The 60,948-nt window shown below is 37.9% G+C and overlaps 1 protein-coding gene across 5 annotated transcripts; it reads left to right on the forward strand.

Moving 5' to 3' along the window:
* Positions 1–4,308: 4,308 nt before the first annotated feature.
* Positions 4,309–60,719, forward strand: DIDO1 (death inducer-obliterator 1). 5 transcript variants are annotated; one of them, XM_041122714.1, is made up of 18 exons: positions 4,309–4,448; positions 17,200–17,387; positions 19,043–19,241; positions 21,465–21,575; positions 21,891–22,812; positions 23,128–23,446; positions 26,438–26,650; positions 27,450–27,675; positions 41,570–42,035; positions 42,991–43,150; positions 43,857–43,973; positions 44,203–44,310; positions 44,658–44,793; positions 44,920–45,466; positions 46,335–46,488; positions 47,208–47,297; positions 47,983–48,178; positions 55,558–60,719. In XM_041122714.1, the coding sequence occupies exons 2-18, from the start codon at positions 17,223–17,225 to the stop codon at positions 58,950–58,952; spliced, it is 7,524 nt and encodes a 2,507-aa protein (XP_040978648.1). In that variant the 5' UTR covers positions 4,309–4,448; positions 17,200–17,222; the 3' UTR covers positions 58,953–60,719. The 5 variants fall into 5 exon arrangements, 3 of the variants coding, with proteins under 3 accessions (XP_040978648.1, XP_029865722.1, XP_040978649.1); XM_030009862.2 differs by lacking the exon at positions 17,200–17,387; XM_041122715.1 differs by lacking the exons at positions 4,309–4,448; positions 17,200–17,387 and adding an exon at positions 5,035–5,242.
* The last annotated feature ends 229 nt before the right edge of the window (positions 60,720–60,948 follow it).

Consider the following 60,948-nt stretch of genomic DNA (forward strand, 5'->3'; position numbering starts at 1 on the left):
ACTGAGATTTCATTTGAGAGAAGAGGTGCTATAACCACTTTATGCAACAAACACACTTTGAATGTTACTATTGAAGCTTTTTCTCACTGAGTCTGAAAACAAAGTGACTTTCTAATGCATGAATTGTTTTTATTTGGTTAAATAATACTAAATAGTACTACTTGTAGTGACACCTTTTTTGATGGCAGCATTAGCCCAATGTGATAAAATCCTAAGTATATAAAAAAAACTTATAAAGCTATTAAAAAACTTATAAAACTATTATTCCTTTATCTTGATACAGGCCTCTTTTTTGCTACTGATGTTCTGGGTGCAATGAAAACTCTGCATGTTTGGGGGGATTGAGCAGTATCTTGAGTAATAAATAACACATATTTTATACTAACTCTTTCCTGATAGAAAGCTGCCTAGTGACCTTCTGTATTCCCCTCTTTTTAACTTGTATCTCACTGAATGCATGTTTAATCATCCCGTGTATAATACCTGCGGCTGTCTTTAGCGAAGAGGAACACTTACGTTCCCTGCGCTCCATAGCTTAGAATACCCAGGGATTTGGAAATACCAAACTTGCATGGTTTTTCTCTGTTAAACCTCACAAAATTAAGAAGGGAGTAGGAAGATACAAAGCTGTGCAGCAATTCAGGGCAAAAGATTCCTACATCATTCCCTCTTTTCCTAGCACTAAAGCCTAACTTCTGTTAAAAACCCTCACATTCTCCTCAAAGTTGGAACCAAACCTGTCTTTTATTATTAAGGGAAAACCTTGCAGGATACTTCTGTGAGTCCAAAGTTCAATTAAAATGCATGGAAACAAACTACTTTGCTCTCAGGAAACTATCCCATGGCTTCAATGTCCCACAGTCCTACAAGAATCTTACAGTAATGAGGGCAGTAATAACACGGAAAGTTGGATTTTTGGGTGAGACTACAAAATTGAGATGAAAAGAAACATAATAACTGTAATTCAGTGCAGTTTATAGAAATTTTTACATGAATTAGGATTTGATAAATCCTAATCTCAAAGAGGTATTTTGATGACTGATATTTGGAGTTGGGTGGAGTGAATCCCAAACCAAAATCACTAATTCCTGGAGAAGTCACAAAAATCCCTGCAAAAAAGGCATATTGGGGTGGGGGCCAGAGTTTACCTAGACTTGGAGGGGGGAAAAAAAAAAAAATCTGCAAGTTTCTGTCAGCTGGTAGGGAAAGGGATTGCATTATTTATGTGAGTATGATTAACCCTCAGTAAAGTATTTCTCTGTGTTCATCTAGTCTTTATGAAAAATGAAGTATCAGGAGCCTTGGAGAATCAAGGACTCACAAGACACACTACCTTGACACCTGATGTATCTGTTTTGAGTGATGTGCTGAACTCCTAGGACAGAGGGTTTTTTCCACAAAAAAAGGTAAAGCTGGAGCACAGCCAACAGAAATCAGTCTGTTCTGACTTGAAATGATTCATTATCTGTTAAAAAAACCCAAACACAAATGCCAGAGATGGAGGAGGGAAGAGAACTTGCTCATTTGCTTTCATCCCTACTCTTTTCATGGGCTAACTCTGTCTCTAGTTTTTACCTGGCTGCTGAAATTGGCTCACCAGAACATTCAGTGAGGAAGAACTGAGAGAAGGCGTGAACATAAAGTAAGTATTATATTTAAGGGCTTCGCGTCTTCAAACACTGGAAAGGGTTGCTATCTTGGTGAAGGGAAAGGTGGGTGAGAGAGCAGAAGTGACATCCCAGATCTGCGACGACCATCTCTGTGCAGCACGAAGACGATGCCTTAGTGCCTATCACTAAAGGCCCTTATGTAAGACACTGCAAATATAAGAAAGGCCAGTTTGTAGACACCCAAAGTTTAAGAAAGACTGATTAGGGAAACCCAAGGGATAAACAAATAAAGATGTGTCAGCTGCAGAGGAAAGTCTCAGTGTACTGACCACCTAATAGTGGAAGAGGTTTTGGAAAGCAGTGGAAAAAAGTTTTAAGGAGAGTTAGTGATGAGGGATTTGTAGATATCTCAGCATAAGCTTCTCTGGTGTTTAAGAAGGAGAGATAGATAAGGTGCTTATTAGACTGTTTTAGAAGCTGATTGATGGTCATTAATCTCTGCTAGGATTTCCCAGCAGTGTTTTCAGTTCAAACCCGTTAGAAACTATCATCATGTTATATGAGAGGAGGCCTAAACTGAAACAAAACTCACGTTATATAGATCACCAAAAAAGCTCCTTCTGTGTGCTGCCAGGACAATGCAGATTCAGACCAGTAACACAGGACTAAATTTCCCAAATTAAGGGAAATTAGGCTCTAACAGGAAAAGAATTAGTAAGGGAAGGGAATGAGACGGGGAAGGACCTGAGGTGCTGATGGTACTATTTAAGTGAAGGTGACACAGGTGTTTAGTCAGCAAAGGTAGATACTCCGACTTGGGCTTTAACACAAAGATGTAGGGGGTTTTGTGGGTTGAAAGTGTAATGTGCTTTAGATGGTATTCACTGGGTGTGCAAAGTGAGTTGGTATTACGTTAAGATGGTGTAAGCCTCTTACCAAATGCATGTAAGAGGTATTTAATACCTGTTTCACTGCTGGATCCCCTATTGCAGGCATCCCCTGTTCACTGTTGGTGTGCAATTCCTGGTTTTGCATGCTCCCTTTCCCTTGGTGTGTAATTCCTGGGTTTGAGCACTCCCTAGATGCTAAATTTGTCCATTAACAACATGTTATTAGCTTTTCTCAGGGTGTAAATCACAGTGCAGCTTGATCTACTAAATCATAAGGTATTTCCCTTCCATGTGCTTTTCATTTATTGTAGCTCTGTAGCTGCAGAACAAAAATTAAACTTCTGCTTGCCTTTAATCATGGTGTCTTGTACTTTTGCACAGGAATCTGTTGGGTTTTTTTTTACCCCTTGGTGTTCCTGTGTGAAGTAAGTATTAATACTGCCTGGTTTTACAGGTGGAGAAAGAGGCTGACTATATGCTACCAGGCAAAAAGCTAATAGTAGCTTTTCCAACATTATCCTGAGTTTTTACCACCAGAAGTCTCATATATAGAATGTAGACTTGTAAAAGATGTAATCAAATTGCTCTGTAGAAACCTGTAATTCTATAGAATTAATGCTAAGTATGTTTTTATGTTTTCATTCCTTAATCCATCTTAGTAAACACTGCACCTGTCTGGAATCCAACTGAAATCAATGTTATCAACCCATGAGGAAAAAACGTGCAGGATCAGGGTCAATCAAAGAGCCAAACCTCACACCTCCGACTGCCTAAAAGGCTCTTCTGATGTCCAGGTCAGGAGTGTTTGCATGGCCTCACGGGTCCTCCTGTCAACCTTGGGACCGGACCCCTCAGTGACTGTGAGATGGAGGTGTTTCTGGTTGCTGGTGTTACAAATGCTGACAGTAGGAGGAAAAGGTGTAAATGGGAGTTAACTCTCTGTAACTGTTTATAGTGGCTTGGATCCTGGAGAGTTTTTTGAGTAGCCTAACCATTTTTAAAGGCTGTTTACTGGGAAGCCTCCATGCGGTGGATAAGCTGATCCAGTGAACACTTCCTTTCCACGGCACTCCGTAACCTGGACCCAGAAGAAAGCATTACTGCAGCAATTGCTATTTGATTTTCTAAAACAGGTGGAGTAGAATAGGAAAAACAGAATGAAACCCCAATGGAATAAGCACAGGTGGGGAGTGTAGCTGATGTGAGCGGTTCGGTCTGCAAGCAGCAGACGAGCTCCTCTGCCATGTTAATCCTGTGACAAAGCCGTACTTGTCCTGTGAGAGAAGTCACTGTAAGCAAAACAGTATTTTGCACTGCTGCTGTGCAGTTTTCCCTCGGCGCTTGCAACCTCACGAATAATGAATGAAACTGCAGTTCCTGTGAGGTAAGATCACGCCGTATTTTTGGTAAGAAAACCGGGAACAGGCGTTGTTGATCCCACACAACTCGTCTGCAGAGGAAGCCCTGAGGTTGACCGGGGCGGCCCACCTCCCGTTTTCCTCAGCGGCCGCAGGACGGCAGCGTACGGCGGCCTAAAGCCCAAGGGACGGGGACTCGGCGGACAGCCGCGCCCCTACGGCTGTGTGGGGAACGGCTCAGCCTCCCCTCGAACTGGAGGGAGACGGGGAAGAGCTGCCCCGGCTGCGGGCAGGGCTGACGAGCCGCCGCCGTTTTCCCGCCCAGCGCCCTGCCGTGAGGGAGCGCGCGCACGGCGCCGGCGCCCGGCCGGGAGGCGGAGCCAACGCCAACCGAAGTCCTCCGGGAGCCGTGCGCAAAGCGAAGCGCTCTAGGACTGCCGTTGGCCGCCATGTCGGTCTCTATGGTAGCGGGGGAGGAGCGCCCCCGCCCAGCGCTCTGGAGCGGTTGCGAGGAGGAAATGGCGGCTCGGCTGGGCTGAGAACCCTCGGCGGCGGCGGCGAGATTTCTCCCCCCCTACCCCCTCCCCGCGGTGAGTGAGGGAGGCAGCCGGAGAAGCAGCGGGACGGGAGGAGAAAGGGAGCCGGGGCCGCCGCCGCAGCAGCAGCAGCGGCGGAGGGGTGGCGGAAAAGGGGCGACCGCCTCCTCCGGCCTGGACGCCTTTGGGCTCGACGAGAAAATGGAGGCGGGCGGGTGGTGCGGGTCAGGGCGGCCGGAGGGACCCCGGGGGGGGGGGGGGGGGGGGGGGTGGGTGGTCGGCGCGGCCTGTTTTCAGGGGACCGTCGGTGCGGCTGCAGGGCGCGGGCACGCCGGAGGCCTGGCCCGGTTCCAGAGGAGGTCGGCGACTCAATGCGGGGGCCCCGGAGGAAGCTAAAAGCCGCCGCCCCATAAGCTCATAACGTGGTTGGGCCGGAGCGGAGAGGACGCCCTCCCCGGGCGGAGCGGGCTAGAAGGCGGGCTCCTCCATGTTGGGGGGGAGAAAAAAAAAAAAAAAAAAAAAATGGAGAGGACGGTTGTGCTCTGAGGCGATCGACGTCATAACCAAGCTGACGCCGGCGAGCTTCTCCGTGACGTCACGACCGACTTTAACCGCCTTGCTCGTTCAGTTTCACCGTTGCCCTAGTACCGGACGAGGGGTTCTCCGCCGCGGCCCCGGCGGGGGGGGGGTGGGGGGGTGTCGCGCCCTTCGCCGCGGCGGTGCTCCTCCAGAAACCCAACTGAAAACTCATTCCGGGGCAGGGGGGTCTTCGGAGGGTGGGGCTAACACTTAACCTGCCTTGAGGTGACGTTTATTTTCTTTGGGCGGTGGAGGCGATCTCCTTATCGGTGAGTTAAACAAGAAAAGTTGAACTTTATCAAGTTCTGGTGACTTTCTTGCAGGGGAAGAGAGGAGGGGCTGAATTTTTAGACAGGAGTAATTGTTGGCTGGCTTTAAATATTCAGTAAATTCCCTGTCAATAGCCATTCCCCATCCCTTGCACTAATGTACTTAAATACTGTCTCTTGGAGGTGATGGTAGTTTGGAGCTGCTTATTTGGCTTGCGAAAGCTATTTTCTGATGGTTACCAAATTTTGTTTCATACAGTTAAGTAGTTTTCAGTTTATACCTCCAAGTGATAGCTATATTTTAATAGTGGGTTAAGAAAATCTTACCGGTTTAGCTTGTCATTTTTAACTTGGAAAGAACGTTACAATCTTTTTAGCGTGTTTCAAAATGTATGTGTGTTACACTCTTCCTGCTGTTTGTATGTTCAGTAACTCAGAACAGTGTAACATGCTGTTTTTCTTGCATGGGCTTTCATGTTTTCCTTCTAGGAACTTCGGGGAGACAAAAAAATGCTGAATCTTTCTATTTAACTCAAAAGGATGTATATAGCATTCCTAATTTCCCTGGTTAATTTTTTTTTTTCCTCTACAATTTATTTGAGAGTTTTTTGCAGAAATAGCTTTTTTTTTTGAATACTTAATCATCACAGCCTTGTTTAAGTAAATTCTTTGGCAGCTGATATTCAACTATATTTTGCTTTATTTTACAAGAACTTTTTCACTGTTTGCATTTTTGTTTTTCTATTTTACACAGTTTTCTTGTAAGTGGTAACTTGAATTGGTTTAGCTTCAAGTGCCTTGTTGCTACTTCTACAAACAAAATTTACTAGCTGTTTACACAATTTAATTGCTGGTCAATGAAGAATGATAATGTGTAGTTACTGTACATGTGTAGCATATACTGTGTTAATTGTAATAGATATTTTGGGTTCTGCTCCACTTTTATGTATGCCAGCTGCTTGTTACTGTTCTTTGACATTTGGAACTTTCTATAGGAATAAATATAGAAGTATGCTCAAAATAGCTTTCAGTTAGGCCTTAAATTTTTTTCCCTTGATGGTTCCAGAAACATATTGCACATAAAGGTTTTTTTTAATGCACTTCAGTGGAAGAATAAAAGCTCATGTTAGTCTTCAGCCTACTTTGAGACCGCATGGCTCCAGTGATTTGCAAATCGAATAATTGTTGATTTCAAGACTAGCATTTAAATAATGGGGTTATTTACAAAGTTTGTGTTGTCTGGGTTTTTTAAGGGATATTTTAGTTGGTTTCTATTGGTATGCAAATGAATTTTTTTCTCCTGCAAATGTATGTACACTATGAAATATTTGTAGATTTTAAAACTCTTCAAATATAAAACAATACATATAATTCACACAGCGCTTCAGAGGGTGCTTTTCACATAACTAAGAGGTGTCTTTTGAGTTAAAAAAAAAATACCAAAACCACCCCCTCCGCCCCAAACTCCTAAAAGCAATGCTGATAGAATTGTGTGAGTCCAAAGTGGTAAATAAAATTAAATAAATATTTTTCAGTGTCTAGTGGACTTATCAAAAGGCAGTGTTTGTTCTACTTAATTCTGCTTCACTACTAAGATTTTCTGGCAGTAGATTGTTACTTGTTTCTGGTTTAAGATAGTAATTGTCTTTATAGTTGTAACTTACAACTGTGGGATTTTAATTCTGTACAGCCTGAAAATTTGGCTAGAAATATTAAGTGGGGAGAGCAAGGGCAAGGGTTATAGGGGTTAGGCTGAGTGTTTATAAAATTTAACTGATAAAAATGGAAGAAGGGACCGTACTCAGCAAGAGTGAGATTAGGTGTTTTTTAGTTGACAGAAGTAGTAGTGTCTATCTACACTACTTTTATTCTCTGGTGTGCTTTTTCTGCCTAGTGTCTCTTGTAGTGCTACAAGTAGTAGGACAGTGTTAGAAGATTTAAGGAGAGGATTTTAATATAGATAAGATTTATCTAGCTTATGCAAGAACTGGTTGCTTTTTTGTGTGCTGTCGAGCCTCTTACCTCACTAGGAGAATCTTCTCTCAGTTAACTGTCAGTTAACACTTTGAGGGTTGTACTACTATTAATTTTTTATCTAACACAGCTTCTGAAATAAGTGACTACTTCACAGTTATTAATGGTGGTAGTCTCAAGAGCATTGATAGACTTTGAGGTTAAGAAAAATCTTAAATTACCAGTTAGGGAGCTAAGACACAAAGATAAAATGTGCATTATGTGTGTTCTTAAAGTAAACCCTAATCAAAATTGGGAACTGAACTGTATTTACTGCGTTTTTAATAATGTAATCAGTATGCTGTAATTATTGTGTTTCACTAACTTCTGAAGGAGAAATTAATTTCTGTTTTACTTCATTTAATGAAGCCTTTTTGATGGAGTAAGAATGAAAATGTTAGCTGGTTTCAGATGCTATATTTTAGCTCACTTTTTACAAATGAAATAAGGGGGGCGAAGAGAGAAAAACAGGAGTTTTTTTTTTTTTTTCTTCAACAGCTGTGCTGATAGGGTCAGAAATTATAATCATGAAGTTGTGTTGAGTCCATTTCTGTATACACAGTTTGACTGACAACAATAACTAGACATGCCAGAGGATACAGATAATTTAATTATAATGTAAAACTAACAATTTTTACACCTAATATTTTAGGATGTGTAACTAGTTTATGTACTGTTATAATGCCAACTTGACAAAAAGCCTGTACAGCTTTACTAGTTTGTGTAAAATTGAGAAGAGGGATTTTTAAGTACAATGCAAGTATTCAAGCTAAAATCTGATAGTTGTAGAATTGTAATCTTGTATGTTTAAAAATAAACAAGCTGTGGGATGTTGAAGAGTTAAACTGTAAGGTTCTTGGGCTTAGCCCGAATAACTGTGGCTGAATAACTGTGGCTGAATAACTGTGGCTGTTCGGTTAACAGCCAAGTAACTGTGGCTGTTCGGTTAACAGCTGAGTGTTCCTAACAGCCCTGATAAAGAATTAGTTTCTTTGGTACTTCAGCAGAGGAATGCCAGATTGTGTGAATTGCCTTTCCAAAGCGCGTTGTTTCCTGTGCAGTTGCTGAAAATGTGTTTTCAGTGCAGCTGAAGAGGTTAAGTTCAGTAGCAGAAATTGAACATTAGTCAAATAAGTAGTATATGTTTGTAAAATTTTCATGCAAGGTGATGGAAAAGGAATGTTAAAGATACTTACTGTATATTGAGTAATACCCAATAACAATCAAAGTTTATGATTGATGTTTCTGTTGTCTAAACTTAGGACCATGGCTTGTAAAAGTGGCCTGTACTGGAGCCTTTAGAAGGTTTCTTGTACAGAGATGGTTGTGTTTGGTTTTTTAATCTAAGCTTTTGACCACAGAAAGCTGCCTTTTTTTTTTTTTCTTAATCTGTATAAAAGGGAAAAAGAAAAAAGAGCTATCTACACTGCTTGTGATTCTGCTCATAACATTTCTTAATGAGCAAAAATCTATATGCTGTCTGATTTTTGCTCATGCTGTTCAGACACTGAGAGCAGAAGTAAATTTGACAAAAAACTCAATTTTATTTTGTCTTTGGGTAAATTTTCATTGTGAGGGCAGATGTGGGATTAGCTTACTCGGAAGAATGTGAATAAGGGCTTCAGAAGGTGTTATAGGAGTAGTAAAAAAGCCAAATGTCAGTCTGTTAGTAAGCCAGTAGAGTGTATCTGCCTAGTCTTTTAAGCACCCATGAAGCTCTGGATTAGAAAATAGCAATGGCATGTATGTAATACTTTTCTTTCCGCTTAAATTTAGTTAATGTTTCCTCAAATGCGGAAAACACTGAATATGAATTTTGTTTATCGGACACAATTATGGGTGTACAGGTTGGAGGATGTGCATAGTGTAAGTGCCTTATGTTAAGGTTTGACCTTTACTAAAGTTCTGTCAGTACAGTTGTCAGTTACAGTTCTTTTTCCCCAGCTACTAACAGAGCTGTGCTGGCAAAAGCTCTAATGTGTACACAAATATCTTAGAATCTGTTTGCTAATGTAACTTTTTTTAATTCAAGGAATTTGAGTGAACTTTCAAACTCTTGCTTCCTCCTGAGATAAACTGCTTCCCTACTTGGAAGGGCCTGTACTATGTGTTGGTAGGGCTTTCTTATTACGTGTGCAGCCGCACTGACAAAACTCTGCTGCACCAGGATGGTGCACACCTGCTAGTCTGCAAACAGAATGGCTCATGCAGGTAAAAGTACAGTTTTGCAGGTGTAATTACACCAATATGAGGTGCTTATGCCAGCAGGGCTCTTTTGATTAGGGATTGTACCCCTTAATGTTCCTGACTTGTGCAGTTGTGACAGTGAACATCTGTAGTCTAGATACGATCATAGTCTTCTCATTAAATAAAATTTTCATGTTTGCCGGATTTCTGGTGGGCCTGCTGCTAAAGTGCCTGGAATGTTTCTATGAGAAGTTGTTATTTAGCTGAATTTAGCTGTGGGAATTTCACTCTGGTTCAAAGAAGTACTTTTTGTTACTTATTCAGAATAAAATACGCTTGTAATACTTGGTGCTGTTCTCATTCTGCTGCACTACCTACTGAGTGGTCCATCCCTTCTTTCCTTTACTTTTTTTTCTGACTGTTCTGATCTTGTATGATGCAATCTGAAATAAGATTTTTTTTTTTTTTTCTTCAAATGTTTTGCTTGGTAAGATGATTTTCTAGTCTGAAAGACATCAAAATAAACTTCAGTGTGTGTGTATTTTATTTTGCATAAACCAGGGAGCTACTTTATGCATTTTTGCTTGGAGTAGTTATGTCATACTGTGGAGTTGCTCATTGTCTTTTCTGTCTAACTGGTACTGTGCACTAGTCTGCTGTGTGCACATGGTAATCTGATTCTGTGCATACACATTAAATTCAACACTTCCAGGAGGTCCCACATTCACTGTAAATGTGCAGGATTGCTATCCTGCGTGTGCGCAGTTTTCCATCATGTGAGGCAGTGGCCTTCTTATGAGGCTTACGTAAGGTAAGTGAGTAGCCTGACAGAAATTATGGAAAGGATGATGGTGTATATATTAGTTTCAGACATACAGTAGAGAGGGTTTATAATAATGGGTGACTAAAGACATTTTAATTTGGAAAGGTTCATTTCTTTATTAGTACAAGTACAGAGACCAAATGAATGTATTTATTGTTTTTAAGGGAAGATATTTCTTTAACTTCTTGGAATAAATCCATTTGCTTAATTATTTTAAAAAATAAGCTGTCAAGTTGGTTTGCTATAAAGTTTATTGTTAGAGTATTTCTTCAATACGTTTCTCAAGTGGAAAGAAGTGATCTTTTGAAATTAATAAATTTACTGAGTCTCACTTTTCATGAGAGAAAAATCTGGAAGAAAATTGAACACTTGTTTCTTCATCTTTGGAAATAAAAAAAGAAGTAGTTAATGTTTACATTTTAAATCTCATTAGTTGATTGGCATCAGCACTGCATCTTGGTAGTACTTGGTGTCGTGTAAATATGCACTTAATGGGCTCCCCTGTACCAAGACAGGACAAGTGGTTTGCACCATACCCTTGACATTTGAAATAATTTTTTAACACCAAACAAAAAAAAGCTGCATCCGAAGTCAGAAAGTCTGCAAACCACAAAACTTTATTGAAATGGTCTGTCTGAGTTTCCAGGGCTGTCTGACCGTAGAAAGGTAGTGATGGACACTACTAAATTATTCGTGGTATGTGATAACCACATCATGACACCACAAGGTCTTATAGTACCTTCAAAGATTTCTTGATAAAATGTCAGCAAGACTGAGGAACGGGGTGTCAACAGAGGTGCAGAAGCCTCTCAATTAATATCCCCCACCCCACCACCCAGGAGATCTGATCACATTGGTGTGCTAAGGTATCCCTGGGGAGCTTTTCCCTCACGTTGGAGACTACTTGTGCTATGGGTACCATCACATACTTTCTTTGCACCGTCTTCAAAGGGTGCAGATTCTCTATCCTCTGGTGCAACCATTTCTGTCCTGAGGCAGCCTCATCTCCCATGCTAGTCAAGTGAGTTCTTTTCTATTACTTTTGGTAGGAACTTAGGTGGGGTACTACCCAACACTGAAAAACAAGGCTTTACAAGTACTAGAGCATGTCTTTGTGAAGGGAGATGGGTAGGTGAGGGAAGAAGCAGCAGGTCTAAGTGGAGGGGTGTGATGTGAGACTGTAGTGTAGGTGTTGGTGGTGCCATCCCTGACAGCACCATGTTGTGTTATGTGCATCTGTGGTTGAAATACTGTTCTGATACTAAAAGCTACCTTAAAACTAGATCTTGGTGATGCTTTGTCCTAATTTGGCTATATAGCACTGTTCATATTTGCCTAGAATTATTACTGCTTCATGCAGTATTTAAGAAGAGCACACGTTTCTTAAATTAGGATGGGGTATTTCTGAGGAACATGGCTGTATTACTGAATTATGTATTACTGAATCTATTTAAAAGCTCATTAAAGTGTTAATTTTTTTTAATGGGAGTAACTTATTGACTCTAGGAAGGAATTAACTGCCACTTTTAAGTTGTTAATATTGCAGGTATGTGAGGTGGTAGGTTTGTTTATAATCTTGGAATTAATTTACCATGCTTAACTATAGCCAGCAAAGCATTTACAGATAAGTGTTACATTTTTTTGTAGTGTTATAGCATTGAAATAATTTGATTTTATGCAAATGTTATTTTTAACATGATCTTTCAAATGTAAACTTCTTCTGCCATAAGATCTTTGCACTTATCAGGTATGTCTGGACTTTTGACCTTGAACTGCAGCTTGTTTATGGCAGTAAAGTAGTGAGATAGTAAATTGTTTGGGGTGTAGGGGAGGAGTTCAGGATCACAACTTTCTTATGTCTCACCATATCCAGACTTGAGCCGTATGGCTGCTGCTTTTCTCCAACTCTCATTGCTTCCCTCTTGTCACAACATTCCCATTTTGCAACTTTTTGGAAAGTGTTTGCCTTCTTTCAGAAGGAAGATACTTAAATCAGTAAGCCGTGGATACATTTTATATGAAAATAAAAGACCATATACTAGTTGTACTTGGTCTGTTGCTTCTGGTGTAAGTAGTCTGCTCTTGCATCTTTCATGGATGAGCAGCAGATGGAGGGGACTGCACTGCAGCCCTCTGTGGGTATGGCTTTCTCCAGTGCTAGCGCAGAACCTGTTTCCTGCTGTTCTTAGGGCTCAAGGGATTGTACCTTCTGCCCATGGCCTGAATGGAACGGCTCATTTATATACAAAGTAGTTTTGCCCTACTGACTTCCTTTGGGCTACTTTTGTAATGCTTGTTGATGCAAGGGATTAATTTTGCTGCTGCTTAGTAGAAAGTGAAGGTTTCCCAGATGTCATCTTTGACAAACAGGGATGCAAAGTAATTTTCAATGGTATCAGTCTTCTGAGTGGGAGTGGCATCAACTAAGCCATACCAACAGTTCTTTTATTTGCATCAGAACTGATTACGTGAGTTCTCAGACTATTTTTTTTCTCATGTAATATTAATGTATTTGTTTATTAGGAATTTCTTATCACTTAAAGGAGGCATAGGCCAAGCCCAGTGCCTCTTTTACAGGGAATAAAATGAGCAGTGTCAATTGTGATTGGAATCACTGTTACATCATTCTGGAAAGGATGCTTTCTGTCCTGTTTATAACATCCTGCAGTTTCTTTGACATTTAAGAAGACTACCCTAGATATTTTGGTTCTAGCCAAATACCTTGCATGTCAAGCCTTCTAATTTTGAAGAAGCACTCAGAAAAATATAACTAAAGGCCCGTTACAAGTCATTCTAATTGAATCTAGTATCTTAAATACTGACATAGACAGGATTTGTGTCAGGACGTGGTGATGAAACTGGTCACTGATGAATGATAACTGCTTTTAAAAGCTGGAAAGTATAAGACTCTTAGGCTTTGAATTTCTTTGCAGATGCAAACAGTCTTCTGTCTTCTCACTAACCCTGGTTTTCAGAAAGTTGCTGAACCTTATATTGGCCATTGTGGTGGTTTGAGATTTCTGCCCTGTCCTTGGGCCCTGGCCATTGAATTTCCATAATGTATCTAAATCAGTAACTGGAGCTTCAATATGAAGACTTTTAAAAAAAAAAAAGTGCCTTTGTTTCTCTGTCACAGTAGAACCTTTGTTAGGTAACAGGTCACACTGAAACTGTGAGTATTAGGGTCTATCACAAGTCTTAAATATGAGGTGAACCTTGCTTTCTTCGATGCTTGTGGAGGGATGAGTATGCATGAAGTATTTCAAAATCGAAGACATCTGTAGAGTTCTCAGGGTGAGTAGGGAGTAAGAGAACTAGTAGGTGACAGATATTAATCATTTGGACTAAAGCACTCATGCAAGGTGCTTGTATAATGTTTAAATAACAAAATACTAGAATTTGTACAATTACAGCAGATTGGCTCAGTATTGAAGAGTGCTGACATCCAAGAACATGGAATAAGGTGCAGCATATTTTGTCATCTAGCTGTTGACAGTGAGGTTTAACATTAATGAGAGGATAAAGATCACTAGTCTTTCATTTAGATTCCTCAAAAAACTAAATAAAATAGCTAGTAAGCTGAAACTGAAGAATTTACCCTGAATTCTGACACAGATTTTTGTTTTGTTTTGTACACAAGTCCTCAGGTAAAGGAGAAATAAAGTTATTTCTTTTGCTTGTTTTTAGTTCATGTTAAAGGTTTTATTACTAAGCTTTCTTTCAAGATTCTTTTTTAGAGTGAAGTCTTACCAGTTAACTGAGGCAGGGAATTCTTAATGTAGTTAAAAATAATAAGTTCTAGAAAAGACAAAGTCTTTATGCAGTCAGTGGGCCCATTGAATGTTTTATTACCTCTTCAGGGAAATGAGAGGAAAAATAAAAGTGGAGATACTGATCTGAATGTATATTTGTTGAATTGGCCTTTGTCTAAAAATATAGACACAAAAAGATGGGGAAATGTTGGTGTTCTTTAAAAGCTTTGCTTTGTCATCATCAGATTAAGTTGTTACATTGAGGCATCTTAAAAAGGGCTTAATGAAGTCAGCATCAGCAGATCCAGGTGTCTTCAAGCTGCCTGTCTTGCAGTTAACATCTCTCAGCTCTGAGTTACTGGTGTAAATAATCTGTCTTCCTTTTTGCCTGAGATTTGTGAACTGCTGGGTTACAAAAATGGCAGTAGAGAGCAGTGTGCTTTCCTTGAGGTTTTGAGATTTTGTCTGAATGTGAGAGGGGCAATATATTTACAGAAAAGTGGGGTGAGATAACAAGCTTTCTCTCTTTTTTTTTTTTCTTGTTGTTTAATGAAGGTGTGTGATTTTCAATATGCATTGTGTGTTTGTGAACAAGTGGTATTGCAGTATCAGGATTTGGAATTTGGGAATATCTTTTCTGTCTCTTGTTAAATTGGCTGCTGATACTGCTCTGGAATTTCTTCGAGCCATGTATACTGAAAAACACAGATTTGTGGTAGAGAATCCACAGGGACGCTGAATATGAGTGATTGCCTCTAGTCTTACAGAGTGGGCAGCCCTGTGTTTTTTGGGTTTGTCACTGCTTGAGAGTAGTTGACCAAATTGAAATGAAAATCTTGTGATAGTTTTGTGATTTTTTTTTTCTCCGCCCCCCCCCCCCCCCCCCCCCCCCCCCCCCCCCCCCCCCCCCCCCCCCCCCCCGGTAGTATATTTTTGTGCTTCGATTGCCTCTGGAATTTGGGTCCAGAATTAATTAAAGTGCCTAACTTGTTTTGGGAAAACTGGAACATTTTACTTGCAAACTAACGGGGGAAGAAAAGCCTAGATAAATGTTTTCTTGTCTGAGTATTCTTTCTCAAGATATTGTGCATCAGCTTTATGCTCCACTTTTAGATAAGTGACTGTTCTGTTTCACTGGAATGCTCACATTATTACAGTTTGCAAGCTTAAAACAGTCTTGACTGAGGGGGCAGTTAATGGAATCCTGCTGACTAAGGTCTGATGAGCGCTTGCTGCATGGATGGATGATGGCGTGCAAGCGTTGAATGAGATAGCAGCAAGGTGCTATGCCAGCTCAGCCTACTTCAGGGGATCTTGTTCTCCATCCCTGTTCTTGCACGTCTTTACACTAGTTCTGATGTTCGCTGTTTTATCCTTTTGGATCAGTCTTTGGTGGGTTCATTTTCTGCTAAATTCATAAGCTGTGTGTTTACTAAGGAGTCAGGGGACTATTTCTGTGGCGGAGGTCTGTGGGTAGATGTGGCATAGACCATGTAACTGAGCATGGGAAAAGGGAGCAGGAGAGTAGCAGCTCAAGTAGTGTTAGGGTTGTACTTTTGTTCTTCATAGGCCATAAACATGGATTTAATAAGCACTGCGAATCCATTGTTTAATGAGGACCTGCTGTGTATCTTATGTAACCGTTTAAGTCAACCTAGGGTTTGTATTGGCAAAGCTTACTTCATCTGTGAAGGGAGAAGATACTTTTGCTTTAAGAAACTCTTGATTTGTGTCTCTGACATTATTTATAGTTCGTCTTAAAGCTTATGCATTTTCACATTGGGGATTGCTTATCACAGAAGTTGTTAACCTAAGCAAAACCAGAGGACTTTTTGAATAAGCAACGGTATACATGTTTATTATTAATAGTATTTTGCTGTCCTGTCTCATCATTTATGGAGATTCATGCCTCAGATTTTTCAGAGGTACTTAATATCCTTTCTGAAGGCAGAAAGGCAGGATGATGCTGATGGGAATTGTCTATTAGGGGAACTACAAAAATTTTCAGTTTCCAGTTAGAACTTCCAGTTTCAGAAATGTGATTAATGTACTGTATTAGGACGAATAAGATTAAGTTGGTCATGGATGTTCAATTCCTTTGAAACAAGATAACTACTTTGCTGCTTCAGCTTACATTTCTGTCAGTATCTCAACTGCAATTGAATAGTTAACTTGAGAACAGACAGAACAAAGTGAACAAAAATAATACTGAATTGGGATGAGAAACAGATATTTGAAGACTTCCAAAGTTGACTTATGTTGTAGTAAATATTTTTGCTGGCAGTTACTAGAACATTTGCTTAGAAATGCCAGCAGGCTTGCTAGGTTTAAAAGTGTAATTGTGAGTTAAGGCTTTGTGCTTTTATGTTTTGATGATACTTCATTTTTCAGCTTCTTTTGGACATTTAAGTTCAACCTGTATTAAGATGCAGTTCTGCAAGAGCAGATTCATGTAAAATAAGTTTGAAACTTATTTTATTTTTCATGAAAAAAAATTTGGACCAAATGGGGAGAGGAAAAAATGGAGATACTAAATAATAATAAGAAACAACCAAGTATTTTACAGCAAATGTAGGGGGTCTGCAGTTTTAGTGTTTTAAGTGTACTGAATTTTTGTACCTCTCAAATTTGAAATTATTTTAAAATTGCAGTTTTGTTGGAAGTTTTTTCCTGTAGGTAATAGAGGTAATACAGGTAATAATAATGAGATAACATTACTAATGCAAAAAGAAGCATGATTCCTGCATAGAATCGCTTAGTTTTCAACTACTATTTGTGTTTAAAATGCTATTTTATGTTAAATCAGAGCTGTAGGCTGTGTACTGTGCAGCCTTGCTGCTGGGTGGGCTATGACTAACATTTTAAAATGTATTATGTTCAATGAGCCAGAATGTTTCCTGGGAAGAGAGGATGCCATTCCGTTTTTGGAATGCTTTAGTGATATTGGCTCTGTGGCTCAAACGTAATTGTAAAGAGTGTGTTGCACACAGGGCCTTGAATGCACACATACGTAATTGTGCACTATGAAGTCAATCCTTCAGACAATTCTTTCTTTAGTATGTTACTGGATAAATTTTTCAAATAGGATGCACTTCTTGCATGTTATAGAGGCATAGTTTGTTTCATAGTTTAATATTAGAGTTGAACAAGAAGTGATTAGCTGACTTTCCCTCTTCCTTTAGGAATATCACTTAAAAATTGTGTGATGTGTGATCATTTGGAGATTCTGAACAGGGAGATTGAAAGGTTATTACAGAACAACAGCGTGGAAGAAGGCACTTTAAACTCAGACTGTCTTCAGCCATCAGTGACTGACTTCCTGGATATAATCACTGATTCAGACAATGGAGCAAAATACATATTAGAGCAGGTATTCAATGCCATGAGATATAGCACTAGGGTCTTCACAATTAGTTTATTCTATTGTCTTTTTTTGTTTAATTTTTTCCTCCTCTTTTTGGAGTGGGAATAGTTGACTGAGGGAAAGAATGTAGATAATGTACTTAATCCCCTATAGAGAAGGTACAGGGGAGGGAAATACTGATGTGCATCTAGCTATACACTCATGGTTTTTTTGTAATTCTGCTTTGCCACAGTCATGCAAATTTTGAGAATTATTGCTTATGAAATATAAAGTGATACACTGAGTAAAATCAGATTTGGGGAGGGTTTCTCTTTTCCCCTCTCCTTATTTCTGGGATGGTGACATGGCATTGGAGAACACCTAGAGCTGGATCATTGCTTAGTAAAAAGTGTTTCTAAACAGCAAAGATGCTTTTAAGAGTTGGGGGCTTGAGAGATTTGAAAAAAAAAAAGACATTCTTTAAAAAGAAGAGTCAGACTGTGTATTGGCATGTCTAATGAGGGATTATCTAGTCTGTTCTTAAATTTGTATGTCTCCCCACCTGGAGTATTGACAGTCAGTTTTTACTCCTTTAAAAGAATTATTAATGTTTTAGTTATTTCCTATACCTACTGTGGCAGTTCCCCTGCATCTTTAATTGCAGAATGCTGACTTGCAGAGTCTGTGTCAAATAACGTTGTTTTGTCTTCACTAATTTATTTTATAGGCCAGTTCAAAAGTGACTTTTTCTATTCTGTCCATCTGGTCCTCCTTTTTCTCCCAAATTCTCTTCCAGTGTTCTTGTAGTTTGGTAGACTACTTTGGGGTTAAATGCAGGCATTTCCTGCTGATTTTCAAGCTCACCTGCTTGAAGGAAGAAGTCAGTGTTGATGTTCTGTTGCCATTCTGCATGTGAATTGGGACCCTCGGACTAAAAAGTTGTTCTTGTTCAGATGCTTTAAATGAATGCCTTATGATTTTGAAATGTTTTCCAAGGGTTAATTTTTGGGAAGGTGTGTTATTGATAAAATCTGCTGTGCTTGAAATAAAGCTTCTGAAACTTTCTATATTGCAAACCTTATTGGTGAAAGGGACAGTGATAAGGAATATTCTTTAATTCTGAAGCTCAGCTATAAATTTTTATTACCCCATCTTGCAAAACCACTTGAGTAGCCTCTTGGATTTAAATCCTCAAAGCTGCAGATAGATGTCTTCTGTGATGAAATTTAGTACCAACTGGTAAATCTTCCCTACTGTAACTTTGGGCATGCTGATGGAGTTTAAATGCATTTCTGCACTTTCATTGCACAATATACACTTACTAAATTTCACTCTCAGAATACTTTTAAATACTGTGAGTGGAATAGACTTATTGATTACAGTTTGTTACTGTTCTGGAAATCTTAATGGGATCTAAATGAATTGTTGAGAGTACAATCATATTTTGTATTTATTTCAAAGGTCTCAGCTGTTCGTAAGTGGTGGAGGTGGTATTGCTTTACTTTGACTTTCCTTTCCAGTTTCAGTGTCTTTCTGAAAGTAGAAAACTGTCAAGAAGGCAAAATAACGGAATTTGCTTTATAATGTAATAGGGGCAAAACAATTCCAAATTTATGTAAACAATACTAAGATAAGTTCATAAACATATCAGTGCCTTATTTTGTCCCTTCTTTCTTTTCCAGGAGCCAGCAGGAAAAGGAGGATTGATATTTGGTCCTCCTGACAACTCGGATACTCAGTCTGGCACTTCTGAATCAGGAAATTCAGCATGTGCTGGAAGGATAATGCTGAATGACTCTGATCCTTTGCTGCCCTCCTCTGGCTCTCCTTTTCATTCAGCTCTGCAGGGAGAAACCATTCGAACCTTTAATGCTGTGTCAGGTAAAGCATATAGAGGATATTGAAGAGACTTATTTCTTTACATTTTATCTGAAATTTAAATCTCAGAATTTGGATTACCTCTGCTTATAGCTTTTAACATTTCTTCATCTTCCAAGTTAAACAAGATGTAAACTTTAATTGTTCTGACTTGTTCCCTTACTTCTATTGGAGCCTTTTTCTGTTGTGAATATAATTTTAGTGTGGTTTTGTAAAAAAATTTTTAAAAATTATAGTTAGTGATTTTTTTACGGGGGAACTTAATGGAATTTCATATCGGATTGAAGCAGTTTCAGCTTTTTGCCTGTTCACTACAGGCTTAAAATTCACTTTTTATTCTGGTTGTAGTGTTAAAAGTAATCAGTTACTATTTAAATAGATGTTCTGGAGTCTGCGACATTTATAGTATCTCACTGAAATGACTCTTAAGTTACAACTTAAGTGTTAATTTTTTTAATATATCTGCATGGATGTTTATAATTCCATAGCATTGACAGTTAACTTTCTGTTGTAGCATTGTTAAATATAATACTAGAAAGCAGAAGAGTTGCACTATAGAGTGATCATGTTTGATAAGGCAAAACTGTAATGCAACTGATGCAGTATATGACATAAGGAGGCTTTTATCACCAGTGTACAGTGTAAGATTGGAAAAAGCTTACTAAAGGATGCCTCTGAAAACTTGTAGCTGTAATATATACAGCTGTTAGAAATATCTTTGATTCTTTCAGCAAGTACTGTTGTTTAGGAATTCTGTTAATGTTCCCTTTTGGCTTACCTGTGCAATCCTTGAGCCAGGAATATGCAATAACTATTCCAAAAACATTCATTGGGGAGAGTTGGGGGGTGTTTTTTGTTGTTGTTTTTAAAGTACTGTTTCTGTTTACCCAATTGAGGTATGCTTACTACTGCATATTATAGTTTCACATGAGCAATGTAATTGCAATGACTGTAAAACATAGTTTCTGCATGCATTTAGGAGAGCGTTTACATGGCATGCAACTCATTGAAAACATTGCACCATGATGTAATTCTACTTTAATACTTGTTCAAACCAGGTTATTCCTGAAATACTCAAAATACAGTCTCAGATCTTATATTTATTTCTCTCACTTGCTTCTGTCTTATCAAATAAGAGAGTCTCCTAGTATGCAGGAAAAGACTTTTGAGAAAAAAGGGATCCTGGTTGTCAGCACAGATTCCCCCACCCCCCCCACCCCCAGCCATGGCTCCATCTGTGATAGTTGGAGGGGTTTTGCTGAATCTTTTGGGGTTTGGGGCGGGGTGGGGGTGGTGTTTGTCTTTCTGGTAGATCATACAGGCTGAAAACCTTTTTGTAAATAACTACATCAAGGAGCAGCCTTTCTCAAGTTTCATTCAATGCAGATTTTTTTTTTTTTCCAGATAGATGTTTGGGAAGATTTTTATTTTGTTCTTTTCTGTATAACTTCTTCTATCCCATAAACCTTGTTAGAGAAATAATGAAGGGAAAGTGTGTTGTTTTATCCTGAATACCCACCAGTGCTTCTGAAACAACTTAAAAATAGCAGCTAAACTATTTAATAGATAAGGTACAGGCCTAATTTATTTTAACAAGGAAGACTAGGGTGTTTCTCTGGTTTTACATTTCATTTAAAATCCAAAACCGTGTTGTTATTTGACTAACCCTGTATTATCTAAACAGCAGTAGCTTTGAATTTCTTTAAACTTGGCATTGTTTCTACCTTGCTCCTTATCCTGCTGCAGGTAATCAGCAGTCCTTTCTACCAGAAAAAGTTATTGATATCAAATATCATCCTCACCTTTAAAACAGTAACTGTGTCTGCACTGTCTGTTTGGGTGACTCCTTGTTCTGCTCCATAGTCTTTCACACTGGTGCATGCATGGTTCCTGTGTCCACGTAAGGAGTGGAACTGCTATAGGTTTTTCCACAGACAGACCCCAGGGAGTAGGTTCATACCATGAAAAGATTTTATTGAGAAATATCAGAAATCCTAAGGCTGTTTAATAAAACATGTCAGTATAGTGTCCAAACCCATATATTTAACTTAGTACTTTGAAGGGATTCAGTCAACTTTTTGTTGATATTCAGTGACTATTTTTGGCTTGAAATTCAAGTTAAGTATTTGTTACAGTAGCAGAATGAGATTACATCAGAATATTTAATAATTACTTAGGCTATGAATATTTTTGGATCTGAGTTTTGAACCTTATGTATCTCTTCAGCGTTTCAGGGTGAGGACAGTGGTGTCCGTACTATGGAACAAGCTGTAAGTTCACAGCCAGTACCATTAGAATCTGAGTCTAATACTGACAACATGGAAAATAGTTCTCCTGGTAAGATTTCTTCCTTTTATATTGAGCAGAAAATAGGCTTATTTGTCCGTTGTGTGTGTGTATATACATATATTTTTAAATAACAGAAGAGTTTGTAACAGCTGGATTATGTTGGCACAGTGTTCAGTGATGTACTTAATTGCTATTGCTGTTGTCTTACATTCACAAGAAAGCATTGTATCTGTTTTCAGGGTCATAAAATGAGGTGGAGATATCTATATTATCAGAAAGAAAATAATACTATGTTGAAAAAAAACTTTTAAGAAAAAACATCTTCCTTCACCACCAGTTTAATAACTATTCCCTTGTTTTTAGCATCAGCTTTGGATGATAAAGGTGAGCAAAGCAATGAGGAGGAGCAAAAAACTATCAAGCCTACAAGTAAAGAGTTCAGGAAAACCTGGGGGTTTCGAAGGACTACAATTGCTAAGCGAGAAGGTGCAGGAGATACTGATGTGGACTGTAGTGAACAACAGCCACAACAGCAGCAACAAAGCTTAAACCTCAGGCGTAGTGGTCGGCAACCAAAGCGAACAGAGAGAGTGGAAGAATTTCTTACAACAGTAAGACGCAGAGGAAGGAGGAGTGTTCCTACTACTCTGGAAGATTCAAGTGAACCAGCATCCTGTCCAGCTACAGATGCTGAAACTGCTTCAGAAGACAGTGTTGAGAGCACTCCCGATATAAAACCTGTGACTCGGAGGATTAACACTAGGAGTAGCAAGGATCAGAAAGGCTCTAAAAGCAGATGCACAAAAGAGGAAGAAGAAGAGGAGGAGGAGGAGGAGGAGGAAGAGGAAGAGGAAGATGATGATACTTCTGATAGTGATAGTGATGGGTTAACACTAAAGGAGCTGCAGAATCGACTAAGAAAGAAACGTGTTGAACAGAAACCTGTGCAGCTGACATTGAAGGATATACAGAACCGTCTGAGGAAAAGAAATTCAGAACAAGATCCTACAGAAACAGGTGATGTCCAGCCTGAAAAACAAGGTGAGTCTGAGTTGCCTGTCAAACAAGAGCCTGAGACTGCAGACAACACTGAGATTGCAAGTCAAGTGATTGTGTCTGAGGAAGACACTGAAGATCTTCAGGTTCAGAAGGAGGTAAAGCCTGCTCTTGGTGCAAAAGGGATCACAGATGAAGAACCCGAAGAACTGCCCAAAAGCAAACCTGAGTCTGAGATTTATGACCCAAATGCACTGTACTGTATTTGTCGTCAGCCTCATAACAACAGGTAGGCAAAGGTTTCAAGTAAAAATGCAGTGCAAGTAGTTGGAATTTTTCTGTGATGAAAAATCAAACCAGATGCTAATGCTTACTTTTTGAGTATATGCAAATGAGCTCTTGGGTGTGTTTGAAGTTTGGGGGGGACAGTTTATAACATATTTAAAGGGGGGATAAACAAATGAATACAGAAATGAACAGTGAGGCAGAACAGTATACTGGTACTTTAGCAGGGTACTTAAGATCTGCTTCTTGAAGTATCTGTTGAGCATTAATTGTCTTTTCATTTCACAATGTCTTACTGTTCCTTGGGGTTTTTTTTCAGGTTTATGATTTGTTGTGATAGATGTGAGGAATGGTTTCATGGTGACTGCGTGGGTATTTCTGAAGCTCGAGGGCGATTGTTGGAAAGGAATGGCGAGGACTATATCTGTCCGAACTGCACCATTCTACAGGGACAGGATGAGCCTGCTTCAGAAATAGACCAGCAGGAAGCTAAAGCGGGGCAAGTAAATGTGGATGGCACAGAATTCACAAGCATAGGAACAATTGAACAAAAATCTGTTGAGGACCAAGGAATCAAGGGTAGGATTGAAAAAGCTGCAAATCCAAGTGGGAAGAAAAAACTAAAGATATTTCAACCTGTAAGTATTTAAATTGTTTCTTATTTTTTGTGTTTCACTGTTTACGTTGAGACAATGGCTTACTTGTATGGCTTTAAATCTGACTTGGTTTTTTAAAGCTAAATATGAAGCTGAACAACCCACTAAATATTACTGTTTAGCAGAAGTTTGTCCATAGTTCTGTCAGCACAGGAACTAAAACTAAGTGTTATTTTGAAGTGGGGGATTTAAAAGTTTTATTTAGGTGTAAGGAAATGCATTGTGCTATTCTGCCCTTTCTAAATACTGTTTTGGAAGTCAAATAATAAGCTGTTCTTTTAATAAAAATCTTAGAATTCTGGACTGGTTTATACTAGCTTTGAAATAATCTCCCAACAGTTTGGGCATTTTCAGTGATGGTGAAACTTTTTAGTTAACATTGACAAGTGTGTGCTGGAGTTAATTCCAGCTGTACTTCCTCTGTGCTTCCAATTAGTCTTTGAAGTTCTGATTTTTGTCCTGATGCTTCTTCAAGTTATTAGTACATACAGAATTGTTTTATACTGCCTTTTTTAACATAAAAATTTGTATTTTGAATTATTGCAAATTCTAGCATAAAATAGAAAAGAAGCTTAAATTTTATAATAGGAAGTTCCATGCCCAATTCAAAATACAGGCAAAGAAGCTTCTCTAGCTCAATGTACACAAATTTAAAATTCATGCTACAGTGGTTGTCTTTGTACTGCCTAAGCTACTGTAGTAATGCCAACATCTTGAACATTTTCCTTTTCTTCTTACTATGCCTTGAAGAGCATGTTTAGTGTATTTGCTGTTAGAATGCTACAGCTATTCATATTTTTTCTGTATGAATTTGTTCTTTCATGCCTAATCTTTAAACTTTGAAATCATCCCTAGAATAAGTATAAGTTTGAGTATAAGCCTATCTCTAGAGAAGTCTTTCTGTTGTAGTACATTTTCTACAAAACATTTATGGACCACTCCCCACTTCTAGTCAATTTAAATAGTAGAGCTATCCATATCAGCATAGTGAGCTTAATGTATAGATCAGAACAGCTTGACCTTAAAACTGTAAATATTTCTATTTTAAGATAAATGTGTGGAAAACAGTATTTTTCTCAAATATGTTTTCACATACAGTTTCAAATACATTCGTTGTTCTTTGTACACAAAAATGTTTTTGCTAGTCCAGTTCTGTTGGTGTTGGTCTGCATTTTGCTGACAGTGTTAGTATTAATTTTAAGTTCTGCTTCTGAGTATCACCAATTATGCTTCGATATTAGCATGCTAAGAAGTTACTTGAATGTGTTAGGCATCTCTCCTTTAGTGAAAGAAAAACATAATTATCATTAACTCATTGCCTCTTAGGGAAGAACTGCTTATATTTTAGGTATTATTTTGGCATTTGGAAATGGAATGGAACTGCTCTACTTGTGTTTGCCAGGTGGTACCATGTTTTGAGAGAACTGAACAGTCGAAGTCTGTGTTTTAGCCCATGCTGTCCCTCATACCTCAGTTAAGATCCCTGTATAGCTTGTATAAACAAGCACCACTCTCTGCAGAATTCCCTGCCCATTCTAGGCAGAAAGACCATTGCTATTTCCTATGTTGATGTGCTGAGATCACTCTGTGTTACGGTGACTAAACAGTCTCATTATTCAGTTTATTTGTTCTCTTACACCAATATTCTAAGCACTTTGAGAAAGACTCCTTTTTGTTGCTGTCCATAAGCACGTATAGCTGTAGAATTTTGGTTTGTGGTTAAAACTCCTAGAAACTGTGTAAGTACACACATCAACACTGAAAATTTTGTCAGCATCTGAGTAAATACACTTAATTAGAAATGACGGTTCAGTTAATCTGAAGTTCGAGGTGCTTCTTAGGGAACATGAGTTGATACTTCTTTCTTGTACTTCACAGTTAAGTGTGTACATGATGGAAAAGCATTCTAAAGCATAAACTTAATTTTTATGGGAAAATTCCCAAACCCAGGTTTTATCAGGCTGCAGCAGATACTGTCTTACTGACTTCTGACTGGGGAAAAATAAGCTACACTATGCAAATAATATTTTTTTACTGGAAATATTCCTGAAAAATTTATTTGTGGTAATTACAAATTGCAGTTAATATTGACAGAGGAGAGGCTGTCTAGAACTACGGTAGTTCTGAGTGTTAGGTCAGTTGTATAACATTTTTGGGAGTAATCTGGAAGAGTGAGACTAAAGGCGTAATACTTAGAGGTGATGTGCTGGAGCCTAAAGAGCTTTCAAGTATTTCTCGACTTTGACCTAATGTATTCTGTTTTCAAGGAATATGCTATTTTCTAAATCTTAACATTTGAAGAGGAAATGCTTAGTATATAACACTGATATAAATGGAGAGTAATTGTAAGGTACAGGAATGTACAGACTGCATATGCAAACTTCTCAATATGTAAGAAGTATTAGGCTGTGGCAAAATTGCGTCGGAGAATGGTTGTGTTTATGTAAGTTGGAGACTTCTAAAATTAAATTTGGTAAACCTCTAGAGCAAGAATTACCTGGACACTTGTATAGCTGAGTGCTTCCTTTTGCACGTGTGCATGGTTGAGGACAGCGGCTGATGGTGATAAATAAGTAAAATGTGTTTTAGAAACCTTGCTATTGAGAAGCCAGTTCTGCATGATTAAGGAGATTTCTCACATGACATAGAGGAGCAGAAAAAAGCATTTGTGTGCTTATGGGATCTGAAAATTTAGGAAACCAGCCTCCCTTAGTTCACTGCTAGCAGACCAACCGCTTGAAAATACAAGATGTTCTGGAAATAGTGTGTTACAAGAGTGAAATTCTTACCTTTGTATGGGTTGTTTCTGTTATATCATGAATGAAAGTTGTTTTCACACTGGCAATTGTGCAAGTGACTAACAGTCATAGCTGCGGTCTGCACATATGATATGTAGGCATTTCTTCATGTTATAAAGGTATGTTTCTGTTGTTTCCTCTTTGAAGTTTGAACTCACTTCATTTCAATCTATAGGTAATTGAAGCTCCTGGTGCATCGAAGTGCATTGGTCCTGGCTGTTTTAATTTGGCTCAGCCTGATTCTGTGTATTGCAGCAATGACTGCATTCTCAAACATGCTGCAGCCACTATGAAGTTTTTAAGTGCTGGCAAAGATGCAAAACCAAAACCTAAAGAGAAGATCAAACCAAAATCTGAAAAACCTGGGATGCCAAAATCTCAACTGCAGGTAAGCTTATGTTTATGATCCAAAACAGTTGTCCTGAAGCACAGTGGCTTGTTTCTGTGCTCTCCTTTTTGAGTCAAATAAAATTGCCAAGTCCTGCATTGAAGAGGAGCTTTCTATTTTTCTGTTGTTGTTCTCTTGCCTTTTTCTATGGTAAGAGCATTGTTTGATTCTTCTGACAATAAAATGTTTTCCTGTCACTTTTTAAAAATCTTAATAATTGCCTCTGGATAGTTTCTTGCAAGGGCCTTCTAGATGGCAGCGCACTTTTTTTTTTTTAATTACTTTAATTCCAAATTAATTTACCTTTAAAAAAAAAGTGTAAGCAGTACATCTTTTTTACTTAAATTTTATTCCAAATTAATTTTACCTTTTTAAACTCCAAATTACTGGCTTTTGGGCAGTAATTTAGCATTACTGTGAACTAATGTGACATTGTATGTGTGCTTTGTGAAGCAAAAAGATGAAACCAAAACCTTCTCCTTTCCCTTTGGAAACCACTATAAAATGGGCAGTAGTTTTTCAAACAAACAAACAAGAAAAACCCAAACCAAAACCAACCCCACAACTTCATAGTACTGTTGTTTTGAGGTGGTTTCTTTACCATTCTCTTTCCTGAAGTTACAGTGTATATTACCTTTGCTTTATAGAGTTGAGTGTGGAATTACATCATTTCAAGTGTATTTACAGGAGCTTACTATAAAAGAAATTTGTGTACATGTATGCAACTATGTCTCTGTTTGTTTGTAGACTATAATATATTTGATGATTATTAGTAATTAAGCTTCTTCTAATCATACAGGCAGGTATTAAGCCTCTTTCAAACCAAAAGAGACAATTTCCTGAGAAAAGAGAGATGAATATGAAGAAGACTGTTTTGACAACTGCCAAGACTGAGGCAAACATTCAACCTATTGTTAAAGAGCCAGCAGCAGAAAACAGCACACCGTCCTGGGCAAGCGATCATAATTACAATGCTGTAAAGCCTGAAAGGACTGCTGCCATTTCATCTTCACTGTTGTTCAAATGTATGTATCGCATAGGGATATTCCTGAATAATCATTTACATTTTCTTTGAATATCCATCCATTCTTGGCTCTGCAAGACTAGGGAGTTTAGGATTTGGGGTTTTTTTTCTTAGTATGGCACCAAACTACTTTTCGCCACCTTCAAAGATTCGCACACAGAGATACACACAAATGGGAGACACTTTTAGAAGTTTCATTTGTATCATGTGTCAGTTGTATGATTAAGAGCCTATCAATCTACCCAGCTGATTTCTGGATGAAAACTACATGATTAAGCTTTAAATTTTTCCTATAAAGACAGTAACTGTTTCTAATCTAGAAAAGGTAAGTATTGATACATTTGTGTTAAGTTTTACAAAAAGGTTGCACAGCATGCACTGTGAATCAGCAGTTGACTGTACTAATTTGAATTGTATTTTTGTAATTTAGATTTGGCACCTGTCTCTCAGGTCTTGCATTTTCAGTGCTAGTGCCGAGAATGAAATCTTCAACGTGGTATCCAACGATACTTTACACTTCTGCAAACAGCTTTTAACTGTCAAGTATATCCAAGTTCTTCCTGCTGCCTTTCTTCCTTACATGAAATAATTTAAGGACCATTCTTTACTTTTAAGTTTGGGGGGGAGGCAGTACTCTTTTTTTTTTTTTTTTTTTTAATTTATTTTTTATTTTTCCCCTCCCCCTGCCCCCGTCTGTTTGTACGTTCATACTTCACACATTATCCACACACACAAGAACACATCTTAAGTGGATATTAGGCAGAGATATTGCCTTGCATATTTTTGCAGGTTTTGAATAGCATCCTTGTAACTCATATAAAGGTAAGTAAATACTGCTTTGTAGCCTGAACAAGTCTTTCTGCTAATGACCGTTTTTTGATTGACTCCAGCTAAGTAGTTTTATAATGCAGCGGTGGAACTTCAGATGAAATCTTACATTTCACATTTACAAAACACACGACCTGGTGTCTGATGTTTACTCACTTGAAGATTAATGAATTCAGAAATTCAGTTCTCACAGCTTGCTTAACCACTCTTTAGCCAATTTACATTTTATTTTCAGAAATAAACCTAGTTATTAAACACATACATTCTATGTAAAGTAACTGTTAAGTTTATAACTTATCTTTAAGATGAGATTTTTTTTAGATGTAATTTTTAAACACTGAGGGAACACCAGCTACCCTAAATTGCTGTTTATTATTATAGCACATAGTATGACTTCCTAGGTATGTTTTAATTGTATTTACCCACATCAAATGTTGAAATGGGTATAATTTTTCCCTGCATATTTTTGTTGCGTATTTTGTTACTTGGGCCCTGTGCCTTTTTTATAGTGCACTCTTAAGATACATATTTTGACAAACTTGCATTTTTTAAGCTTCTTCTAAAGAAACTGTAGCTTTTTTTGTCAGAAACAGTAGTGTGTTAAACATAACTAAAATTGAGAAAGATGTAAATGAAACTATAAGGGCTTATTTTACATGTCAAATCTTTGTGACACTTTCTATCTTAATATAATTGCAAGTGTCCATATAATCATATCACTTAAAATGTCCTTATTGCTATAGGGTTTTTTTTTCTAGGAGACAGGAATACAGGTTTTGAGGCAACAAATTTGTTTTTTAAGGGGGTGTTGCTCTTAAGTTTTACCACACTGGTGGTTATACAGATTTAACCAATTCCAGTAGAAAATCGGATTCCTGTAGCTAAATTTTTAAATTAGTTCAAAAATATGTGTATATACCAGACTTTAATAACGAACAGAAAACAACCTAGTTCGTGTGATGAAGAACTCTCGTACCAAATGCAAGGAAGACCTTTGGATTGCTATTATTAAGGTAAGTTGTACTAATATGTGGGGACTCTGTGCCATTACTAAATTCCCAGGTAAATTGTTTGTGTATTTGTGAAAAAAATTGTCCTGCTTTTTGATGGATGGGTTTGATCTGTAATCTTCTGAGAAGCTGCCATTGCATCATCTTCTAAGAGTATTCTACAATATTTTATTTATGTAACAAATCTTTATATGCTCTTCAAAAACATAGAAGTTACAGCATTACGGAAATTCGTGAGAGTCATCTCACTTCACTTAGGGTATCTAAAAGTTAGAACTCTTTAAGACTGAGCTAGTCTATCAAGAAAAACACCTTCAGTGGACAAAGCATACCATCTGTTTTAGACACTAATCTCAGAACAAAGTGACTCGCTGTTTAGAAATGTGTGTTTCTGAACATTGAATATGAAGGACGTTTAAGATGAATAGTTCAGGCATCTAGGTGTCTAATGTTTGGACTTAAGGTCACCTAGAGGAGGCTAAGGACAGGATTCTTCCATATACAGTGTTTCAAAATACCACCCGCATCCTCCCAGAGCTTCAAGCCATGTTCCGCAAATCCTTACTTGCGACTTCAGTGCACAAGGCCCTTTAGGAATTAAGGAAACTTAACACGATTAGCAGAATTGTTCTCTCTAATATTCTTTCCATTAGTCAGTTTATCATATTTCAGACATGGATTTACTTTATACGTTTACTCTGTACTTGTCAGATACAAGATTTTGTTGTTAGATATGACAGTAGTTTCACTAGTAGCAAGAAGAAAATCAAGCCAGTCTTACAGATGTACTGGGTGATAGGGGCATGTAGTATATTTGCATCTAAACCCTGCCACCAAGCCCCCTTTTCTCTTCCCAACCTGTTCTGCATTTAAAAAAGAAAAGAAAGGACACTTGGTGCTAGTAGTATGCAGTTATATAGAGCAGCGATTTTTTTTTTTTTTTTTTTTTTTTTTCTTCTCTGTTACTCCATTGGTTTGTGTTTCTACATAATTTTTTTTCTGTAGCTTTTTCTGGGGATGAGTTAGGGCTGTACTTGGAAGTGACTTTGTACACGAAAATCTGGAGCCTGATTAATGACACTGTCTTACATCTTGATATTCCCAGTGAAAATAATCCTTTTTATTCATTTAATAACTACAGTAGGAAATAGCTTGAACTTGCTTTGATGAGTGAATACTAAGTACAAGTACTTTTAAAGTTGCAGTCAGTATTTGAACTACACATAGAAGAGGAAATTAGATATGTGTCACATTCCCTTTCAGAGGTGTTGCTTTTAATTTCATTAGGAAAATTGGTATTAATGTAATATGCAGTGCTAAACTTCTATATTGAATTTTAAGCCATCCTAGCTTCCAAATTGATACAAGTATATGGATTGTTGAGATTTAGGAACATTATTGTTCAGAGATTCAAGTTGTGATAGAAATCCTGAATTTGTCATGTGAGCTAGTGTTAATTATCAATATTTAGGTCATATCTAAGGAGATGTAAAATTCATAACAAAAGCAAAACAGACTGTTGTTTTATCTAGTAAGATCACCTAGGTGTCTGTGGGGAAGCACCAGCCAAAATGATTTCTGAAATGTTTTCAGTTTCGTTAGCAGACTGACATACATCTTACAGTAATAGGAAGCATTATTTTTAATTATACTGGAGGAGGACAAACTTTAAACAGCATAATATATGCACATTTTTTTCCTTAAGGAACAACAAAAGCAGTTGGCGTCCACTGCTTTACTCTGCTGAGAGCTTTTACACTTCAAGTTTTATACTAAATAATATCATGTATTGCATTTGTAATAATATTTGTCCATTATATGCACTGCTGCCCTGTAAGAAGGGGGTAAAAGAACACTTCAGACATGAAGTTTGTTGATGCAGAGGTTTATCAGCAGTATCAATGTATATATCTGAAGCACCTGAACTCAGGTTTCTGCTTGATAGAGCAAAACTTGAAAGAGACTTTTTTCTATATTTTTGCTGTTAATTGCCAAATAAAAGTCGTTAGCAAATGTATCAGCAGTTTTAAAATAGAAGATGAATCCAAAAGGGCGGGAAAGAAGATAGACGTTTGTGGTATCCCAATTTTGAAACTGTCCAGTTATAAGTATACTTAAGTACTTATCAGTGCTTCAAATCTTTGTTGAAGTTCAGCTGACTTACCTTATTAGACTTAGAAGAAATACATGAACCAGTAATTTCCTGAACTCAGGTGTTAAAGCTACTTAAACATCTTAACTGCATTTATTGATAAAAGTAACTAAGCGCACAGGAGAGTTCTTGTGGTAGAACTTCCTGAGTAAAAAGCACACCAAGCCACTAAACTTCTGTTTACTTAACTGTAGACAGATAAATAGTATGAGCTTATAGCTATCTATTGTAACATGTTATTTGGTGCTAGTATTTCAAAGAAGTTGTTCACGAGTGGCACTTCGAAGGGGAAGTATTTCATTAAGAGAAAAGCACAAGGGTTTTGGTACCTCTCCTGCTTTTTACAGCAGTGAATTACAGAGACACAACTTCATGCTGCCACCTCCTGGAAGTGGGAGGCCAGGTTTGAGGAGCCCTGGCTCTGGTGATACAAATTTCCTTTTATTATCCCCTTTCAGTTTTCTTTCTTCTGCAGCTAAACTTTTCTATACCCAAGACCTATTCACAAAGTGAATAGCGCCTGCTTGTACAGTTAGAGATCCCAGATACAAAGGTCACTTGGACTGCTTTGTTCCTATACACTCCTAACAAAATATGGAGACGCTGTAAAGGGAATACAGTGATACTGGAAGCCCATCATCAGAAAATGTGATGCGCATACCAAAATGCTAGGATTATAGCATATATAATTTATGTATTTTTTTCTTGTGTCATTTTTTTTTTTCTTTCCGTAATAACAGTATGAAGGCAGGAAAGAAAGAAAATATCCCACTATAAATAGAGCAGGAGGAAAATGTAGTACACTCAAGACAGGAGTTACGGCTCAGGAGGCAATAGTGATGTAGGAAGCTGTAAGTACCATTGCGAAAAGGAAAAAGTAAGGCCTTGTTTGCACACTGACTAGTGTCAATATAATGCTTCTCTTTGGGCAAGATTGTACCAGCTTAAGTTGTGACTATTCAATTGAGTGCAGTGTATGTGGATATACTGCTGTTGGTTTAGCTTAACTATTAAAAAATATTTTACTTAAACTGAGGAGCCGTTCTTAAGTCATAAGTATGTTTGTCTGCAAGGACTGACTAGTTAAACTTGATGCCTTTGTTTTGGTGTGAGTGCTTCCCCACAGGAAAAACTAGCCTGTGCCAAGTTCCATACTGTTATAACTAAACTACTTCTGGCATCTGAATTAACTCCTTGAAAGCTAAGGTGTCTTTGCTTAATGCTGTGTTCTGCAATGTAGACCCTTATTAAGAGTCAATAGTATTGAGTAGTACCAGGGGAATAAAAAAAAATTATTTTACGTTACTGGCCATTTTCTGGGACACGTGGCTGCTGTATAGGTAGGTCTAGCCTTAACTCTTTGTAACTAGGGGAGTTTTCAGAAAGGCTGCTGACAGACCAAATAATGATCAGAATACCTAAGATGAGTCTGCCAGAACTTCTGAGAAATTCATGTTGGAGATCTTCTGGCTTTGGAAAGATTATAGTACAGGAGTGGCTGGTGTAACGCAGCTCCGGTGCTGACCTTGCATCGTGAGAGTGGCAGGGGCTGTGCTGGCACATGATCTGAACCCTGGCTGTGGAGTGAGGCAGACCAGTAGTGGCTGCTGAAGCCAACATTCCCTGGGACCCAGCCAATTAAAAGGAGCAGTGGGATCCTTGGGGAGCAATTATCATCTCCTGCCTGTGAACTACTGGAGCTCCCCTTCTCTGCTCTACAAGGTATGTTAACATCTGTCCTGTGGCTGTCAGCCACATGAAGATTTTTGCCATGTCTCTTAAGTTAGGAAGGCTGGTCCCGACTCCTGGCATGTTTCCTATTTTGCCTTTCAAGCACCTAGCACCCCCAAGGCGCTTGGACGACAGAAAGCCAGCACTCTTGCCATAATGGGTGCGTGGCTTCAGTATAAGGAACCATTGCTGAGGGGAAGGGTTGGGGGGGGGCAGAAACCTGGTACAACTTACGGATGCACTATGAATATTAGGGTGGTTTATCTCTTGTCATCAACACTGAAAGTGATGAAAGTTTGATTAAAAAAACTCACCACCCTCTATTGCTGTTTTGCTTTCTTTTACTAATATTACTTTAGTTCTTTGAACTTGCTCACTTGACTGCATAGCCAGTGAAAAAGATCTTTCTCTGCTAGTCCCCAAATAAAAGGGATTTTTTGAGGTGATCACTGGCACTTTGGAGTCAAGTTTTGCTGCTGATCTTGGTGCTGATGATTCACTGTGTGATCTGTACTGAACTTGGAACCTGAAGATGGCCTGTCCCTGCAAGGACTGATGATACCAATCCATGAACGGTCTGGAAAATGAGGAGCCCTTTTTTTTTTGCCTCTTTCACTCGGGAGTGGTGTAGTTGTGAAGATGCAGTCGGCTAATGTAGATCAGATAAATCACTATAATTTCATGTAGATTAAAATAAACAAAGCTTTGCCTGTCTAAGCTACAGATTTGCATGAGCATAGCTACAGCCTTGGCTTGAATGCAAACAAATCACCACCACAGAAAAGGCCCTTGTCTCAGAGTTTCCTAAATTAATTAACTTTAAAGACAGGTTTACTTTCTTTGTGTGCCTGAATGTAAGGGCTTGGCACACAGGCAGCTTGATTACGAGCTTCTCATTGTGGTGCAGATTAGAACTGATAGAGGCTTTTGAAGAAAAGCAGGGCAGGGGGCACACCTCTGAAACACTATAGTGTTTAATAATAAAGTCTTGAAAGTGGAAGCAGACACATTGTTCCATAGGCAATTAACAGTGAAAAACTAACAGTGAAACCTATTTAAGAATAGTTCAACACTTCTGAATTATTTAGAACTAATGCTAAACTATCTTTGAGGGAAATGACAAAAAGTCTAGCAAAAACAGGTTTCAGGAAAGCAACAGTTGAACGGTCGTGGAACTGAAGCGGTTACAAACTACACCTCACCTTCACAGCCTTGGGCACTGAATGTTCGGTGCCACAAGAGGGTGCTTCAGTGGCACCTAACAGCATTGACTCTTCGACAAGTTTCTGAGGCTCTGAGATGTCAGGCATGCATTCCAGCAGTGTGACTATGCAAAGGCTGCTCTTGAGGAACGTCTCGTAACTGGTAAGTAACTTCCCATTGTAGAGTGCTTTATAACTGACATCTAAAGCACCAGCTCGCCCATGTATTTTGTTCAGTTTTTTAAGTTAGATAATGCATCAAAAGGTTTCACTTCAGAAGAACTCATGGATTAAAGTTTGGTATCGGCCACTGCATTGGGGTGGAGGGGTTAGTTTAAATTCTGCTCTGTTAAGATTATTTCTATCACGAATCATGCAGAAAGGGGTCATACCACAGCTGCATTGGACAAGTCCATTTAGGACATAGTGAGGCTGAGTGGCAAAGGGGAGCTGTTGGAACACCACCACTTTTAAATTTGAGAAGTCCTGCCCGTCCCCTGTTTTGACAGTTTTACAAAGGGAAAAATGCAGTTCTTAAATTCTTAGATACTGGCAAATAGGGGTGAGAGATTTCATCTTCTCTGAGCCAAGAGCGTGTCCTTTTCTTCTGTGATACGTGCCAAAACGGGCTGCCCTCACCTTTTGTAGTGTTCAGACCGGACAGCTGCAGCACGCTGGAACGACTGCACAGAGAAATGGGATAGTACAGGTACCTGCATCTGAGCAAGAAGGAGCTGCAGGACCGTACAGAACTTTACAGGACAATTTCACAGGCCAATTTTTTTAGTGACACAAAATGCTGGCCGGGTTTTTTGTGAACTCCTAAATAGATTATTGCTTCTGCCTGGTCTTTTCACATCTGCATTCCTGTCAAATGTTTAAGCCACTGTAAAGGCCAGTGCTGTTGCAGATCTTTAGAGATGAGCTCTTCTCAAAATACATAATTACTCGGCCTTTACATAGGCTGTTGGAGAATACCTTCTAACGGGTATTTTTGCTTTTTTAACAACTGCAGAGCTGCACTAGTGTGAGTTTTTTCCTCCCTCTAATTTGACATTAGTTGTTTTTTTTTTTTTAAAGGACATAAAAATTCTTTTAAATTTAGTAAATGATTCACTTTAAAAGGTGGATCACAAGTACCTGTACTCTGCTTCTTAGGTTTTATTCATATTGTGGAATTTTACAGAATTTTTTTCTTTTTTTTTTCTTACAGAAACTTGTTAACTACCAGCTTTCTCACTGTTGATGCCACACAAACTTGTATGCTGTGCATACATTTGATAGTTGTGGGTGGTGGTTTTTTTTCCTAAAACTGTTTTAGTGACAGAGGAGCATGAAAAATATCCGTAGAACCCACACGTGCTTCACCAGCCTCCATGCTGGGGGCTTGTAAAGGCTCGCCAGTGTGCAAGGCAGTGTCTTCTGAAGTGTTGGGTTGCCAGCATCCTGCTCCCTTGGGCCAGTGCTCCCACTGTGGAAAGTTCTGTGCAAGCTGGACAAGACGACGCAGCCATCAGCCTGTGCTCTCTGCACACTGCCATGAGGAATAGTATCCTGGGGAAAAAAGTGGATTAGTGTAGATGGAAGAGAACACAGGGAAATGTTAAGAGTATATTAGACACCGGAGACAATAGTTCTGGTGTATGAACAGCCTTATGCCAGACTTAATTCTGTAGGGAAACTTCTCATAATTGGTACTATGTAACAAACAATCTGCTTACATGGCTGCAAGACATTTTTCACAAAAGTCTTTTTAAAAAAGTGTTCTGTAGTAGTAGCTGTGATCCTTTTTTATTTTTTTGCAAAGATTTTTTCAAAGGAAAAAAATCTGAGCCTTACAGACTCGTTATGAGACAGACTCTTGAAGTGTAACTGCCTATGGTTTGTCTGCAGCATCGTTTAAAACTTTCAGCATCAACTACAGCAAGATCTTTAATGTGTGATTTGAATAATTTTAAAACTATACAAACAAAAGTAATAGCACATTTCCTTAGGTATTTAAAAGTTGGAAAAACTAGAAAACGTCTCTGGGCAAACAACCCGTCAAAAATGAGATAATTTAAATAGAAACTAAGGGTCGTGGTGTACTGTTGAAGTGGCTTTCTAAAGCTACTATTCCAAAGAAAGATTGGGTGGAGAGGGAAAGAGGGAAGAACCAGCATAGGCTTGAATGCTCTACAGAAATATTTTTAAGAGATCAGAGGAGGAGCAAAGTTCCCTTTCCATGCTGGTAGTGTAAAACACAGCCTCCCAGTGTAGGTGAGGGATTATGATACGAGTGCATCCCACAAATCCTTCACGCAAAATTAAAACAGCACGACACTGGAAATCATTTTTAAATTAGGCCTGAACAACCACATTAACAATGCTGAAACATCAATGTTGAGATGTACAAAAGTGAAGGATACCTAACCATCAGGCTTTCAACAGGCTTGTCTGTAACACAGTAGATAATGTAGCAGTTAATGTCCCCCACTGCTTACAGAAGTTCCATTCTTAGCTGCACGTTGTGATATTTGGCTTAGCTTCACGGGGAATTTCCTTAGCGAGGGGTTCTGTATCTGTTGACATCTAGTGGGAGATATTATAGTTAAGCCTGTAGTGAACATACCATAGTAATGCTATTTCTTAAGCCTTGCAAGGAATGCCCTTTTTTTGCCAGAGGATTCATTGGGTTTCACTCTGGAAATGAACTGACTCATTAGCTCTATCTGAACCTCTCAGTCTTTTTAGCCCGTGCCTCTTCAGTCAGTAAGAATCCTGTTGCTGTCCTAATAAGTGCCTCACAGGACAAAATGGGGGAAATGGGAATTAATGTTTTGTTTTGTTTTAAATACCATTTCTAACATCAAGCCAAGGGAGGTACACCTGTGTGTTCAAAAGTGCCAAATAGAAGAGCTACTAAATGCCTTATTCTGGCACTAATCTTCTGCCTCTGGTGAAACTCCCTATTATTCTGTTAGGCTGGACAGGCTAATGTTCAGTAGTCATCTCTATCCTTTTATTTTAAATTTAAGAATGTTTATTGTAGGTACCCTGGAGCTACTGATGGAAAGGACCGGCAACATCACAGTATAAAATACAGTGGCCAGTATGTATAGTAGGCATTGACTGCGTCTTCAAGTTGTTCGTGGACTGCAAAGCCAAGCAATTTGAAACTCGTGGTCTGAGAGAATACCTGTTCCATCATACGTCCCATCAACTTGCTGAGTGACTGTGGCATCTGTTTAGAAGTTAAATTCCACATATGTTGGCATGCTGCTCTGAAAGGAGTACATATTTCTATTAATTCTTCCAAACATAATACTTGCCACAGTTTCTTACCTATCAGAAGACAGTGTAAGCTTTGGGGTGTGCCGATGTTGCAGCTAAGTCAATAGAAGAGCAAGCTCCCACCAGAAGAGGCAGTCCTGCTCCTTCCTCAGCTGGGTGCTCCTGTGCGTTGGATCTAAGACCCATGTAATGACACAGGGAGTTGGTTCAGCCGAATTACGTGGCAGCACATTAATCTTGTCACTAAAGACCAAAACTTGATAGGACAAAAATTCTAGTTTCTCATAGTCAAAATAGGATAAGAGGTTTTTTAGATTATGTTCAACTACAGCCATCAAAAGTTATTCATGTATGTAGGATTTAAGTAGTCTCGATTCCTTGTCAAAATGAGCACGTGATCTGACTGTCCTTCAAATAGTGATGTGTCCTGTAAATTTGCAAAAGTAGTTGGTAGGTGTTCTGAAGCACTGAATGACCTACATGTGACTGAATTAGTACATACAAAATCTGTACCATCAATTTCTCCAATCAACAGGTACTGCTAGGTGGACAGTTTTAATTGGTATAAAGTAATATCGTAGTTTGAAACTTTATGAAGCTTATGAAGTACTTGCACATCTTCTGTTGCCGTGCTAAAGCAGCGCAGAATTACACGCCTTACTTTGGAAACCTTTCTAAATAGTCACGGTATCAGCTTGCAGAATAAAGGATGCTTCTGCATCTTTCTTCTCGGACCCTTTTTGATTCTGCTGCCCTTCAACCCTGGGAACTTCAATCTACCTTTGTACTAGTACCATTTATTTATTTTACAAGTACGTATTCTTACTATGATATAGCTGTGTAACATAGAGAGGTTTGTGGTGTGGATATAGTTCTCATATATATACAACATCTGATTGACACAAAACTTCTTGTGCTATTTTTAGTTTTATCAGCGTAGTTCTTGTTAACTAATTTGAACTAATGATTAAAAAGATAGTGTATAGAGGATTAAATACAAACTTAGAATTTCATATTTTGTACTTCTGCTGTAAACCTAAAGAACTAAATGTCTTAGCACTGAGGACTGAATTTCACTGTCATCATTTTGAAACCCAAGCTGTGCTGTCCTGCCTTACCATGATGAGTCACAGAAACGTGCTTCTGTCCTACCTGCCTGAAAAGGTACAATTCTGTGCAGAAGATGCAATAAACCGGGAAAAAGAGAATGGAAGTAGAGTAATTCCTGCAGTGTTACCAGTGCACACATTTTGGATCTTCGCCTTCTCTATTCAAGACTATTAACTCAAAAGAGGTTGGCTTTTTACCTCTGATAAGTTCTGGGTGCTGAATGTGGCCAAACAAAAAACATCAGCAATAGTTCCCAATTCCATCCCCCCTGCCCCAGGATTGCCAAAGCCCTCCTGACAACTGGAATAGTGTTAGTGGGGTAGGGGAGGAGGGCGATGTAAGGAGAGACATTGGGAGTCACACGGAAGGTCTCCCTAGCTCTGTCTCTTGACAGTAATCAAGACCAATCTCTAGGGAGAACTATGGGAACAGTGTGAGAGTAATAATTTTAATCTACTTTATAGCAAAGTCTTCACATGCTTTGAAATGATTGAATGTATTATGGCGGCTGTTTTCATTTTAAACTTCAAATAGTTAAATCTCAGAAAAACTCCTGGAGGTGTCTGCTTGTAAAATACTTCCAGGAAAAAGAAAAATCAGGATAAATATATAGTGTTTCTGGATCTTCTGGCTGCTTCTCCTTGTGTTCCAGCAGAAGTTCGGCACACACCCTTATACTTAGCCTTACAAAAGTTCAAGTACAGTGTTATTTCTTAGTTCATCTTAACCACTGGTTTCTGTATTTGTGGTGAAACTGCCAGCAGTAAGAGCCCATTTAAAGAAACCAGGGTTAGGAGCATCTTTCTGCTGGAAGCATATGCTAACATTTGGGGGGTACCTGAACTTTGACCATGAAGAAAGGTTGCAAGGCCATTTCCTCCCGGAATGAGGGAGTATCACATTATGTCTCTTAAGCATTCCAAATCTTCCCCGATTTGAAGGATGTTTGCACTGGAAGCTTGCACTGCTTGGTGGGGTTTCTTGAACCAGACTTCACAGGAATGCTTTGTCCCCTTCAAGTCCATCTCGAAACAGATAGATTGGACGATTTAGACCCTTCCTAGTAATTTCTGCTCTCATTATAGCAGATGTGGAAGGTGAAGAGGGTCCATTTCAGCCTTGGTAAAGTTGTCAAAAGTTAAATTCCTGGATCTTTCCCAGGAAGTGTCCTGCATTTTGCAACTAGGGCTTCTGGGCTAATTCATCTACAAACCTTCATTAGCTAAAACCATCAGATTAAAAATTAACTTGTTAACTGGTCAGTGATTGTCTACAGATTTGTGAGAAAAAAAGGCTTTTTTGAGAAAACTTGGCTTTTCTAATTGAAACAATTGTATTTCAGGAATTGTTTTTTGGTAGTTTCCCTCAGAACCCTTCCTTGTTTGAGCTGTCAGGATAAATGTGCTAGTGTTAGCCCACTGTAACTTTGATGTCTTGTAAATGATGTTTTGTTTGCTGGGGGTGGGGGGTGTTTCTGGGTTTGGCTTTTTTTGCTATGTTGAATTGTTCCTGTCAGTGCCAGAAGGTGGACAGATGAAACGCAATTTAAAGAAATGCTTGCTTTTAAAGTCCTGTGCAAGTATGGCTTCAACATGTGTGGAAGCTGGAGGCTTTACTTATGCTTTGTAAATTTTGTTGTGTATGATGTGTATTAATTATTCCATTAACATTAGGAAAAAAATATTAAATGGGAAATCTGAATATTGTGAATGGAACAGTTTGAGAGTGGTGGGAATTAGATGGCCACAGCTTGAGCAGCAATATTAATGCTTAATTATTCCATAAATCTAGAATTAAGCTAGGAACTGAACAGGAAGATCTCATAATAGTTTATGGCAACGTCATCAGTATGATATTCATGCTAGCAACCAAGTAGATTATGTATTTAAACTTTTTAAGCAACTTCTGTGCTACGTAATTCATCTGTCTTTGCTCTTTAAAATAAAAAACCTGGATGAAAGGGTTTATTAAACTTCAATAATACTAAGCTTAAAGCAATATTAATGCAGTTTCACATTCATGGACTCTTGTAATCATATCTGCCTCTGTAATAAACTGGTTCTGTAAGGTGCTATGAGAATTTTTCTGTTTAAATGTAAAATGTGGATTGTATAGCTTTTCTTTTTTTTTTTTTTTTTTTTTTTTTTCTTAAATGCATGAAAGTTTGGGGTGTATTTGAAGCTTAACCATGAAATCCCACTCAGGAATCTTTGAAGGTGGTGCCTTTTTCCTTTTTTTTTTTCTTTTATTTTTTCTTTCCAGTTTTCTTGAGTAGTTTTAAATGAAATATTCAACCTTTACAGCCAAAATGGAACTCCTTTAAAATCTTCAGTCAGCCTCTGAGACAAAGTACTCTCTGAAGGATCAAAGACAAATTTCTTCAAAAGAACTATGTCAACCTCTGCATGGTTTTAAAAATTACTTTTAAAAAGGCTAGTGAAAGTAAATAGCTTAAATTGCCTATTTGATAGTTATTCTCTGGAGATGTAATTTCACAGACTTTTCATTATAGATTGGTACCTGGTCTTCATGAATAGGAAGTTATAAAGTTAAGCCTTTAATATTGTATTTTCTTCTTTGTTTTAACAGCTCAAAGGGAAGAGAAAAGGAATGAAGATAGAGCAGAGCCTTCGTCGGCATCGAAGAAAGCTGTTGTATCTATGATGGAGAAACAGACGTCTTCTCTCACTAAAAATGTTCCTTCAAAGAAGTCCCCATCCTTCTCTAACACATCACTAACTAAGCAACCACTTAAACCTGCTGGAAGTTTCAAAGGTGTAATTCCCAAGAAACCTTGGCCTTCATCAGGCAGTGTTCCTTCATCAGGCAGTGTTCCTTCAAAACACTCATCTCTTTCTCATGGCTCATCAGTTTCCAAAAAACCAGCTACATCTTCCAGCTTGGGTGGAGGACTCAAAAAGCCTTCACTGTCTTCCATGTCTACTGCATCTGGAAGTAGCCAAGCAAAAGCATCAGCTAGCCCTATGCAGTCACAACCCAACTCTCAGATTCGACAAAATATTCGACGATCCCTAAAAGAAATTTTATGGAAGAGGTGGGAGTTCAAAGCAATTATTTTATATAGGAAGCTACGACTAGAAGTAAATGTTTAGCCTGCAGAGTTTTGTTTACATCTTGATAAGGGATATTGAGGGATTGAATTTAAACTACAAATTACTACAAGTATAACTGGCATTTCAGGTTTATATTAAAAAAAAAAAAATTAAAAAATCCTGATACAAAATAAATGTGCATGTGAAAAAGGCTTTAAAAAAAAAAGAAACCTCACTATTCCATTTATATTGAGGCAATTACAGTTGAAGAATTCAATTACAGCATAGAAGCTTTTATAATGCAGGTGATCTGAAGTTTTAAAATCTGATGATGGCAGTGTTTGGAGATGTAGAGTTTGTAGGGGACATAGTACAGGAAATAGAGTGAAAGGTTAAGGGCTTACTGAAGTAGAGATTCCACTCCCTCCCAACATAAAAATGAACAGCAACAAACCCTGGTCAGTGGACAGCTGTATCACTTAGGAAGGAAAAAACAAACAAAAGGCAGATTTTCCCACAACGATTATTAAAGCCAACACCAACTGTCCAGACTTATTATAGACCACTGTGGTCTGGTATTGTCGCTGAAATGGAAGTGTGGTTCACAGCAGAGTATCTAGGACTAAAACTCAAGTGCTTGGGCTCCCTGTGCCGTTCCCAGCAGAGAAACTGCTGACTTCAGTGCCACAAGCAGGAGTAGTTGTAAAGGCTGACTTGATTTCCCAAAGGCTGTCTTCCATGGCTGCCTGTGGGCAGTAGTGAAAGGTTGCCGTAGTTCACAGTTCAAGGTCCTGAGACAGACTTTGGCTTTGAGGTGTCTTTTAAAGGAGTCTTGAGTCCTCACTGAGTAAGGAGGAGCCTAGGTTAGCTTCTTTCTCTGAAAAGTTAGTTTTTATGAATGCTACCTAAAGATTCATGCCTAACGTAAACGCACGTACCCTCTTTTGTTTTTAACAGAGTCAATGACAGCGATGATCTGGTCATGACAGAGAGTGAAGTAGGGAGAATAGCACTCAATATTGAAAAGGAGATGTTTAATTTGTTCCAAGTTACGGACAACAGATACAAGAGTAAATACCGTAGCATCATGTTCAATCTCAAGGACCCCAAAAACCAGGTTTGGAATTTCCTTAACCAGTAAACATATACTGAAATATACTTTTGGTTTTTAATGATCTGTCAAACTCTACTCTCAACATTAAGAGTTTCAAGATAAAGACTTATGAATTGTACTATAAAAGATTATTATAAAGCCATTCAAATCTTTAAAATTTTTTTTTATCCAAGTAGGAGTTCAAAGTCTACTTTAGTTGGTCATGTGTATGTATTAAGTTTGGGCATTTGGTGTGAAATATTTATTTACAGAACGGCTTTCTTAAAATAAATACAGATTTTACTAATTTCTTCTCTTGCGACATTCTGTAGCATGTTTTGGATACTGCCCATGTACATGATCATATTTATGCTTTAAAAGAAAAAAAATGATGCTGGTACAGATGAAAATATTCACTAGAGAACACTTGAAATTTCTTGCTTTGTTTTTTTAATTTCTACAATATATATGAAACAGTTGTTCAACTTCTGACATTCCTATTCAGTTATATTGATAGTTATTGATGATAATGAGGAAAATTAATCCTTCGTGTTTATTTCCTCCTTGTTTTCTGGTTGCTGCACCTTTCCAAATTTGCTTATAAGTAATCAATATTTTTAATAGGGAATTAAGAAACTAGAACAAGTTTTGCCTATTCAGCACTGCAAATCTTGTTAGTTACCCAAGCAGGTTCTCTTCAGCATGGCAACAAAGTCTGTTTTGTTTTCAGGGACTTTTTCATCGTGTCCTTCGTGAGGAAATCTCACTGTCAAAACTAGTGAGAATGAAACCAGAAGAACTTTTATCTAAAGAACTGTCTGTATGGAAAGAGAAACCAGCTAAAGCAGTAAGTAACATAATTTTCCCTTATGTCCTTAGATACAAATTAGGAGTGAGTTTGCCAACCCGTACCACCCATATTATGTTAACACACTGTTTTCTTCATAATGAAATACTAATAATGTTCAGTTTCAATATGCTTTTTCTCTACCACCAGCCAAATGATAACAAAGTACAGAATAAAATTATAAAATAAATATGTGGACTTTTTACGAAACTGGTTTTGTTTCTTTCAGATGATAGAGTCAAGAAGCAAATCTCATGAAATCAAGAAAACAACTGTAAAACGGGAACATATACCAGTTGTAAATATGGAAGATTCTCCCCCAGTGTCCGATTCTGATGTAAGTATTGGCTGTTGCTTCAGCATGAAGACATCAAGGGAGATAAATGGTAACTAGGGCCTCAGATTTTTCAGCAGAAGTGCAGATTGTTTCAATGAACTGTAAGGATATTGTTACCTACTAGGTGTGCTATGAGCATTTTTCCTTTTGGTTTGAAGGAGTGCAACAACAAAATTATAGGCATATTTTGCATGCAATTCTAAAATGCTGTGTATTTTTCAGCCCTTGCTGTCAATTTACAGAGAAATCTTTTATTTCTGAACATTTAGAACATCATGGAGTGAAATAAGGACAAACATTGAGAACTCTATTTTTTTTAATATTTTTTTGTGTTTATTCACTTTCAGGAGCAGCAAGAGTCAGCCCGAACTGCACCGAATTTAAACAGTGCTCCTTCTCTAGATGTTTTTAGCAGTATGTTGAAGGATACAACAAGTCAACATCGAGCCCATCTTTTTGACCTGAACTGCAAAATCTGTACAGGTATCTACAGTGCTGACTTCGTGCAAAGTAAAAGAATTATGTTAAGCGTGTTGTTTGTTTATTTGTTTTTTTCCAAACTATTTCATTGTTAAATCATAATCAAAAGCTTTTGAAATAAATTTATAGGTCAGATTTCAGCATCTGAAGATGAAGTACCACCTAAGAAGATAAAGTCAGCAGCTCCTGTTAAAAAGGTGGAGTCGAAATCAAAACCAGAAGTTCAGCCAAAGTACGAAAGTTCTGCACCACCCCCAACAGCAGAGCCTGCCAAAGAGGCCGTCTCTGAAAATGCAATGGAAACTGAAGTTGGACCAGTAGCAGAAACAGTTTCTCAGTCAAGCGTAGAAAGAACTTACATTCCTACAACCCAGGGCCATAATAATACAGATTCTTCTGTACCTGAAGAGGCTTCTGCTTTTCCTGCCTCTTGTGCTGGTGGAGTTGTCACAACCGTAACAGTTTCTGGCAGAGACCCTCGGACAGCAATGAGCAGCTCCTCCGGTATTGTGACGCCAGCCCTGCGCTCTGGTCCTGCATCTGACAAAGTTTCAACAGGGGAAACAAAACAGGAGACTTCAAAACCAGTTACGACTGTCCCCAAATCAATATTAACAAAACCATCATCCTCACCAGATCCAAGATACTTAGCAGTTCATCATTCACCCAGTATCAAGTGCGTATACTTAATAGTAAGCCAAGCTACCAAATGTTTAATGTGGTTATCCTCAAAGTCCCATGTCCTGTTCCCCTTCCCCCAGTCAAAAGGCATGTCCCACTTTAAAGTTCAGGTAGCCTGATTCAGATTTTTAATTTACCATCATTTACCTTCTCTCGTTGGTCAAATTTTTGGAGCATCAGCGTATAGTGACAGCAAAGATTCTACAATGTGTTTCAGCAGATAAATAAAACTTGAAGGTGTTATGCAGACTTAGAAGTCTGCACGTACGTTAATATATAGAAAGGGAGTGTATGTGAGAGATGGTTTAAAGGCATTTCCAGATTTTCATCCTATATTAAAATACTGTTACATCTCAATTTATGAATTAAAATTAACCAATTGCTCAGCTTGAAAGGAAGTGGAGTTCTTTCATATTCTGGGTGTGTACAATAGTAAAAATAAATACTGCAAAGTATATCCCTATGAAACTGCAGTTAAAAGGTTTTTGTTTATATCAATTTCTTTTCCTTGAGTATCTCTTTCAGATGGGTATTTTTGACTCAATTAGTGGGAAGTACACAATTCAGAGTAGTGTGTTACAGAGTCAGAATCAGAACAGTTATAGTGCTAACCTAATTTTATAAAAGTCATATCTTTTGGCATCTTTTTGCCTGTGTGCAGCTACAAGTTTATTTTCAATTACTCTTTGCTTTTTTCAATTAATACTGAGTTAATGGAAAACATTAACAAAGCATTTAGTAAAAATTCTGTTATTCATTTAAAATAAAATATTTGGTGAATAGGAGGAGGGAAGAAAAGTGAAAAAGAAGGGACCATTCTCGTTTGTATTCTGTAACCTTTCTGTTTTGGATTTGTTTTGCAGTGTTGCAGAGCCACGCTCACCTCAAGACAGCGATACTTCCCTCTTTCTCTCTCGTCTCAACACCATTTGGAAGGGATTTATTAACATGCAAAGTGTGGCCAAATTTGTCACTAAAGCATATCCTGTCTCCGGGTGCTTTGATTATCTTAGTGAGGTTAGCACTGACATGTTTATGTGTTTGGAGTAAATCTGTACTGCAGTTCCTGTTGCTAGAAAGGCTGGGGTCAGTATATTGTTATATTAGAACTGTAGCAGCGGTAAATGGCATCCCTTTAGTAATGGGAGGGTGTACGTTCAACTAATGAGACAGTATAAAGGTTTGCGCTAAAACAAATAAGCTTTTCTTTTTCTCTGAAGTGCATTTTATGTGACTGTTAGGAAGTTTCAAACACAAATGTGTGGTTTAGGACTTTTGTTAGTAGAGTTGGTGGTTCTTTTTGGTATTGCTTTTGCTAAAATGAGTTTCACTGTCCTCATGACGGGAAGCTCACTAGAATTCATGTGACTTGTAGTCATGAGTGCAGCATTTCCTGAGAAACTGAAAGTGTGGAGAAAATCTGCTTTTCAAATAGCAGCTTCCCTATAAAAACAAAGCCAGTAACGGGCGTACAGAACTATTAGACATTTTGCTGCTATCTTTGGGAGTGCCTTTTCTGTTTCATGTGTACTGTTAGCCTTTTGGTAACATGCCATAATGAAACACCATGAAATTTAGAAATAGCCTGTCTGACATTAGAAGAGTATGTATGAAAGTTTACTAAAATATAATAGTGCATTATCCACTAGGCTACTGGGATGGGGCAACCTGCACTGCTTTTAATCATTAGTCTCTTTTGGTTTTTCTCATACTACCATGTAATACTTCTTGTTTAGGATTTACCAGATACAATTCATATTGGTGGGAGGATCTCACCGAAGACAGTCTGGGATTATGTTGGCAAACTCAAATCTTCGCTTTCTAAGGTATTCACTTAAAATCCTTTGCAAAACCCAGAAGAAAAATACAGCAATATAAAACGACAACTTTATTATGATATAAATTAGTAACCAGCAAATACTGACATAGATCACACCTGGAAAACTACTGACACCACTTATTCTTTTGAAATTTTTCATTTATTGAAGAAACATGGTTTTGAGCTGCAGAACCTCTTGATATCTCTCTCTCTCGCATAGTAGTTGAATCTTCATACTATTTATTCATTTATATGATTGAACATAAATAATCTGTTTGTTCAGTATTGAAGATTGAAATTCAAATTTTAAAGAAAAGGAACTTACCATTTAATATATATATGTAATAGATTTTACTATTAAAAACACTTCAGAAGTGAAAAAATGATGCACAGTATGCAGATATAATCATGAAGCTAAGAATTTTCCATTTCTTTCATATTAATTTGAGCCTCAGGATGTTTAGTTTGATATAAGATACACAAGTAATATGTATTTCTGAAAATGACAAACCTAATTCTGTTTTAGTATTACAAATTGAACAACAGTACTCTCTTAAAGCTAGAGCACTGCCTTGAAAACATAGTTGGAGTGATAAATGTACAATTTATTTTTACCCCGGCATTTGCCCTTTAGCATTTTATTTGCTGGTATGTTGCAGGTTGAGTTTTTCTACTTTGCTTTTGTATTACAGGAATTGTGTTTGATTCGTTTCCATCCTGCAACAGAAGAAGAAGAAGTTGCCTATATCTCTCTCTACTCCTATTTTAGCAGTCGTGGTCGTTTTGGTGTTGTAGCTAATAACAACAGACATGTCAAGGATCTCTACCTGATCCCCCTGAGTACTAAGGACCCAATTCCTTCCAAACTCTTGCCCTTTGAGGGACCAGGTAAGCACAAAACAGGGGAGGTTAAATGCTAGGTAAAATCACAAAACAAAAGTCAATCTGAGACAAGTTGTTGTTGAATGTTTAATGTAAGCATTATTAAATTTTTTTAATATAAAACCAATTTTAAAGTACGTAAATAGGGGAAAAATTGGAAATCCAACTCTGTTCAGGATAAAATTGTCTGAAATTTACATAGGCTTTCCAACAAGATGCTTATATGCTATTAGGAGGATGAGTTTACCTGTAAAATCAAGTATGTGGAACAGCCACTATATTGAAAAAAAAACCCCAAAACCAACAAAAAACCCCCACCCTATCTTCAGCAACCCATAAATTCACAAAACCTAGGCCCTTAGAAGCCATTTACTGTCGCTTAAATCAAGCAGGAAATTTAGCCCACAGAGGAGCCAAGAAATCTATGAAGACAAGGTAATATTTATAGTGGTTTCACTACATTGTCACTGTCTCACGCTTATTATTATGCTGTATGTGCAATATGGTGCACAAGGTGTTTGAAATTTTTTGTTCTAGTTGGAGCAAACTCTAGCCAAATCACTGACTTCTGAAAATTAGTTTGTTGGTGGGGAAAGGGATCCACACTCCTTAAGGTTGGTATAGGCAGGTTATATTACAATCTTCTTTTTTTAGATAGAATTACCAGTAGTAGTGTTTGGCTTGAGATTGCTCCATGTTTGTTCATTGAACATGGTGAGAGAAGAACTGAGAATGAATTCAGCCCTGAAACACCCTTCTATTACAAAATTTGAAGTCATCTTCATCTGAGAATGGAGGAGGTGCATATGCTTAGTTTCCAAATGAGTACCTGGGCTTTTGTATAAAATAACAGATTGAGAAGCTGAAGAACTACAGGTTACAACGAAGGTAATACTTCATTGTCACAGCAGTGGTTTGGAAAATATTAAACGGTAGGTATGAAACAGCAAACATGCAAGGAGCTGGCCTTTCTGAGAAGCTGATTCTCTTCTACTCAAATACAAGTTTAGGACTAAACTCAATAAAGCATTCTCAGGCCTTATATGCAGGAGCAACAGTGTTTGGGACAGGTTTTCATGTGTTAATGGCATATGACTTCAACGACAACAACAAATGATACATCGTTAGTTAAATGCTCTCCCTTCCTCCATGAGATTGCAAAGGGCACTTGCTCTGCGTCCTCAGACAAGATTTTTCTCATACACCCCAAGTCTGTCTTATCTGTCCTTGAACAGTGCACAGTCTAGGTAATTGTTTTTAGGCTGTAGCTAAAAAATCAGGATTATTACTATCTAAATTATAGCAATATAGCTATAATTGTTGAATCTCAGCACCTCATATTCTTTAACTTACTGAATTCTTGAAAGATAGGCAAAACCTGTTGTTCCCATTTCATAGCCAAGAAGTGAAAACACTTAAGTGCAGAACACGTTTGGCACAGGCATGTAGGCAAAGAGTCTTAACTCATGGACTGGTTTTTCCAGCCAGAACAAGAGAAATACCCTCCTTTCTGGACAGTAACACAAGAATGGGATTGGCCACTGAATCAGCTGTAAATGTTTGCAGTCTTTTGGTGGACTAGTAAATAACCTGCTTTAGGGAGGCACCTACCTAATTGTTGCCTACTTGCATTCCTGTGGAAATACCAGCCTTCCTTTTTCCACTTCTTTTTTCTTTTCCATTATAGGTTTCATTTCAAATGAAACTCTTATCTTAGCTTGGAGGTTGGCAAATGTAGACAAACTCATACTAAGTATTAGTAGAGAAATTTGTAATATCAGCCCGGTTTTGCTGAGTTTCAGGTGCAGAAGTTGTTAAAAACTGGAGGGTGTTGCTCAGAAGAAATGTAGTTATCATTTGCAGGTGTTGTTCATGGAGGCAAATTTTATGAGTCAGGTTTTCAAATCGAAGGCAAAGTGGATTAAAGGATAGCAATAGAAGCAAGGTTCCAAAGGCAGAGAGGCCATATGATATAACAGTTTCACAGAAGACCCACTTAGGCTTCTGCCATCAATTCACACTTCTTGGAAACTTCTGTAGCAGCCTTTACCTCATGGTTGTGCTAAGTTGTGTTCATATTTTAAAAACAGATCCAGTATGGGGGAGGAGGGGGGGCAAAAAAATCAGGTAAGCTGTTTTTCTGTTTTTGTGTATGTATAAAACCACAGCATAAAAGACATGTAATCCATACTTTTTAATGGCATCTGATGGAATTTACCGCTCTTTTTTCTTTCACAATCAATAAAAATATTTTATGGAAAGTGGTCATTGTCTCCTTAAATTTAATCGTGTACCTTCAAATAGAGTTTAGCAAGGACTCGAAAAGCATTCTGCTTTAGATAGCTTAAGATGATTTGATAAATACAACTGGGGGTGGGGGGAGGAGGAAGAGGACAATAAAACGCTGCCACTCCAGAAATCCTAGTTAGAAGATATTCCAGCTGTATCAACCAGTTCCATCAGGCATGTATGGATTATGAATTTCTCCTGTTTTCTGATGGACTGGATTTGGAACACAACTGAGGACTTCTGAACTGCACTAGTACCTACAAGATCTACAAAAAACTTTGACATGGGTGATTTAAAAACAGCGGAAAATGGAAGGTTATCCAGATTTATACTTAATTAATCTCAGACATTTATTACCAGATTTTATGTATCAGTGGGCTCTTCTGCATTGTCTTTTTGCAATGGTTTACTGTATGTGAATTTACTTGTCCGTTTCACATACACATTTAATGTTATTTAGCACTTTCAGCTGTAGATCTCAAAGCACTTTGTAAAAAATAGTATAATCAGACTTAATTACCAACAGAAAGTGATTTATTGAGGGATTTAGTGGCAACGTTGGGAACGTAGCAAGTATCTTGTATAGTTAAAATAAATGAATTTTAATAAAACAGCCATATATCAGCAAAGGATTCCACAAATCTTGATATATCTCTTTTGGTAGTTCACAACAGGAAGTGTGTTTCTTCTTCAAGTATGAAGGCATGAAATCTCATGCTGTTTAGAATGCTCTTAAGAACTGCAACAAATGGAACAAAATTGTAACTACTCTGAATGGAGTTAGGTGTCTTCATCTCAACAGATATCATTATGAAAAGTAGCAGGAGTAGAGGAACATAAAGTATTACGGACCTTATTTGCTATGCCAGCCCATTCCATTCAGCAAGGGTACCTTAATGTGCAGCACTGTTAAAATGCTGGAAGCGATCTACATCCCTGAATTAAGGGTGCACAAATTTGGTCATAGTTGTCAGTTGCTCTCACGATTAAATGGGAACAAATATTTAAATGCTGTTGATAAAATTTAAAGAATATCTTGTATTGGTCCTCTGCAGTTTAAAAATGTACACCATGGGTATGCTTACTCCATTCCTGTGGTTTGGTCATTGAGGTACAGAAATTAGGCATGTATCTTTAATCGTACAGGTAACTTCTTACCACCTGACGATGATAGGGAAAGATGCAGTCATTATATGCATAAATATGGTAAAACTAATGTAATGAAAAAATGTAATTAAGGGGTAAGAAAAACAAACATTCATCCAATACCAATATTTAGTATATCCTGTTTTAGCAGCTTTAGTTACAGGATGTAACTCAATAAAACCAGCATGTGGACTTCAAATACATAATAGAATAATAACTATTTTATAAATAATTTAGCACTGAAAGCTACTAACTCTGTCGACACAGCTTGCAGCACTTTTAAAATGCTTGCTTGTGAGAGACAGTCATTGAGCAATAGTTGGAGACTGCAGCCAACATTTTTGTTATTATCTAAAATTAGGCACTTAACCTATTTATGGATATTGAAATAGAATGGGACTGACCTTTGAAATGCTGGTCTAGCTGTATTTTTCCATTCAAAAGAAGCATTTAGTATTTGATCGCTTCGAATGGAGTGAATGTAGAAGCCAGGTTAGGCATGACTTCTAATATTTGTGTAAAGTTACAGTATCAAAATGTAAAATTTTAATGAATTTATTCTATGATGACTAAACTTAAACAGATTAAATTATAACTAATGTTATTAACTTACTACTGGAATTCATTGTCTTGAAAGTGTATTAAAATTTTACTCTTATATTAATTAGTGACTTGATCTCTGGTTTTTACAGGGATTCAAAACTGATTTTTCAGTAATTGCTGTTTATTAGGTATCCTGTCTGATGGATTTTTAAAACCTGTTTATTTCAATTATTCAGTGTTTGAGAGTCATTGTGACTAATTGCATAAATCACAAGTCTCTGCATAAAAGTAGATACCCAAAATGTTAACAACAGAAGAACAGCAAATGCCTACTAGGAGTTTTTGGATGAAGACCAATTTGTGAGATACTCTGCACTGGTCAACACTGACCAAATGTGAAGTCATTACTCATATACTGATAAAGAAAAAACGTAAAGCAAATTTACACACAGTGAACCATTTCTAACTAATGAGTCTATTCTGACTGTAAATTGTGAATGTTTTTTTTTTCCCAGTTAAGTTATCTTACTTTTGAACTATGCCTTGATCTTATATATTTATATCATTTCATTTAAAGTAGTAAATTATTGTGAACAGAACTGCTAGAATTGCTTTAAGCTGTGGGTGCAAATGACTATTTGGATAAGTCAAGTATTTATGTGGTCCTTTTTGAATAATCTTAGATTCACTGAAAATAATTATTTGTTCAGTTCCTGTCCTGCCTGCTTTCATTGTACATCTCAGCATCCCTCCTCCTCTTAAGAGGCAAATTTGTGCATGTACTGAATTATTAGCAAATCTTAGTTCTGGTAACGTAGCCAGTTTAATTTTCTTCTATTTCATGAAAAATGAAAGATTATTTAAAATAGCATGTCCAATACCCTCTGAACCACAGAGCTATGTAAAACTTGACCACTGAACTGTGAAATAATATAAATTCCATTCTGGATCTAGAATGCATTTTACAGAATAACTGTTTTTCAAAAACTTTCACTCAAATTTAATTATTCTTGTTTTTCAACATAATTGTAATGAGAGCCATTCCTGACAGGAAATCTCAAGCAAATATTTTAGATTGGCCTCAAATTTTCATTATCATTTTGTCTGTTTTTTGAAAAAGACTCTTTCTAGGGAGTAACCAGACTTTGCTGGTTTCTTCATTAAGTGATGAAAACAGTTTCACTGTACTGTTACCCATTACAATCAGAAGAACACAGAATTTTAGAGGAGGGTTTTTTCCCTCAGTTGTCAAGAGCTCTCATAAAACTTTGAAGTTAACTTATTTTATTTGAAAAATTACTGTCTTTGTCTTATTATCTGTAGTTCATTATTTGGAAAATAAGGTTTATATGGGATAAGATTTGAGCGTATGAAGTGGTGATTTAGGGGGACATTCTGTGAACAAAAGTTATTGCTTAATGAAATATATAGCAAGTATTGAAGAGAAATAGTAAGTTTAAAACATAAAGCAGCTATGGTTTTGGTGTGTTATTTAGCAGACTGCAAATAATTCCTGCAGTATAGGCTTTCATTGAAGAGGAAATCTTGACTTAATTGGTTCTAATGCTTGGGCTTTCCCTTGCTATCAGTTTAGCCAAGTTTTCATCTTGTACTTAAGTAGGTTCTAACTGAATTTAGCTTAAGCTGTAAGAGTGATGGTATCTTCTCACTGACAAAACTTCATGTTTAAGCTAAAAATACACTAAACTCTTGCTGCTTTCTCAGCGTGAAAGAACTTAGAAAAGGTGAAGTTTATTAAATGTGAACATAAATTTAGGAAAACACCTGATGTAATTTTCTCATTAGAAGGTCCCCTTAAAACTTCAAATTCAGTTGTTTCAGCAAAGTAATGTACCTGTGAATGTGGTTTGCTAATGGAATATATCTGCAACTGTGGGGTTTGGGGTTTTTTGTTGGTATCAAAAGTTTTCAGTGCTAATAATTAGATATTTAAAAATTGTTCCTTAATGAGCAGTTGGTTTGGTTTAATAAGAACAAGGAACCTACATATATATATATAACTCTTACTTACAGGATCGTGAATAGAAAGAACAATGTAGGTCAGAGTCTTCGCCTTACCATTTAACCACAGTGAATATTATCTGTTATTTTACAAATTGTTTTGTGTTTCTATATTACTGCTTCCTAGCTGAATGCAAATAATAACTAATGGCACGTATAGGGGAAAGACACTGGTCCTCAAATGAGGACCTTTTAAAAGTCATTAGATCCAGAAGTTAAAAAAGCCTCTCTTTATACAGATTTTCTACATTTGCCACCAACTGTATGTTAAAGGGTTTATTCCTTGCCCTTCATTCTGGACATGTTTATCTTCCACAAGTGCCAGTGGGAACTGTGCATGTAAAAGGAAGAAATACAGTAACATGAAACAGACCTACAGACGTTTCCATTTTTCCTCTTGATCAGAAACTTTCCCGTCATTTTTGGATATGCTTCTCCAAGGATTCAAGTCTGAAGCTTTCACAAAGGAGTAATTCTACTCACAAATTTTTATTTTTTTTTTTTACTTATAGAAAGGCCTATAGCATCAAACTGAATCCTGCAACTGAGGGTTTAAAGTCACCTTTCCCTCTGCATACCAGTTTCTTACCCAACCAACCATTTTCTTGCAGAGCAAGCAAACACACCCAGTGTCCCTTTCTCCCACGTGCTAAACTTGTGTCTGCTTAAGCTCTCCTTTGCTTGTTTGGTATGTTACCAGGTTCCCTGCTTCTCTTAAGTTTTACAATAATGTCTAGCTGGAAAAAAACAAACAAACAGGGAGTGGGTTACAAGCTTTAATACTGTTTCCAAACACAGTTTGTTTGAGATTATCTTTTTAGCAATTACTGGTATTTGTTTAACTTAGAGATAGACAAAATATTTATAGACTGGTGTAAATGTCAATGTAGTCTTTTAGCACAGATTGTAACAAATACAGTTATGAAGTTTAGCCCAGGTTTTCTCACTTTTCAGTATCTCTGTGTATACAACATATTTGCAAACTATTTAAAAGTAAATACATGATTTTTCAGGGGGAGAGGTAGGGGTGGTTGAACAACCACAAAATGATGTAACAATACAAAAAATATAAAAACTTGCTTTGGTTTTGAACACTTGCAGAGACCCTTTTTAATAATCATACCTGTTGCTGCAATCTTTTATTAAAAATATCAAGGAAGGAATTAAAACATTACTTATATACAAATATATATAAAAAGTAAAGAAATATTAGATGCATATGCTTATGGACTAATGAAAATTGCCAATAGGTCATCTAATGGAATTTAGAAAAACTGTTATCTTTTTGACTTTTGTAGCTGCCGCTATCTAAAATAATAAGTTTCTACTGAAAATATAAGTAAAAATTAGTTTTTTACATATACAGTCTTTGTGTTTCCTTTCAGGTCTTGAGTCATCTCGGCCAAATTTAATTCTTGGATTGGTTATCTGTCAGAAAGGAAAACGTCCTGCCACTGGCATTGAAACAGAAAAGATAGAGGAAAAGCGAAGCAGAATTCAAGCACATGAGGAAACTGAAACATCACTGTTCTCTAAAGGGCCACTAGCTGCTTCGCAAGAGAAGAAAACTCCGAAATACACACTTTATTCAGGAGATTCAACCGTAAGTACAACACCACCTGGATCTCCTCCACCTCCACCCCCACTTCCCGTTCCGGACACCTCAGCAGTTACACCTTCAGTATTAAAAATACTGTCCTCAATTAAAAGTGGAACCACAACTACTGTAACACCACCCATTTCAACTGCTGCTTCTGCAAGCGTTACTGCTACGCAGTCTTCATCCTCAAAAACTGCCACTCCTCTGGAGCACATCCTGCAGACACTTTTTGGGAAAAAGAAAACTTTTGAGCCTCTTGCTAAGGATTCCGAAACTGTCCAGTCTTCAAATCAGGAAGGTCAAGGTGGTGCTGATGGAGGAATGTCAGCTGTTCCTCTCTTAGATCCCATTGTCCAACAGTTTGGACAGATGTCAAAAGACAGAGCTATAGAAGAGGAGGAGGATGACAGACCATATGATCCTGAAGAAGAATATGGTCCAGAGAAAGCTTTTGAAATGCAGACTGGTGAAAGTGAAAAACGATACAATGTGGAAAAGCCATCTAATACAGCAGAACTAGAGGATGAGGCCTACGATCCAGAAGATGAAACTATCTTGGAAGAAGCAAAAGTTACTGTTGATGATTTACCTAACAAAATGTATACAGACACTAAAAGCAATTCTTCGGAAACATCTGCTTCATATGTGCCTGATCTATCTGCATCCTCATCCTTGGTAGAACAGCAAAAAATGTTGGAAGAATTAAACAAACAAATAGAAGAACAGAAAAGACAACTAGAGGAACAAGAAGAAGCCCTCAGACAACAAAGAGCAGCTGTTGGTGTTTCAATGGCTCATTTTTCAGTGTCTGATGCTTTAATGTCACCACCACCAAAATCTTCCCTAATAAAGACTGAATTATTCCATCAGGACCAGCAAGCTACACAAAAAGTAGATTTACCTTCATCTTTAAATCAGCAAGCACAAGTTTTAAACCAGGGCTGTGACCCAAGGCAGAATAGAGATCCTCGACAAGCTAGAAGAATGGCGACAGAGACTAATGACAATGTTGATGCTCGAATAAAGCCACAGGTGGTACAGAATGAGATATCCACAAGAGAAAGTGCTCCAGCAAGTTTTCCAAATGCTTTGCAGAGTTCACTTGGTAAAGAAGACAAAACTCTAATTTCTGCTACTCAGCCCGGTTTTAGTGGTGACAATTGGGTTTCAAGTGAAAAGGCTTCTACGACGTCCCAGAAAGAGGCATCTAATAGCAAATTTGAAAACACTGTTCAAGTTAATTTGGAAAACGTGAGTCAAACAGCTTCTGGAGAACCTTCTACATCCAAACCTTTACGTAAAGTGCTGCTTCCAACACCTCCAAGTACATCTTTTCAGCCTAATTTCTCCACATCAAATGACAGTCAGTCTTTGCAAGATATGCATAAAGTATCATGGTCAAATGAGTCAAAGGAAGTAATGGGAAGGGATTCTTTTTCAAATACAATGTTTACTTCTCAGGAGAAGGTAGCTGGTCACTTTGAACCAGAGAGGGGTCTTTCATCAGTGCAATATGACGAACAAAGAAATCCTCAGTCTCATCAATTTGTAGAACAAACTGAAACTCCATCAGTTCAGAGTGAGGGCGGACCTTCCCCACAGCACTTTGAAGAAAACCGAGCTGGACCTCCATTTTCTTTGTCTGGGCAGAAGGGAGGGCCTCCACAACCACTGATGCTCAATGCACCTGGAGGACCTCATGGACCTAATTTTAGAGGACCAGCACCACAGTTCTCTGAAGAGCATGGTTCTCCAAATAGTGATGGGCAAAGAGGACCTCCATCAGGAAGATTTGGAGGTCAAAAGGGTCCCATTCCTTCCTTATTTTCTACACAGCATGGACCACCATCTCTTTTTGGTGATAACAGGGGCCCTACCCCTTCTTATCATGGTGTTCCAAGAGGAATGTCACCATCTCAGTTTGAAGATCGGAGGGAACCTCACATGGAACAAAGGGAATTCTCAGACTCCCAATATAATGAAATGATCAGGCCTCCAGGACAGTTCGAAGGACCAGACCCACCTCAGTTTATGGGAAACAGAGGTCCTTCACCTTTTCCTTTTGGAGGTCAAAGACGACCCCCACCAGCTCAATTTAAAGGACAGAGAGGAGGCCCTCAGTTTGGAGGGCCAAGAGGTCCAGCCCCGAGTCATTTTGGGGGACCAAGAGGGCCTCACCCAAATCAATTTGAAGGGCAGAGAGGTCCGGCTCCAAATCATATACCTGGTCCAAGAGGACTTTTGCCACAGCCATTTGAAGAACGGAGAGGGAGTCCACCACCCAGATTTGCCAACCAGAGAGGTCCAGCACCACTTCAGTTTGGAGGACCAAGAGGAGCCACACCTGCACTGTTTCCAGAAGAAAATGAACCTCCTCCTTCTAGATTTCATTTCCAAGGTCAGTCACCACAAGGTATGAAGCCAACCCCAAGACCACTCCTGGACCTTCCAAGCCATCCACCACCCCACAGAAAAGAGATGTGGGAGGAAGCTGGACCATCTGCATCTCTTTCCAATATTTCTGGACAAGGATCTGAGTCGGAAGGACAGTGGTCAGCATCTGACTTCCGAGAAGGCAAAAATCCTGAATTTAGAGGCCAGACGTTTGAAGGGAGACAGAGAGAGAGGTATGAGGGAGGAAATAAAGACAAGGTTTTAGATCAGCCAGAGCCTCAGCAAGCAGATAATCGACAAGGTAGACCCTTTGAGGAAAGACGAAGGGATCGAGAACACGGCAGACCTTGGGAAAGAGACCGTGGCAGAAACTGGAATAGAGACAGGGACTGGGAGAGACACAGAGACAAGGAATGGGATAAAAATAGAGACAGAAGCCAAAACAAAGATAGAGAGAAGGATTCAGAGAGGGCTAAAGAATGGGAAAGAAACAGAGACCGAGACAGAGCAAGAACCAGAGAGAGAGAATCCTACAGGAGACGTGATAGGGAGCGATCAAGAAGCAGAGACAGAGATCGCGACAGAGAGAAAGACAGGGACCGGGATCGAAGCAGGGAAAAAGAAAGAGATCGAGAGAGAGATAGAGATCGTGAAAGAGAAAGAGGAAAAGATCGCAAAGACCGGAGTAAGAGTAGGGAAATTGGTAAAGAGATGAAGCCAGAAACACCGAAGGAAACTCAGAAACCAACAGAAACAGAAGCTTCATCTTCCACTAATCAGTCATAGAAATATGATTGATATTTCCCATAAATGACAGAATTTTACAACACAGCAAGGACTGAGTCAGCATCTTCTGTATATACTGTATATTCCCACCTTTACAAAAATGCTGTTGTAAAACTAGCCTTACAAAATGTACTGATAAATTAGCATTTTTTGAACAACTGTGAATGAAAATACTCAAATAGATAAAAGGCAAGAACATACTGGACTTTCACTTGCTGCATTTTGTGCATAATGTTTTTCTTATAAAAATTCACAGCGTTACCTGTACTGAAATTTTGTTTTTCTACTTGCATCTTTATCTTAAAATTTCCATTTACAGTACAGAAATGGAAAAAGTCTAAGAAGAGCATATTGCTTTTTAAGATTATAAAGTTATGTTTTCCAGTAACTTGAATTGTAATTTTATAAGAGAATTTAATCCAGACCTTAGGAGCCATACTTTACATCTCATTTACGTGATATTTTGGTGTCAAAGTTGTTCCTACAGCACACGCTTTAAAAAAAAGGAGTCAACGTTGCCATCTTGTTTATTTTACAACGGAAGAGTCGTGTGTATTTAGGAAAAGGCTGCAGAAGAACAGTGTTAATAATTACTTGTGACTGATGGAGGATTTGAAAACGGAATGTTATAAGCTTAAAGTGCACTATCTTCCTTTTTATATACAGATATTTTGTGTTTTGGAATCCATCTGTTAAGTGTACAGCAAAGATACTAGTCGTACTCAGTTTTTTCATGAGGCTGAGGGGTTTTAAATGTTGCATTTTTACAAACCTATAATTAAAGAACAGACAAGAGTAGCACCTTTATAACCAGCAAAACTTCTAAAAACATCAGACATTTATTTGAAAAAGGCTAAGACTATAAATGAATTGGTATACCAAAGGAAAGAAGAAGTTGGTTAAATAGGCCACTAAATCTGTTACTTCAATTGAATTGATTTAGTGGAGCATTTTTTTGGTTTTGTTGTGTTTTGTTTTTGCAGAATTTTGCCATAGACTTAAGAAATGTCCCCATTTCATTGTATTTTTCATTCAAAAAGTGTTTTGCTCCTGAAAAAAAAGTGTCACTGTTTTTTTGTTAGACCCTACTTAGTCTGGTAGTGTACATAAAACTTTCCACTGAAAAAGGTATAACTGCATTAAGCTTGAAAAGAAGAGTGGTGGTACTTCATGTTGTGTTTCAAGAGGGAAGTTTTTCACTGTGAAATACATTACAGCGCTACTTTTCATGTATTCTTCAAGTAGGTAATTCTAAAGTATGAAATAAAACCCCGCTAATTTGTTTGACCGTGTAAATTAACAGTTGGGTAAATATTTTCATATTTTTATAAAAGAGTTTTGGAAATGTAAAATTAGATTCCTATAAACATTTGCATCTTGAAGACTACATTACAAGTAGCATGTATGCCATGTATCTCACTACAGATTTTACAGTTCCTATTGGTGCATCTTTGAAGTCCTTACACATCAAGGATTTGCTGGTTGAAATGGTCATCTGTATTCTGAACCTGTAGACAAAATGTTAAAATGCAGAGAGGTGGTATTAAATGCAAACATCTACTATGGTGTAAGATTTTTTTCTTAATGAGATGTTTCTAATTTAAAGACATACATAAAAGTATGCAAAAAGTAAGTGTGTTTGTTTAGGTTTACTTGATAGAAATTTCTGTAAATTGTATTTTATATGGCAAAATATATCACTGTACATTAAAATATGGGACTTCACAGGTTTTTGTTACTGTAAGTAGAATAAACATCTACAGAGAACTGTTGTCCATTTCTTAAACCTGTATGTGTATATTATTTTTTAAATATTGCTACATCTGAACAAACCACAAGAGTCTGATGACACACAGCTTTCACTTCCTCATTGTTTAACGAAAGAAGATGTTTTGCAGGACATCACTACCAGTCGATGTTTCATTGTAGGCATTCTAAAAAGCATATGAAAATCTGTGCTTATCATTTTTCTCTCAGTTCTAAAACATCCCCTAAT

This window comes from Aquila chrysaetos, chromosome 3 (assembly GCF_900496995.4).
Source record: "Aquila chrysaetos chrysaetos chromosome 3, bAquChr1.4, whole genome shotgun sequence".
Lineage (NCBI taxonomy): Eukaryota > Metazoa > Chordata > Aves > Accipitriformes > Accipitridae > Aquila > Aquila chrysaetos.

Coding starts and splice junctions, on each gene's coding strand:
- DIDO1 (XM_041122714.1), top strand. CDS start 17,223: ATGTGTGATCATTTGGAGATTCTGAACAGGGAGATTGAAAGGTTATTA. Junction 43,974..44,202: donor AAGAGAAACCAGCTAAAGCA/GTAAGTAACATA, acceptor TGTTTCTTTCAG/ATGATAGAGTCAAGAAGCAA. Junction 48,179..55,557: donor CTTGCCCTTTGAGGGACCAG/GTAAGCACAAAA, acceptor GTTTCCTTTCAG/GTCTTGAGTCATCTCGGCCA.